This window comes from Electrona antarctica, assembly GCF_951216825.1.
Source record: "Electrona antarctica genome assembly, chromosome: 3".
Taxonomy (NCBI): domain Eukaryota; kingdom Metazoa; phylum Chordata; class Actinopteri; order Myctophiformes; family Myctophidae; genus Electrona; species Electrona antarctica.
This window is the reverse complement of record NC_136808.1, coordinates 1967990-2040078: the sequence shown is the minus strand read 5'-3', so window position 1 is coordinate 2040078 and position 72089 is coordinate 1967990. Positions and strand designations below refer to the sequence as shown.

Sequence of the window (72089 nt, the reverse complement as noted above, 5' to 3'; positions counted from 1 at the left end):
GTCTGACGTAATGAAATCACACCCGTGTGAACTGAGTGGTGTAAGGTCTTATATAGTCTGATCAGCTGTGGTCTGACGTAATGTCTGACGTAATGAAATCACACCCGTGTGAACTGGGTGACCATAGCAACCGTGCTCACAGACTAACAAAGCCAGTTGTAGGAGTGGTTTACACCACTCAAAAATTATCATGGTTGCTATAGTCAGAGTGAATCAATCTCTATATAATCAATCTTTATAGTTATTCCTCAACAGATGTTAGGCACATAGTGGCAAAAGATCAGATTGGAGATATTTCACTTTAGAAGACGATATGGAAAAATCAAAAGACCCTGAATTACATAGATACCTTAGGGTAGAGGAATAGATACAAATACCTTATATCATTTGTTTGGGTTGAGAGTTAAAGCCGAATTGAAAAAGTACTCAGCAACTACACAATAAATGTGTAGTTGCACCACTCAGTTCACACAGGTGTGATATTTTATTAAATATATAGCCTATCTACCATTCCGTCTTCCTTTGAGAACAGTGAGAAAGGAAGCACTATTGTTTGTTGACAACAGCTCACAATGCGTCGCAATGCAACACATTGTGAGCTTGTGGATCAGCTATTTTCAAATGGCCAAAATGTAGGCCTATAGCCTAGCCTATTGAAGTGGTTTACTATATGTTTTGTAATAATTGAAATCTACAATGTAGCCTAACTAGTAAAACGTTTTCAAATAATTGTAGTGGATCGAGTAAAAGTACAATATTTGACTCTGAAGTAAAGGAAATACTCAAGTAAACTACAAATACCTGAGAATTGTATACAAGTACAGTAGCCTACTTGAGTATATGTACTCAAGTAGTATATGTACTTTCCACCACTGATGATGATGAAACCTAAATGAAACACACCCGCAATTAACGTGATTCCTTTCAGCTGTGTTCACTAGTCAAAAACGCTAGCTTTGCACAGGTTTGGCACATGTCAACAGCCACCCTGCGTGAACCCACACATAGAGTGATTTATTTATTTTATTTTGAAACTTAATTGCACCACAGTCGAGGTAAGAAGAAAATGTATTAATTCAATCAAATGTCAGATTCTTGTTAAAATATCAATACTAGAAATAGTTCAAGAATAAACTGGTTAAAAATGTACTTGAGTAAAACTACATTATAGTAGGCCTATTGGTATCAAAATACACGTACTTATGCAGAAACCCCCATTTCACAAGTTTTCAAATGTATACATCTTTTGAAAATGGCAAATCTACAAGCTCACAGTGAGCTATCTTCCATTTTCAAATGGCCAAAATGTATAGGGCATGGTTATGTCAGAGAAAAAGGGGGGATCCGGGCACTCTGGAGTTAAAAAAAGGGAAATGCTATTAAACCAACATGATTTGCTCTATAACGGTCCATCGATTTCTATCAGTTTCATCCCCTTTGATCAAGGAGCACTTTTTTTTTTACCATTAACTTTATTGACTTGTACATCTCTGAGCACCTGGTTGTTTAATGTTTTCAATTTGTAGTGGAGTAGAACTACAATATTTGTATCTGAGGTGGAGTAGAAGTAAACTGTTGGTACTGAAAATTGGAAATGCCCAGTAAAGTTAAAAAAAGAAGAGAAATAACTTTGTACTTAAGTACAGTATTGAGTTGGCTGCCTGCTTTTGCTATACACTAAATGTCTATGCGAGTTTGTAGATTTTCACTGACTGACCCTGGAATGGTGATGTATCTTGAACTGAAATGGCTTTAAGATTCATATCGTTTGTCTTTTCTTTTTTTCCTATCCAGATATGGCAGCTGCCAGGTTTCTTCTTGCCGGTGAGCACTTGGTCTGTGCGATCCACAACTTCTGCAAGGCGTGTATTCAACACTACTGGGACACCATGTACAGGGTCATTTACCAGTGTCCTCAGTGTGCAGTGTCTGGGTCAAGGGTCACATCCACAGCACAAGCCTTCAGCCGCTGCAGAGTGACTTCCTGATCCAGAAGAGTTGCACATCTCCTAACGCAGTTGGTATCAGGCAGTTTGAAGTCAACTACAGTGTTCTTCAGGTCCTTGTTCAGCAGAGCGGGCAGGCTTGACAGCAACAGGACAAGGCGATGGTGATCGACAAGGCGATGGTGTTCATCAAGGCAATGGTGATGCTCCAGGTCATCACGTTTCTTGTCGAGCTCAGAGATTTCCATGGTCAGTTCTTTAATGAAACCTTCCGCTTGCTGCTCTGCCGTTCTACGCCGGTCCTAAATCACCGCAACTAGATCTGGCCGGGAGCGGATCAGCTGCTCATTGAAGACTCGTGCCCTCTTAGTGAAGCGTTTGAGCTCACGGAGCCTCTGTGATCGTGCAGTTATCGCACTCTGGACTTCTGCACATTTGGATTCGTATTCCGTCTCAAGTCGTACAATGTGGTGATTTTTGTGGTCCGTTGTCATGCAACCACAACAAATAAAATCCTGGTCAGTCTTACAATAGAGGTCAATGTACCTGTGATGGTTCTTGCACAACCCGTCTTCAAGACCTGATAGAGGCGCATATAAAGTGTGGCCCCTGAGGTCTGCAACTCTCAGGTGAGGCTCCAGGTGCGTCTCACAGAAATAAGTTAGGCAAGTTAGACAAGACACAACAGCCATGTCCTTCCTCACAGAACAGATGTCATTAGCGGATTGGTTTTCTAGAATTTGAGCCCACTTGTGATGTCCTATAGCCAACTCTGACAAGACGTGACAGGGGGGAGTTTCTCTGGTTGGACGTAGCGCGTGGAAGGAACACGTTATTCCAACCAGTTCCTTTCCCCTCCATCAGGCGCCCCGGCTGGCCAGGGGGAGGCAGTTTGTTTAGAGACCAGGATTACAGCATGTTTTTTGTGAGGGTACCTACCCTTGGGGACACGGGGAGAACATGCAAACTCCGCACAGAAAGGCCCTTTCGCCAACCCCGCCTCGGGTATGGGCACTGATGACGCCGAGGAGGAAACACGCCGCCAGCACCCACAGCGCCCCGAGCGGGAATCGAACCCAGGACCTTCTAGCTGTGAGGCGACAGCACTACCAACTGTGCCACCGTGCCCCCGCGGATCACCAGTTTGACACCCCTGGACTATAGTATACCTGAGCATGAAGTAGCCACCAAGTATAGGCTACTGCTCAAATATTCTTTAGGCCACTCTATTTTCTCGAAACAGATGTATCGATGGAAGATATGACTCATTTAACAGCAGATACACTGATCTATACTCTACTGTAACTGTTGACAACTGCATTATTATTATTATTATGCACTCTGTATATTGGTGTACATATATTTTTTTCTACCTACTCTTTTTTTCTACTCATACTTCTATTTGTACTTAAATGTTTTGATGAATTGAACATGGTGGACCTTCTTGTAAACAAGTGTAATGCTTAATTGGGTCGTCCACTCACAGTTAACAGTCTTTGTATTGAGTTTGTGCTTGAAATGTACTGTAATTCTGCAAACTGTTAATAAATATTTCAATCAATCAATCAATCAAATCTATTTCTATTCTTGATGGAGCTTGTAAAAAACACCTGTAACACAAACCTGTGATGTGTTAATAATTGTTGTTTCTGATATGGTGCATACGGTCTTATCTATCTACAATTTACAATTTAGGCATTTAGCAGACGCTCTTAATCTTTCTCTCTCTCTCTCTCTATCTATCTATCTCATCTATGTATCCATCTATCTACATTCTCTCCAGCAGTAGAACATTCACAAACATATAGCAGCTGATTGTCCCGCATGTGATATGATCTGAAGGACAAAAAGGTGGTCTGGCTGGCATTCAGTTTCCACCACCAGCAAAGGCACTCACAGTTTCACATCCTGTAAATCTGTACGTGTAGCATTGCCAAGACTCACAGATAGTTTCTCCAACGCAAGGCCTAGCTTGTGTATATATGTCCACAAATTGTGTGTGGTTTTGTGTTCCCCCCCCCACCGCCCACCCCTTTTTCCCCTCACTGTATATTTATAGTTTCTTTTCCCTTTTTACCTCCTTTATGATGAATTCCTGTTCTGTCCTTTGTCTATATAGAAGTGTCTATTTGTACGTCTCTAAATGTTTTTGATGAATTGAACATGGTGGACCCTATTGGAAACAAGTGTAATGCTTAATTGGGTCGTCCACTCACAGTTAACAGCCTTTGTATTGAGTTTGTGCTTGAAATGTACTGTAATTCTGCAAACTGTTAATAAATGTTTCAATCAATCAATCAATCAAACCAAACCTTTGATAGATATGGGCAAGGGATGTGTTTTTGGAAGGATAAACAGAACCATTGCATCAGTATCTTCAGAAGTAGCAACGTGTGTGTGTGTGTGTGTGTGTGTGTGTGTGTGTGTGTGTGTGTGTGTGTGTATGTTTATTTTATTTATTTTTTTATTTGACATGCTCATTAATCAACGTCAGTTTTAAAAATAACGGTAGTGGGTCGCACACACCAAGACTTCAGTTCAAATGGTTTATTTCATATTTGAACAGGACAAACGTTTCGGCTATCCAGCCTTCATCAGTGTGGAGTGTGACTGAATGTAGGTTCCTTTTAAAAGAGTGGTGACATGGTGCAGCTAGGTGCGTCAGTTTTCACATCCATGTAAATGTGCCAGAGTTAGCTATAAGCTAATTTACATCTGTAGTCCCTGAGCAGGATCTTAAAAATGATGATACAACTATCCATACAAAAACACATACAATACAATACAATAGTAACAATTTAACAAACAATACAATACAATACAGGATAAATATAAACATTGCACAGGGGACAGAACAACCGCAGAGTGAAGTAAGAAATGACACCAGTGATAAAATAGAGCTGAATTACTCGTGATTTGATTTGTTTTTAGCCACCTCTTCAGGTGGAATTTGAAGGTCAAATAGTTGGAGGTCTCTCTTACTTCTGTAGGGAGACTGTTCCAGTGACGGGATAGGCTCTAGCAGAGAAGACTGTCTTACCAAACACACTACATCTGGTTGGTAGGACTTCACAGTCCCCTCTGGTAGTTGCCCTGGTTTTTCTGGCACCCACTGTCCCTTCGACCTATGAATTGTTTCAGTAGTGGAGGTGCAAGTCCATTTAAAATCTTGTGTGTGTGTGTGTGTGTGTGTGCATGTGTGCGTGCATGTGCGTGTGTGCGTGCATGACATGTGACTGTCATGCATTAATCATAGTTCAAAAATCACACCCGTGTGAACTGAGTGGTGTAAGGTCTTATATAGTCTGATCAGCTGTGGTCTGACGTAATGTCTGACGTAATGAAATCACACCCGTGTGAACTGGGTGACCATAGCAACCGTGCTCACAGACTAACAAAGCCAGTTGTAGGAGTGGTTTACACCACTCAAAAATTATCATGGTTGCTATAGTTAGCAACCAAAAAAACGAGCATGGTTGCTATGGTTAGTATGTGACGTCACTGACATCACAGATATCACGTCAGAGTGAATCAATCTCTATATAATCAATCTTTATAGTTATTCCTCAACAGATGTTAGGCACATAGTGGCAAAAGATCAGATTGGAGATATTTCACTTTAGAAGACGATATGGAAAAATCAAAAGACCCTGAATTACATAGATACCTTAGGGTAGAGGAATAGATACAAATACCTTATATCATTTGTTTGGGTTGAGAGTTAAAGCCGAATTGAAAAAGTACTCAGCAACTACACAATAAATGTGTAGTTGCACCACTCAGTTCACACAGGTGTGATATTTTATTAAATATATAGCCTATCTACCATTCCGTCTTCCTTTGAGAACAGTGAGAAAGGAAGCACTATTGTTTGTTGACAACAGCTCACAATGCGTCGCAATGCAACACATTGTGAGCTTGTGGATCAGCTATTTTCAAATGGCCAAAATGTAGGCCTATAGCCTAGCCTATTGAAGTGGTTTACTATATGTTTTGTAATAATTGAAATCTACAATGTAGCCTAACTAGTAAAACGTTTTCAAATAATTGTAGTGGATCGAGTAAAAGTACAATATTTGACTCTGAAGTAAAGGAAATACTCAAGTAAACTACAAATACCTGAGAATTGTATACAAGTACAGTAGCCTACTTGAGTATATGTACTCAAGTAGTATATGTACTTTCCACCACTGATGATGATGAAACCTAAATGAAACACACCCGCAATTAACGTGATTCCTTTCAGCTGTGTTCACTAGTCAAAAACGCTAGCTTTGCACAGGTTTGGCACATGTCAACAGCCACCCTGCGTGAACCCACACATAGAGTGATTTATTTATTTTATTTTGAAACTTAATTGCACCACAGTCGAGGTAAGAAGAAAATGTATTAATTCAATCAAATGTCAGATTCTTGTTAAAATATCAATACTAGAAATAGTTCAAGAATAAACTGGTTAAAAATGTACTTGAGTAAAACTACATTATAGTAGGCCTATTGGTATCAAAATACACGTACTTATGCAGAAACCCCCATTTCACAAGTTTTCAAATGTATACATCTTTTGAAAATGGCAAATCTACAAGCTCACAGTGAGCTATCTTCCATTTTCAAATGGCCAAAATGTATAGGGCATGGTTATGTCAGAGAAAAAGGGGGGATCCGGGCACTCTGGAGTTAAAAAAAGGGAAATGCTATTAAACCAACATGATTTGCTCTATAACGGTCCATCGATTTCTATCAGTTTCATCCCCTTTGATCAAGGAGCACTTTTTTTTTTACCATTAACTTTATTGACTTGTACATCTCTGAGCACCTGGTTGTTTAATGTTTTCAATTTGTAGTGGAGTAGAACTACAATATTTGTATCTGAGGTGGAGTAGAAGTAAACTGTTGGTACTGAAAATTGGAAATGCCCAGTAAAGTTAAAAAATCACACCCGTGTGAACTGAGTGGTGTAAGGTTTTATATAGCATGATCAGCTGTGGTCTGACGTAATGTCTGACGTAATGAAATCACACCCGGATGTGATTTCAAAACTGGCTGTTTTTGTGCAGAGAAAATGACCACGGTTGCTACGGTCATCCAGTTCACCCGGGTGTGATTTAATTACGTCAGAAATTATTTTGAACATAGCAACCATGGTCATTTTTTTATGCACACAAAAGCCAGTTGTAGGAGTGGTTTACACCACTCAAAAAAAGAAGAGAAATAACTTTGTACTTAAGTACAGTATTGAGTTGGCTGCCTGCTTTTGCTATACACTAAATGTCTATGCGAGTTTGTAGATTTTCACTGACTGACCCTGGAATGGTGATGTATCTTGAACTGAAATGGCTTTAAGATTCATATCGTTTGTCTTTTCTTTTTTTCCTATCCAGATATGGCAGCTGCCAGGTTTCTTCTTGCCGGTGAGCACTTGGTCTGTGCGATCCACAACTTCTGCAAGGCGTGTATTCAACACTACTGGGACACCATGTACAGGGTCATTTACCAGTGTGCAGTGTCTGGGTCAAGGGTCACATCCACAGCACAAGCCTTCAGCCGCTGCAGAGTGACTTCCTGATCCAGAAGAGTTGCACATCTCCTAACGCAGTTGGTATCAGGCAGTTTGAAGTCAACTACAGTGTTCTTCAGGTCCTTGTTCAGCAGAGCGGGCAGGCTTGACAGCAACAGGACAAGGCGATGGTGATCGACAAGGCGATGGTGTTCATCAAGGCAATGGTGATGCTCCAGGTCATCACGTTTCTTGTCGAGCTCAGAGATTTCCATGGTCAGTTCTTTAATGAAACCTTCCGCTTGCTGCTCTGCCGTTCTACGCCGGTCCTAAATCACCGCAACTAGATCTGGCCGGGAGCGGATCAGCTGCTCATTGAAGACTCGTGCCCTCTTAGTGAAGCGTTTGAGCTCACGGAGCCTCTGTGATCGTGCAGTTATCGCACTCTGGACTTCTGCACATTTGGATTCGTATTCCGTCTCAAGTCGTACAATGTGGTGATTTTTGTGGTCCGTTGTCATGCAACCACAACAAATAAAATCCTGGTCAGTCTTACAATAGAGGTCAATGTACCTGTGATGGTTCTTGCACAACCCGTCTTCAAGACCTGATAGAGGCGCATATAAAGTGTGGCCCCTGAGGTCTGCAACTCTCAGGTGAGGCTCCAGGTGCGTCTCACAGAAATAAGTTAGGCAAGTTAGACAAGACACAACAGCCATGTCCTTCCTCACAGAACAGATGTCATTAGCGGATTGGTTTTCTAGAATTTGAGCCCACTTGTGATGTCCTATAGCCAACTCTGACAAGACGTGACAGGGGGGAGTTTCTCTGGTTGGACGTAGCGCGTGGAAGGAACACGTTATTCCAACCAGTTCCTTTCCCCTCCATCAGGCGCCCCGGCTGGCCAGGGGGAGGCAGTTTGTTTAGAGACCAGGATTACAGCATGTTTTTTGTGAGGGTACCTACCCTTGGGGACACGGGGAGAACATGCAAACTCCGCACAGAAAGGCCCTTTCGCCAACCCCGCCTCGGGTATGGGCACTGATGACGCCGAGGAGGAAACACGCCGCCAGCACCCACAGCGCCCCGAGCGGGAATCGAACCCAGGACCTTCTAGCTGTGAGGCGACAGCACTACCAACTGTGCCACCGTGCCCCCGCGGATCACCAGTTTGACACCCCTGGACTATAGTATACCTGAGCATGAAGTAGCCACCAAGTATAGGCTACTGCTCAAATATTCTTTAGGCCACTCTATTTTCTCGAAACAGATGTATCGATGGAAGATATGACTCATTTAACAGCAGATACACTGATCTATACTCTACTGTAACTGTTGACAACTGCATTATTATTATTATTATGCACTCTGTATATTGGTGTACATATATTTTTTTCTACCTACTCTTTTTTTCTACTCATACTTCTATTTGTACTTAAATGTTTTGATGAATTGAACATGGTGGACCTTCTTGTAAACAAGTGTAATGCTTAATTGGGTCGTCCACTCACAGTTAACAGTCTTTGTATTGAGTTTGTGCTTCAAATGTACTGTAATTCTGCAAACTGTTAATAAATATTTCAATCAATCAATCAATCAATCAATCAAATCTATTTCTATTCTTGATGGAGCTTGTAAAAAACACCTGTAACACAAACCTGTGATGTGTTAATAATTGTTGTTTCTGATATGGTGCATACGGTCTTATCTATCTACAATTTACAATTTAGGCATTTAGCAGACGCTCTTAATCTTTCTCTCTCTCTCTCTCTCTATCTATCTCTCATCTATGTATCCATCTATCTACATTCTCTCCAGCAGTAGAACATTCACAAACATATAGCAGCTGATTGTCCCGCATGTGATATGATCTGAAGGAAAAAAAGGTGGTCTGGCTGGCATTCAGTTTCCACCACCAGCAAAGGCACTCACAGTTTCACATCCTGTAAATCTGTACGTGTAGCATTGCCAAGACTCTCACAGATAGTTTCTCCAACGCAAGGCCTAGCTTGTGTATATATGTCCACAAATTGTGTGTGGTTTTGTGTTCCCCCCCCCCACCGCCCACCCCTTTTTCCCCTCACTGTATATTTATAGTTTCTTTTCCCTTTTTACCTCCTTTATGATGAATTCCTGTTCTGTCCTTTGTCTATATAGAAGTGTCTATTTGTACGTCTCTAAATGTTTTTGATGAATTGAACATGGTGGACCCTATTGGAAACAAGTGTAATGCTTAATTGGGTCGTCCACTCACAGTTAACAGCCTTTGTATTGAGTTTGTGCTTGAAATGTACTGTAATTCTGCAAACTGTTAATAAATGTTTCAATCAATCAATCAATCAAACCAAACCTTTGATAGATATGGGCAAGGGATGTGTTTTTGGAAGGATAAACAGAACCATTGCATCAGTATCTTCAGAAGTAGCAACGTGTGTGTGTGTGTGTGTGTGTGTGTGTGTATGTTTATTTTATTTATTTTTTTATTTGACATGCTCATTAATCAACGTCAGTTTTAAAAATAACGGTAGTGGGTCGCACACACCAAGACTTCAGTTCAAATGGTTTATTTCATATTTGAACAGGACAAACGGTTCGGCTATCCAGCCTTCATCAGTGTGGAGTGTGACTGAATGTAGGTTCCTTTTAAAAGAGTGGTGACATGGTGCAGCTAGGTGCGTCAGTTTTCACATCCATGTAAATGTGCCAGAGTTAGCTATAAGCTAATTTACATCTGTAGTCCCTGAGCAGGATCTTAAAAATGATGATACAACTATCCATACAAAAACACATACAATACAATACAATAGTAACAATTTAACAAACAATACAATACAATACAGGATAAATATAAACATTGCACAGGGGACAGAACAACCGCAGAGTGAAGTAAGAAATGACACCAGTGATAAAATAGAGCTGAATTACTCGTGATTTGATTTGTTTTTAGCCACCTCTTCAGGTGGAATTTGAAGGTCAAATAGTTGGAGGTCTCTCTTACTTCTGTAGGGAGACTGTTCCAGTGACGGGATAGGCTCTAGCAGAGAAGACTGTCTTACCAAACACACTACATCTGGTTGGTAGGACTTCACAGTCCCCTCTGGTAGTTGCCCTGGTTTTTCTGGCACCCACTGTCCCTTCGACCTATGAATTGTTTCAGTAGTGGAGGTGCAAGTCCATTTAAAATCTTGTGTGTGTGTGTGTGTGTGTGTGTGTGCATGTGTGCGTGCATGTGCGTGTGTGCGTGCATGACATGTGACTGTCATGCATTAATCATAGTTCAAAAATCACACCCGTGTGAACTGAGTGGTGTAAGGTCTTATATAGTCTGATCAGCTGTGGTCTGACGTAATGTCTGACGTAATGAAATCACACCCGTGTGAACTGGGTGACCATAGCAACCGTGCTCATTTTTTGCGCACAGACAGACTAACAAAGCCAGTTGTAGGAGTGGTTTACACCACTCAAAAATGATCATGGTTGCTATGGTTAGCAACCAAAAAAACGAGCATGGTTGCTATGGTTAGTATGTGACCACTGACATCATCTTTATAGTTATTCCTCAACAGATGTTAGGCACATAGTGGCAAAAGATCAGATTGGAGATATTTCACTTTAGAAGACGATATGGAAAAATCAAAAGACCCTGAATTACATAGATACCTTAGGGTAGAGGAATAGATACAAATACCTTATATCATTTGTTTGGGTTGAGAGTTAAAGCCGAATTGAAAAAGTACTCAGCAACTACACAATAAATGTGTAGTTGCACCACTCAGTTCACACAGGTGTGATATTTTATTAAATATATAGCCTATCTACCATTCCGTCTTCCTTTGAGAACAGTGAGAAAGGAAGCACTATTGTTTGTTGACAACAGCTCACAATGCGTCGCAATGCAACACATTGTGAGCTTGTGGATCAGCTATTTTCAAATGGCCAAAATGTAGGCCTATAGCCTATAGTAGCCTATTGAAGTGGTTTACTATATGTTTTGTAATAATTGAAATCTACAATGTAGCCTAACTAGTAAAACGTTTTCAAATAATTGTAATGGATCGAGTAAAAGTACAATATTTGACTCTGAAGTAAAGGTATTGGAAATACTCAAGTAAACTACAAATACCTGAGAATTGTATACAAGTACAGTAGCCTACTTGAGTATATGTACTCAAGTAGTATATGTACTTTCCACCACTGATGATGATGAAACCTAAATGAAACACACCCGCAATTAACGTGATTCCTTTCAGCTGTGTTCACTAGTCAAAAACGCTAGCTTTGCACAGGTTTGGCACGCTTGGACACACATTAAGGGGCATGAGAATATTCACCCAGTGAAGGGAGTTCTGCAGCCATGCTGGGAATATGGAAGGACCCAGAATAGTAGCTTTGGGTGGGTGGCCAATGAGCTGGCTCAGGCAATGGGTGTGAATGTGGACAGGTACAGTCCAACAGTGGTGATCCCTGAGGTAGCACCATGGGTGTATGCGACACCAAAAGTGGATTTTCATGTATTAGAGGCTAAAAGGAGGGAAAGGGGTGTAGTAGATTTGGTTGGTGTATTTGACAATTATGTAGAGCGAGAGAGTATGGCGATCATTTACAGATCTACACAGATGGATCAGTGGACCCAGAGACGGGTAGAACAGGTACAGCCTTTGTGGTTCCTCGAGTGAAATGTGCAATATACAGACGGGCACCGGATAGACTGGGGGTATACACAGTAGAGATGTATGCGATACTGATGGCTTTACAGTGGGTGGAGGAGGCAAGACCAGGAAAGGTGGTGGTGTGCTCAGACTCGAGCTCGGTACTGAAAAGCCTGATGACATTCAGATCAAGGTGCAGAGAAGACCTAATGTACCGAGTGCTTCATGTGCACCATAACCTGACCCAAAAAGGAGTGGGAATACAATTCATGTGGGTACCAGCGCATGTGGGGATTGAGGGAAATGAAACTGTGGATATGTTAGCCAAGGAAGCACTGCTAAGTGAGGAAATAGAGGTGGAAATTTGTATAAGTAAAGCGGAGGCCAAATCAGTGATATGGAAGACGGTGATGGAAGAATGGCAGCAAAGATGGGATGGAGAAGGAAAAGGAAGACATTATTACAACAGTCAAAGTAAAGTGGGTGGAAGTAGAAAGAACAGTAATGGATGTAGAAGAGAGGAAGTGATAATAACACGGCTAAAGATGGGACACAGTGCGTTAAATAAAACACTGAAGGTGATGGGCAAACACCCTACAGGCCTATGTGATTACTGCCAGGAGGAGGAGTCGGTGGTGCATGCCATTATGGACTGCAGACAGTACCAGAGAGAAAGAGAGAGTATGGTGGAAGAGCTGAGGGGAGTGGGAGTTGAAGAAATCACTTTGCATCAAGTTAATTGATGCAGCAGAGGATAACACAGGGAGAGGAACGGTGATCAGATTTATTAAAGAAACTGGTTTATGGGATAGACTGTAAGTGAGAAAAGTGAGAGTAACAGAAGGGGGCGGTAATGCAACTATTTGGATGCCAACCGCCATAAAACCCCACGAAGAAGAAGAAGAAGGTTTGGCACGTCAACAGCCACCCTGCGTGAACCCACACATAGAGTGATTTATTTATTTTATTTTGAAACTTAATTGCACCACAGTCGAGGTAAGAAGAAAATGTATTAATTCAATCAAATGTCAGATTCTTGTTAAAATATCAATACTAGAAATAGTTCAAGAATAAACTGGTTAAAAATGTACTTGAGTAAAACTACATTATAGTAGGCCTATTGGTATCAAAATACACGTACTTATGCAGAAACCCCCATTTCACAAGTTTTCAAATGTATACATCTTTTGAAAATGGCAAATAGCTCACAGTGAGCTATCTTCCATTTTCAAATGGCCAAAATGTATAGGGCATTGTTATGTCAGAGAAAAAGGGGGGATCCGGGCACTCTGGAGTTAAAAAAAGGGAAATGCTATTAAACCAACATGATTTGCTCTATAACGGTCCATCGATTTCTATCAGTTTCATCCCCTTTGATCAAGGAGCACTTTTTTTTTTACCATGAACTTTATTGACTTGTACATCTCTGAGCACCTGGTTGTTTAATGTTTTCAATTTGTAGTGGAGTAGAACTACAATATTTGTATCTGAGGTGGAGTAGAAGTAAACTGTTGGTACTGAAAATTGGAAATGCCCAGTAAAGTTAAAAAAAGAAGAGAAATAACTTTGTACTTAAGTACAGTATTGAGTTGGCTGCCTGCTTTTGCTATACACTAAATGTCTATGCGAGTTTGTAGATTTTCACTGACTGACCCTGGAATGGTGATGTATCTTGAACTGAAATGGCTTTAAGATTCATATCGTTTGTCTTTTCTTTTTTTCCTATCCAGATATGGCAGCTGCCAGGTTTCTTCTTGCCGGTGAGCACTTGGTCTGTGCGATCTGTCTGGATGTGGTCACCGAACCAGTCACCACACCATGTGGCCACAACTTCTGCAAGGCGTGTATTCAACACTACTGGGACACCATGTACACTGATCAGATCTTTTCCAGCCACGTTATGGAAAGAGACCTGTCCCGTGTCATGGTCTACAAAGACCCCCACTGCCTGTGGTTTCTCCGTCACAGACAGATTGAACCCAGAAGACACTGAGCCATATGCACGATACTGGCCAGCATCTAGCTAGACAGTTAGACAAGACACAACAGCCATGTCCTTCCTCACAGAACAGATGTCACAAAGAATGTCATGAGCGGATTGGTTTTCTAGAATTTGAGCCCACTTGTGATGTCCTATAGCCAACTCTGACAAGACAGTATTGACTTGCATTTGAGGTCTGGTTGGAAACCTTGCATTACACAGAGGACACTGGTAAATGACCCTGTACAATCATCTACGTGTTCTCTGGCCTGACATTTAACGGTAGAGTACTGCATCCATACCTGTGCACTCGATCTGACCGCTCTCCATCTGATCTCAAGCCGCTCACCATCACTTCTCAAAGTCTCCCAAATTGACTCCAGTCAATACCACCTAAGGCATTGCCATTTCCCCTTCACACCAAAATGCGGACTGTGAAGTCTGACCTCGTGTACTCTGAGTTTCAATGTGATTGTAGCTATCAAAGATCTGTGTTAATTATGTTTTATATATATATATATATAATATATGGGTGTTAATACTTTTAAAAAGATTTCTATTGAGTTTTAAAGTCTTCTTAATTTTGAATTTGTTTTAATAAAAGCTTTTATTTGAAGAAAACATTGATATTTGTCCTTATTGAAACCACTACAGCTTACTGGGGTGTGTCTTATTTACCTACAGAGTGTGGTCATTGTGACACATTCCAGCAGAGGGCATCTATTGTATGTTTCATTTGTTAATGTGTACAAGTAGCTACATAAGATTTAAGCCTCATACACTACAAACATGCACTATGGCAGTAAGGGATGCTGCAAATGGGGACTAGAAAATGTTTTGTCTACACTGGTTTCCAGGGGGACCCAGTGACAAGTAGTATAGGCTATCACATTCATCTTAACCACTTAATCCATTTTTACCATCTTCTATATTTATACAGCTGCTATATATATATATAATATTTTTTTTTAGATCAACTTCCTGATTCCACCCAAGAAATATTGCAATATATTTAATCAGTGACATCAACTTGACTTTAATTCTTCAAACAAAGTAGTTAATGGCTTGCACTGCATACTAGGCTACTGTGGGACGGTGGCAACATGCAGTACATATACACTGAAATTAACAATGCTCTTCTTTCATAGAATAATATCAATCACAGTCAACAAGGTTTAACATGGTGATGACAGGTAGTTTTAGGCACTTAAAGGGACATTCCACTCATTTTCAACATTTTACTATGTCATTAATGTACCTTAGAGCTGTTGTGTGGAAATAATAAAAAAGTTACCCCATTCTGTGTTTCCTAGAACTAGAGGTCTGAAAGAAAATCACACCCGTGTGAACTGAGTGGTGTAAGGTATTATATAGCCTGATCAGCTCTGACGTAATGAAATCAGCTCTGACGTAATGAAATCACACCCGGGTGAACTGGGTGACCGTAGCAACCATGCTCATTTTTTGCGCACAGACTAACAAAGCCAGTTGTAGGAGTGGTTTACACCACTCAATAATGAAATCACACCCGGGTGGACTGGGTGACCGTAGCAACCATGCTCATTTTTTGCGCACAGACTAACAAAGCCAGTTGTAGGAGTGGTTTACACCACTCAAAAATCTATTACATTGGACATATCCGTGCACTTTCATGAATAAACACTGCTCCTTCAAAGCAATGCTCCGTCGGATCATAGTAGGCCTATGCCTCCCCTATTTTGGTTGGATTTTTAGGGTTTTGTGCATAAAGGACAACTTTAGTTTTTTTCAACCAAGGTTCATGTTTTAGGTTGTTATTAGAGAAAGTAAAAGATGAGTGTTAATTGTCTCCACCAGGCCGAAGGCATGGGGAGAGAGTATGTTTTGCACTCCGTCCTTGTCTCCACCAGGCCGAAGGCATGGGGAGAGAGTATGTTTTGCACTCCGTCCGTGTGTGTGTGTCCGTCCGTGTGTCCTTCCGTCCGTCCGTTACCAGCTAATCTCCGGCACCGTTAAGCCGGTCGATGCCAAACTTTGCACACACACTCCCTGGATGCCAATGATGAACCTCTGCCCCGCATTTTCCAGAACGGACTGTTATAGCGCCACCATGAGGCAGCTTTTCACATGTTTTACCTAAAACTGCACCGATCTGCGTGAAACGTTGCATGCACACTCCCTAGAGGCCAAGGACAAACCTTTGACCTGCATTTTCCGCATCTGCCTTTTATAGCGCCACCAGGAGGCCGATTTTTGTAAAACACATTTTTTTATATTACTCCTCCAGATTCTGTCCAAAAATCTCACAAATCGTTACACAGTATCTCTATGGGCATGTGCTCAAGTCGGATCTGTCCGATATTTCATATTCCATCCTAATTGGCTATAATTGGCTTTCACAGTTTGCAAGATTGCCCCGTTTTGAACAAAAGCCTCAAATCATGAACGCAGCATGCAATTTACGTGAAATCTTTCACACATTTTCTTACTAGGCTGAGGAATATATCCCACCCTTTTCACATTGGCCTGTTATAGCGCCACCAACAGGTTGATTTTTGCAAAACACATTTTTGGAACAAACACATCCAATTGCCATCAAAGGCAAACATGTTTATATTACTCCTAAACATTTTGCCAAACACCTCACCCAGTCCTATCCTCCTGGTGGAGACCTGTGCCCAGAAGGGCACTTTTTCTAGTTTTTTTTTCATTTGCTGCTTTCTTTCGTTTTAGGGATTTTAGCTGTTTTTGACAGGGGGCGGCGGCATTCAAACATATGGGGCTAAATATGTATTTTCTTACAAAATATTATGGCGATCTTTTTTTTAATTTTTTTTTACTATAGTCCTACTAGACCCCCGGGAATTACATCTGGCCACAGAAGATCACAGGATCTACTGAATGTGAAGGAGGCCTACTGGGTTGAAGCCACACTGTGTCGTAGGCTCAATATGTCAGTAATCAGTTGGACATCACAGTACATAACACTACACTACTACAGCACAAAAATGTTCAGAGTAACAAAACAGGGCATTATTCTGGGAAGCAGGCCAGAAACCGAGACTAGTGTAAATTAAATTCCAACAGGCTAGTAGGGACCTGTGGTGGAAACGGTTCTGGTGCAAATTCTTCATCTGAATTGGTTACAGTAGACATAGCCTATTGGTGATCCCTAATAATAATAATAATAATAACTTGAAAACGTGTAAGAATTTCCACACATGATTTACAGTAGTAAGCCAAAGGTGTATATATAATGGTAACGGTTTGATTTGTCAAAGTCTATTGTGCTGGCCTGAGTTATGGCAAGAGATCATAATCTACAGTTCAAAGTGATTTATGTGGGATGAATAAGAGACGTTGTAATGAATTTCACACAATACAAACATCAACACAACGTATTGAACGTAAATCAAAAAGACAACACAAAACTATATAATAATAGAGTATCGTATGATTCGTATCATAGGCTATAACAAAATGTAGTCACAAAATGACTAATGAAACATATTTACCATACAACATTCTATTGTTTTCAAAACTAAGCTCTAGTTGAGCCAGGCTATCTTGCAAAAAGAAAGAATAGATCTACAAGCTATCAACGCGACGCTTCGCGGCGAGTTGATAGCTTTTAGATCTATTCTTTTTTGGCACTACCCTATAGGACCTGCGCACTTCCGCCTTCGAGACGCCTGGCCAATGAGATTAACGTGTACAAGCTTGTGTCCCGCCCTCACCTTTACAAAGCAGCCAATAGGGCGGCTCCGTTGGGACTGGGCTCACATTAGAGGCAGAGCCACACAGGTAACGCAGAAAAAACACACACACACACACCGCAAAGCAAAAGAGAAAAAAATCCCCTCTAGGGCTTCTTGTCTTGTTATGGAGTTCGTGTGAAAGAAACACGGCGTTTTCCACCCTTCTTTACCAGTTGAACCAGTATTTAAAACCAGTATCTCTGGATAGAAACACGCTCAAGTACTGCAACAGGTAGAGTCTTTACTGACCGCAAACTCTCTCTCTTTCTCTTATCTATCTCTCCCACTATCTCTCTCTCTCACACTATGAAAACAAATCTTGTTTTTTTATTTGTCTTTCTTTTTTTTTAAACTTCAATTGAATTTCCAGATACTTTTTTGGTTGTCTTTTTTTCTTTACCACTTTGGAAAAAGGTGAACCCCCTCCTCCTCGTGTGTTTTTCATATATATTTTTTATTTCATCTTTTGCTTTTAATTGTAGTTTTGTACCCTTGTTGGTCCCTGATGGCTTCGCACAGTGATACTCTGGTGGTGTTCTTTGGGGGAACAGCTGGTGCAAATGGGGGTAAACTGGGTTCGGATGAGAGGGAAATAATTCTCTTGGTGTGGCAAATTGTGGATCTACATGAGAAAAAGGTACGAACCTTTCTGACCCTGTTCGTTGTAAAGGTTTCTTATGTAGCACAAAGTGTGTTCGTGTGTGTGTGAGACTGTGTGTGTGTGTGTGTGTGTGGCATTTCTTACCCTGTTAGTGTGTGTGGAAGAGTATGTTTGACAGCTGCCATTTAAGCCAACAAGGTGTGCGATTAGTATGGAACGGTGGAACCTTAATAAACCATTGTACACAATAAAAATGAGTGTTACATTTAATTTTGAAGGTGTAGAAATGTGTAACAAAATGGGTCCAATACATTAACACAGGCTTTCAAGTCCTTCTAACACTATGGACCAGAGCTAAGTGTACCATCTCAAATGCTCCGAACTATGGTGGGTAATTCTGGCCTACCATCCATATACTACAGCACACCACCTTGTTCAGGTGTGCAATCAAAATGATATTATTGAGGGGGCAACAACAATATGCATACATGACATGGTCATGGACGAAGAAAGCACACCTTTTTGGTTGCAATGTCAGCTTCTCGACATAAACAACACTTGCATGACAATTAAGTGCTTTTGCATTACATTGTCAATTGTTGGATTTGGCGTTGAGAGTTCATGACTTTGGGTTTGGTCATACTGTAGTATGCAAAAAAAAAAGCCTAAATATGGCTTTATAAGTACTGTAGCACACTTCATAGCTACATGCTGTGCCATGAAACGACGCTTCCATCCGCAGGTGGGGAAGCTTCACAGATGTCTTGTCAGGCCAGACACTTTGGACCTGACGGAGCAGTGTAAAGAGGAGACGGGACTGAAAGTTGACGACCTCGTCAAGGCAGAGCCCCTGGACAAAGTTCTGCAACAGGTGAGACTCAACGGCGATGAAACCGATTTTTAAATTTGCACATGCATTTATGCGTCGTCTCCAAAAACTGCCTTTGAAATTCAAGGCTGGAACTTTGACCAAAGCATGAAATCTCTAATTGCAATAGTAGGCTTATATCTAACAGCTTGCAGTGGCACTTTTTTTTTTGCCAGGAGCGAGATGGGACATGCCAAGCTTGGCTGTGCTTTTAAGCGTTCAATTAATCCTAAGGGTGTGTCAGTGCAATGACCTTTTGACAAAAATGTATTTCACACTGGGGTGGGTGGGGGCAGGGGGATGTATGTTATGTCGGCAGTTTGTCCCCTACAGTTAGATTTGCTGAGTGACAGCTTGGAGAGGTTTTTTTAGGAGTGTAGATGGGCAGAGAGCCTGGGGCTGCTGGCAGGGAGGGGTAAGCGGACTCGCAGGTCTAGTCTTGTCTCAGACTGATGCACACTGCAGACATCTGGAAGACAGAATGTTTACCTGGGAATGCACTGCTCTCTTAAGACAGGAGGACGGACAGAAAGGGAAAAGGGGGAGATATAGAAATGTGGAACATGAGGGTATGGTGATCGATCGTCCTGGTTTCAAGCTGGGTGTCCAGAGTCCTGAGTCCTAATTATCTGTAAAACACAAAAAAATGTCCCATGTCCTGATCTGTTGAAAGGTGCAGTCACTAGGTGTGCTACAGAATAAGTGCTAAAATAATAAGAACACCAGGTGAAAATGTCAAAAGTAGAGGAGGATGCACTGCACCATGACCCATTGTGAGCTTGTAGATCAGCTGTTTTAGCTATTTTTGAAAATGAATTTAAGTGATTATGGGTCCCGGTTTGGGCTTTTGAAAGTCTGGTCACCTGGGAAACATTGGTTTTGGGGCCTCCTGCTTAAGACTACAGCAGTTCATTTGGGAAAGAGGGAGACACCTCCTTACAAATGAGCCAGGATATTAATGTTATGGTTCCTGCTTGTACCTCTAGTCTAGTGGTTCTCAACGTTTTTGGCCGGGGACCCCCGGAAATGCTTTGGAAATGTCTCGGGACCCCCGCCCCGCCCCCTCCCGACCCCCAATATAAATTGACTGCTACAATAACCTTAAACCATTTTGGGCGGGAACCCCTTTTGATGTTTTAAGCATTGTTATAATTTAGCTATTGAAAAATAGCAGATCTACAAGCTCATAGCGCGCCACCGAGTGGCGCGCTATGAACTTGTAGGTCTGCTATTTTTGCTATTTTTTTTTTTTGCTATTGCCAAAATAATTTGGTGACCCCCCCCGAGGGGTCGCAACCCACGGGTTGAGAACCCCTGTGTGTATGTTTCGACAACAGAGCTCATGTCGCCAAACGTGTTTTTCAGCCGTACCGGGCTTGAGTATTTGTTTGCAGTAGGCAAACCCTTTCACGCCCCTCCAGTATTTCATAGTTTGAAAACCTCATTATGATCCTGGGCTAGTGTTTTAGGCTTCAGTTTAGCTTAGTTGTCTTGTGGCCTGTCAATACACGCACATGGCAGGTTGGTTGAGGTAAATCAATCTGAACCGGGTTAGTGTTTGAGGCTGGTGATTTCTGGTTTGACGGCAGTAATGACACTGAAGCAGTAAGATAACTTAACTGTTCCCACTGCGAGGAATCTTTGTGTGAATGCAGACGCCATTTGTCCCAGGCCCAGCATGGCCTGCCCTTCCCATTCCAATGTAGTTTAGCTTGTTTGCTGACTCTTCAAATATTAACCAAAGCAATCAATTCTTACTTTTCATACCTTTGTCTTGCCTGTCCATGTCCACTTTCTCTTCCTGTTGGTTAGGCGAATATTTATATTGGTTAAATGAAATTGGACGTTTTGTTTAAAACTGGCAACGAAGCATAACGCCAACATTCAATTCATTCAAAAACATCCTTTGACTTTCTCCGAAAGTCAGTGACATTAACTTGCTGAAGGAATTTGGTCAGGTTTGGTTATAGCACAGTGGTTCTCAAACATTTTCAAGGACCCCCAAATTGATACGAATTATTAACACCCCATTTGAAATGATTTTGTGCCAGGGACCTGTATAAGAGAATACACTCCTTGTTGGATTATATTTAGTACTGAATACTATCATTAACTCTTACTGTAGGGGGTTAAACCGTGGAGACAGTTAAACCTATTCTCATATTGGGCTTACTAACTTAACTTTAATAGTGAAATTGACCACTTTCAATCTGCTATTTTGAACATGACATTATAGTCATACATTGAAAAGAACTGATACAACGGTACAAGCTCACAACATGTTGTGATGTGACACATTGTGAGCATTTATGCCAGTTATGTTTGATGTCTATACAATGGGACTTAAATTATTAAACCATTTTGCTGGGGACCCTCTGGAACCCCCTACAGGACACCTGGGAGTTTCTGGATCCCACTTTGAGAACCAATAAGCCATCTTGCACTACCCCTTACGCTAAACTTAATTGCCATTGTTTTTACTATTTCGAAAAACCTTTTAAAATGTAGTTCAAATAGCCAATCTACAAGCTCACAACAGGTCAATGTAGAACGGCTAGTTGATTACTTTATAAACTAGAAATGTACTCTGACGAGGGGCCAACTTGCTACTAACTAATGTCTATTATTACTTTAGACCCGTTTTTGACCTTATAACAACCACCTTAGTTACGTCACCATCAACAGCCAATAAGGGACCACCATACTTACCCCAACATACATGCATACATACCCAGCCGATCACCAAACGTACCTTTCATGAATGGTGGTCCCCTATGGGCCGACGGATTACAGTACTTGCACGCTCTGCTTGCTCAAGTAATTACGTCACCAACAGCCAATTAGGGACCACCGAGGACAGGCCTACATATCATACCATACATACATACATACGCAGCCGACCACAGTACTTGCACGCTCTACATTTGCAAGTAATAAAATGTTTTTCAAAGTTGTAAAAGAAAATCCAAATAAGTTTAGGGGTAAGATGGGGCCCCCTATCTCTTCAGTGGTGGGTCTGTCAGTGTCGGCTCATGAGGCTACAGCACCCAATGACATGTTGTTTGCTTTCTTTGGTGAAAGATTTGTAAAGGCTGGGGAGATTTGGAAGAGGTGACTTTCACCATGACACCTAGCTAATGGCTGTACTGTATGATCAGGTCTTTTGTGTATTCATGAATGTAGTATTTATTAAGCACTCGAATCCTAGCATCCCTATTGTGGTCATGTCGTAATAAGCAAACATTAAGAGAAACATTAGGTGAAAATTGCAGATCTACAAGCTCGCTACAGATTGAAATGCAATGTGGAGTGAACTTGTGTGTAGGCTTTTTTTTTCTTTTCAAATGGATTTGGTATGGAGAGAAAAAAGGAGTAGAAATCCCTACTAGGAGACCCAAGTCAATGAAGTGTATAATAGGCTTTACATGTTTAATGATAATATTGCAACATTGCATGGAAGTTATTATATAAAGACCTAAACGGCTGCTCTTAGTTGGCGTTCTCACCAGCATGCTATACTGCGATTCAAACCAAACCTGCTGCGTATTGTCGGAAAGGCAGGTGTGAAGGCTCATTTGAATTCTGGTGCGGACCAAAACGATCGCATTCTATTTCGCCAAAAAACAGGGGTTCCGCTTTGCACATCTGACTTCGATTCACTACTATTCAGGTGTGAATGCAATCCGCATCAAATAAAGGAAATTAATGTGGTAGATCAATGAGGAGTAAGCACAGTTGGAGACGGAGAAGGCATATTTTCCGCAGCTGCAAAGATGTGCCGTTACCGTGGATAGATGTGGTCGAATGAGGAGACTGAAGCCCTGATTGAAATATGGTCGGCACGAGCACATTAATCAATTGCTTAAGGAAACGCATACAAACACTGCGGTGTACAGAATATTCTATCTGTGTATAAATATGGAGCGCTGTCACTGTGTGTGTGGGGAGTAGGGACATCTCGTTTAAATATAAATACATATTTGTAAACGTCGGAGGTCGGCTTCATTTTTAGCACATTTCACACCTGCACATCACCATGGTTGCTTGGAATGGGCTGGTACTACAGGGTACCCCTGTAAGCCTAGCCTCGGTCCCAGCCTTGCTCATCTGCGAAGAGAAAAGCCCGGTCATGACCTAAGGCAGGGGTTCTCAACCCGTGGTTCGCGACCCCTCGGGGGGTCGCCAAAATATTTTGGGGGGTCCCCAAAATATTTTCCAAAAAAAAAAATTAAATTTTATTTTCGCGATTTTTCAAAAATAGCAGACCTACAAGTTCATAGCGCGCCACTCGGTGGCGCGCTATGAGCTTGTAGATCTGCTATTTTTCAATAGCTAAATTATAACAATGCTTAAAACATCAAAAGGGGTTCCCACCCAAAATGGTTTAAGGTTATTGTAGCAGTCAATTTATATTGGGGGTCGGGAGGGGGCGGGCGGGGGTCCTGAGACATTGCCAAAGCATTTCCGGGGGTCCCCGGCCAAAAACGTTGAGAACCCTTGACCTAAGGCAGAGAGTGCCTAGGTGGAAGGAAGCGGGGCTTCCAGCGTTTGAACTTCCCCTGGAAGTTGACACTTTTCCGCTTCAGCCAAATTCCAGCACTTCCGTTCGGGCACTCGACAGTAGGTCTTGCCCAGCGTGCCTGTAGCTGGGCTGCTCTCATTTTGGGCGGGAGCCGGGAACCCCTTTTGGTGTTAGCATTATGTTATGCTTTAGCTATTGAAAAATAGCAGATCTACAAGCTCGTAGCGCGCCACTCTGTGGCGCGCTACGAGCTTGTAGGTCTGCTATTTTTGAAAAATCGAAGAACGACTGACATAGAAACATAGCTTTTTCAGAAAGCTGTCAGGATGTAGAAGACATTTTTAGAATCTGATCTCAGGTCAAAAGCTCTTCAGTCTGAGGGAGCAGGCAGGATGCAGCAGCCTGCAGACTGATGCTCCATCTACTCGCAACCAAGGGTCATTATATAGTTTTGAAATTTATTTGTTTTTTATTTTGTGAAAAGGCTTAGTTTTGTTTTATTTTTAAATATAGGAATCAAACTTCGTTTTCTTTTTTCTTTCTTATATAACCTTTAATTCACGTAAAATCACCACAATTCTTTTTTCCCACGATTTTGATACCCATTTTTTCACCCAGTTTCAATTATCTAATGTAATCCTGGGTGCTACACTTCCTCTGCCAATCTGGGGGGGGCACCAGCGGACTGACCTCATGCTTCCTTCTATGCATGAGGAGTCCCAAGCGGCTTCTTTTCCCCCTTGCGGGGGAGACTTTCCCCGGCCGGACTTGGCGCGTGGAAGGACAAGTTATTCCGACCAGTTCCTTTCCCCTCCATCAGGTGCCCCGGCTGGCCATGGGGAGGCAGTTTAGAGACCAGGGTTACTGCTTGCAAACTTCACACAGAAAGGCCCTTTCGCCAACCCCCCCGCCTCGGGTATGGGCACTGATGACGTGGAGGAGAGAACACGCGCCCACAGCGTCCCGAGCAGGAATCGAACCCAGGACCTTCTAGCTGTGAGGCGACAGCACTACCGGCTGTGCCACCGTGCCCCGGAATGAATGCTTGTTGTCTGGGAGCATCGAAACAAACTATGGCTAATCAGATCTCACCTTACAGGCTTGTAACAGACATGGATTATAATATTGTGTTACTGCCCTGCCTGTACGTTTTGTTCCACTTGGCAGTTGATTGCAGTGATAAACAACACTCTCCACTAACACTTAAGTCTGGGAATTAATCCATTTCGACCTGAGGATGATTCTAAAAATGCATTCTAAATCCTGACAGTTTTCTGAAAAACCCATGTTTCTATGTCGGTGCATGCAGGTTCTCAAACTTTTTCATGTCAAGGACCCCCACTGCCCCAGAATGATATATATATTTGGCTGCGGAGCCCCATCTGAAAATATGATCCAGGGACAGAAGCAAAGATTTGAGTTAAAAACGTTCCCTCTGAAAGAATATATACTCAAAGATTTGCGCCACATTTTCACAAATTTTCAAAAATAGCAGACCTACAAGTTCATAGCGCGGCACTCGGTGCCGCGCTATGAGTTTGTAGTTCTGCCATTTTTAATTAGCTAAAGTATAACGCGATACATCAAACACCAAAAGGGGTTCCCGCCCAGAATGGATTAAGATGGGAACATTGATGGCAAATGTAGTCGGTAAGCACTGGAGAAGGTCGCAGTTTGTTGACAAAATGGTACGTGTTGTGTTTGTACCCGTAAAGTTATGAACACACATTTTGTCCCAGTTGCAAAATGGAACAACGTGGATCGGCGTTGTCACACCCTGGTGCTCTTATCACCAATGGCTTCAGCTTTTCTCAGCATGCAAAGTACACTATATAGAACAAACAGTGATATGCACATGTTCAAAGGCCACAGTCTGTCTCCTAGCCTATGGCAGTCTCTGTCACAGACTGAGACACAATGTTTGACACTAATTCCTCATTTCTTTCTTTTTTTTTTTTTTTTTGATATTTTTGTGTTTTATTTTTTCTGGCTTTATTGATAGATAGTAGACTAACAGGAAATGGGGAGTGACATGCAGCAAAGGTCATTGGGAGTCGAACCCGCGACACGCTGTCAGATGGCATTAAATCAGCGGCTGGACCCTCCTCAAATCATCTTAACGGCGTGTATGCCCTATTTTATACGTCGTCGTGCAACGGTATCGCGCAAAGATGGTGGAAATGGGTGTCGTCCTAACTCACAAAAATGCCCTAAACCCATTCTGGACGGGAACCCAATTTGGTGTTTTAACTAAGCATTATTTAGCAATTGAAAAATAGCAGATCTACAAGCTCATAGCGCGCCACCGAGTGGCGCGCTACAAGCTTGTAGGTCTGCTATTTTTGAAAAATCGTGAAAATGTGGCACAAATCTTTGAATATATTCTTTCAGAAGACTTTATTTATTTCGACGTCAGGCCTAAATGGTTTAATCGGATCAATCATTATTACTTGGCCTCTAACACTTAGACTTCTAAAAGATTTTAGTCATTTTTTGACAGATCCAAGTAGAGCTTGTCAAGAAGACATACTCGTTGGTAGATAATCATGTCATATGAGAGCCAAAGCAATATTTGTTTATTCACAACTGGTAGTGCAGCTGGCCAGACACTGCTGTTTGTTGTGGGGAGAAAAGCCAATGAGGTAGAGAAGATAAATATTGAGTTTGTTTTGCTTGGATTGCCCCAACACACACAGCAGTGACGTAAAATACCACATCAGATCTAATTTGAAATTGATTAATTGAAAAGAGGGGATTCTGCTTAAAGGCGTAGTGAAATGAAAAATGTTTTTCTCACTTTTTTAGACCACATCCGTGGTCCTCAGGCTCATATGAGCAGACCTAACAATGGATGCCAAAAAAATGGGTACATTTTCTATTTTGTGTATTTTTATTATCAAAAGTCCATAACAATCGAATTTTAATTACTTCCTGAAAACGTGTCAAGGCCCACATCGATAAAAGCCAATAAAAATGAAGCTCACCCGTTTGAAGGGTTAAGCGCTTTGGATAAAAGCACTAGTATATAATACACCATTTATATATTTTCAGTGAATAGATTTGGTGTGGACTGTAGAGGGGGGGAAAAGGATCGGACTAATAGAGGGGTGATGGTAAAAGAAGTGTGTAGGGTTTAAGTGGTTAATGTGCTATTGTTTTTTTTTGTATTTACCTCTGCTGAGGGAGTGTTCAGGGGCCTGTTTTTGCAACATACCTGTTCCTAGTGATTAGATTTGCGTCCTGTGTGCAGCTGCTTGATTAAAGTGTGGTTTGGCACAGGAGAAATGGCCAGGGCGTGCCACCACCTCCTCTAAAACCATTTACCTTTCTCTCTCTCACTAATCCGGCTGTAGTGATTGAACAAGGCGTGGCTGCAGTGCACGCATAGCTGTGAACAGCTATTAACACCGCTATGAACAAACACTACTGTCATTCGGTTATCTCTTCATACCATCATGAAACACACTGGCTTTTTCTGAAAACTCGTATTGCATCAGCACAAAACTCCTTATTGACTATTTCCCCTACCATAAGCCCTCAATGAATTGAATTGAATGGGGCTATGGGGTTATGCTTATTCGCTTATTTCCATCAAAATAACTAGTAAAGTGTGCCGCTTGGGATATTATTTACATTATGAAGAGAGGATATATACAAAAAAATAATAATTTTGAGCGATGGAAATAAGCGAATTAGCACAACACCCCATAGCCCCATTCAATTCCAATTCATTTAGGGCTTATGGTAGGGGAAATAGCCAATAAGGAGCTTTTGCACAAATTAACACCTGGACCTCTTTGGTGGGGACGTAACAACTACAAATAAAGGTAAGAAAGCCTTCTAGTATGGAATTCTCCTTTAAAGTATCTGGTATTTTTGATAGTTAGTTTTGATACTTTTGATTTAACTGGGATCATATTTTGCTCACTGTAGTGAGATGTACAGTATGGAAGCCTCGTCCTAGAAATGAGTGAGTTGACAGACATTTGTTGTCTAACACTTAAGCAATATTACACGAGAGGGTGTGGTTTAACGTGATTATTGCCACGACAGTGATGCGGTCAGGAACGAGACAAAGTAGAGTTCCGCAAGCATCACTGAAGTGGCAATAATCACGTTAAACCACACCCTCTCGTGTAATATTGCAATTATACAACAGTTACCCTTAAAACTAAGAAAATCACTGAAAAAAAATAATATTTGTTTTAATGACGGATGTAGTCACTACGACCACAAATGTCCCAAGAAACCAGCTAGCCTAGCCACCGAGTTTGCTAGCGCTCTGGGAAAACAGAGCAGCTGAATTCTTTGTTTTGATTGGGTGGTGAATGGTGCTGGTTTGATCCACGGCTAGAAGGCTGTTTCAACCAATCGGATTGCTTCCTCGAAACGACCTGTGGTATAATTTAAGTTAACCACTTTCCTTTTATTATTCTTCGTCGTATGACGAGTGGTGCAAATCCCCCCCTCTCTCTCCTCTCTCATTAGCAGGCAACAGTGCAGCACTATCTCTCTCTCTCTCTCTCTCTCTCTCTGTTTCTGGCACATCAGCGCCACTTTTGGTACTCATTGGTACTGGTGCTCATTAACGTCGCACACAAACATAGTCACACACATAGTTGAACACGGACATTGCTGTTCCTTGGAGCACCACTCAAAAATAAAGGTTACGGGAAAATAGTCCCATGACTGACTTAACACAGTACAAGCTCACACCGTGTTGCATATTGAGCTTGTAGATGTATCGGCTATAACAATGGGCATGCCCAGAATGGGGTATGCCCATAGAGTATATAAAAGGATAGAGACTGAACTGGCGCAAAGCTCCGCCCCCCCCCAGCTATTCATGTCAGTGGAAGTTGCTCAGTGGCGTTTTGAAGCACCCGGAAGACTGCCGGAAGTACCGTCTCAGAACGTCTACTTCCGCATTTGACCACCAAATTTTGGTGGTCAAATGCGGAAGTGCAACCGAGCGCTCAATGTTAAAGCCCAGCTGCACGGGGTTTCCCGGTCATGAATACACGGGTCCGCCTGTAGTCCCTCCTCCTACCACTAGGGAGGAGAGCTTCAACGTTGAATAGCCTCACTGGCCCCTTGGGTATGCAGAGTTGAAAGTGCAAAGACTCGTGGTGTCATGGACCGGTGCCACAACTATCTCTGTGTCCTCCCATGCATGCACAGAATGCAGTCCTGCCAGGACAGGAATCTAATCTAACTTCATTGTTTTAGCATTCCATAGCAGTGCGTGTGTGTGTGGGTGTGTGTGTGTGTGTGTGTGTGACCCGTGTATTTGCGTTGCATGTTTCTGTGGCATTAACCCATTTTGGACTGAGGTTCTAAATCCTAACATTTTTCTGAAAAACCTATGTTTTTATGTCAGTGGTGCTCAACCTTTTTCATGTCAAGGACCCCCAGAATTATCTCTATTGGGCCACGGACCCCCATCTCAAAATATGTAGTTCCAGGGACCCCCCCAGGAGCAAAGATTTGAGTTAAAACATTCGCTCTGAAAGAATATATTCAAAGATTTGTGCCGCATTTTCACGACTTTTCAAAAATAGCAGACCTACAAGCTCATAGCGCGCAGTGGCGCGCTATGAGCTTGTAGATCTGCTATTTTTCAATAGCTAAAGTATAACGTAATGCTTAAAACACCAACATGGGTTCCCGCCCAAATTGGGTTAAGATCCCCATCTGTACACCAGTAATGCATGTTGTAATACCTGTTTGATGGTGGCGTGCCGGTCGAGGACCCTAAGATGACTGATAATGTCTCTGGCTCTTCTCCAGATTGGAACGGAAGCGACGCAAACTTTAAATTATGGCAGACTGGCCTACTGTAGATGACGACCCAACTTCTGGGTACTAGTCTAGCTGGTTGTAATGGAGTCCTATCGGAGTAATGGTGATAACCGGTATCACAATAGACACGACAGATATTGGACGGAACAAAACATGTCATGTTGCTCAATAATGATCCATAACAGGATTTCAGTAGCTCAAGAGTTGGAATGGCTGCTTGGGAGTCAAAATCTTCCGTGTTAAAACCCATTTTGGGCGGGAACCCCTTTTGGTGTTAGCATTATGTTATGCTTTATCCATTGAAAAATAGCAGATCTACAAGCTCATAGCGCGCCACCGAGTGGCGTGCTACGAGCTTGTAGGTCTGCAATTTTTGAAAAATTAGAAGAACCACTGACACAGAAACATAGCTTTTTCAGAAAACTGTCAGGATGTAGAAGACATTTTTAGAATCTGACCCAGGGTCAAAATGGGTTAAATCCCCCTAGGAGGTTATTATTGAAATGTCTTTGAACAAGACATTTAACCCTTAACATTTCAAAGACGGGTGCGTAGAATCGTAGGTGGATTGGATTCTACAATAAAAGTGATTGTTGTGTCACTGAAGCAGATCATGTGATTGAGGGTTTGACCCATTATTTTGCATAGCATTCATCACTTGAGCACTTATTTGGTAAATGGTGCATTTATATAGCGCCTTTATCCAAGGCGCTTTACAGAGATTGTGCATTACATTCACCCATGTCTTGCTCAAGGACACTTCGACAGTAACTCTGGGGGAGCCCGGGTTCGACTGGCAACCTTACGGTTACCATCCAGCCACTCTACCCCTGAGCCACCGCCGCCCCTATTTGCACCTATTTGTTTTGAGCCCAGCCCACACACATTTATTTTTTATAAGATTGAAGCAAATATCGTTGCCGTTGGCCGGAAACCCATATTTTAACTTTTCCCTACTTCATGCTATAGCGTCACACAAAATAATAAAATGTAGCGGATACGCAATCTCTAAAGAAATGCGCGAATAGTCGTGTTTTGAGCTTTTAGATCTTCTACTTTTGCTATTTCTTTGTTATAACCCATTCTCGGCGGGAACCCCTTTTGGTGTTAGCATTATGTTATGCTTTAGCTATTGAAAAATAGCAGATCTACAAGCTCATAGCGCGCCACCGAGTGGCGCGCTACGAGCTTGTAGGTCTGCTATTTTTGAAAAATTCGAAGAACGACTGACATAGAAACATAGCTTTTTCAGAAAACTGTCAGGATGTAGAAGACATTTTAAACTGTCAGGATGTAGAAGACATTTTAAACTGTCAGGATGTAGAAGACATTTTAAACTGTCAGGATGTAGAAGACATTTTAAACTGTCAGGATGTAGAAGACATTTTAAACTGTCAGGATGTAGAAGACATTTTAAACTGTCAGGATGTAGAAGACATTTTAAACTGTCAGGATGTAGAAGACATTTTAAACTGTCAGGATGTAGAAGACATTTTAAACTGTCAGGATGTAGAAGACATTTTAAACTGTCAGGATGTAGAAGACATTTTAAACTGTCAGGATGTAGAAGACATTTTTAGAATCTGATCTCGGGTCAAAATGGGATAATTCAGACCTGAGGTTTCCACAGTCAGACAGACAGTATTCTGTCACTCGATCGTCAGGATGCGTTTTCAGACATGATGAAATATATAGAGCACAGCAGGTGATGAAAGCCTTCTTCACACGTCAGGATGAGAACTGTCAATCAATAACCCGTGAGGATGACGTCCTGGTTACCAATACCATAGCAATGCCTGTTATCTTATGTTTTGCTTGATTTATCTTAACCACTTTTAACCCATTTAGGCCTGACGTCGAAATTAAAAAAAAAAAAGTTTTCTAAATCATGACAATTTTCGGAAAGATTTGAGGCACATTTTAACGATTTTTCAAAAATAGCAGATCTACAAGCTCATAGCGCGCCACTCGGTGGCGCGCTATGAGCTTGTAGATCTGCTATTTTTCAATAGCTAAATTATAACATAATGTTTAAAACACCAAAAGGGGTTCCCGCCCAAAATGGGTTAATGGTTAATGTGGTTAAACGCTAACGTGACATGGATGCGTTCCAGGTCTCAATGGATTAACCCATTTAGGCCTGACGTCGAAATTTAAAAAAATGTCTTCTAAATTCTGACTGTTTTCTGAAATACCTCATGTTTCTGTATCACAGTGGATGCTCAATATTTCATGTCAAGAACCCCCAAAGATTATATGTAATATGCCTCCGCCCCCACATCTGAAAATATGTTCTTCCAGGGACTCCCAGAAGCAAAGATTTGAGTTAAAATGTTCACTCTGTAAGTCTGTAATAATATATATTCAAAGATTTGAGGCACATTTTCACGATTTTTCAAAAATAGCAGACCTACAAGAGCTTGTAGATCTGCTATTTTTCAATAGTTAAAACACCACAGGGGTTCCTGCCCAAAATGGGTTAACTCCTTTAACCAACTAGGGAGGACCCCCCCCCCCTAGCATTCTGGGCAAGTCATTATAGGAGAAATTATGTTTAGGTGAAAAGTTGCTGATCTACAAGCTCACACTGCATTGCGGCAGCTTGTGGTTTGCTTGTTTTCATCGCACAATACTATCATAGTATAAAATGGGGATTACGTGGTTAAGCGTCGTCGGCCATTCATGTGTAAAGATTTATTTTAACCCATTTAGGCCTGACGTCAAAAAAGTCTTCTGAAAGAATATATATTCAAAGATAGCGAGTGGCGCGCTATGAGCTTGTAGATCTGCTTTTTTTCAATAGCTAAAGTATAACATAATGCTTAGTTAAAACGGCAACCTTGGCAAGTTGGGAAGAAACAGTCCCCAACCCATGGTCAGACAAACACATCTCCTGTTTTTAGAATCTGTCTCCAAGACCCCAACCCATGGTCAGAAATAGTCCCCATACCCATGGTCAGAAACAGTCCCCAGCCCATGGTCAGACAGAAACACATCACATCTGTTTTTAGAAACCACAAGGCCACTGAAGAAAAACTGAAAACTGCCTAATGTCTTATGTTGTAGTTGTACTAGCAAGAAAACGGATAGCTGAGCAACCAATTGAGTTGATTCAGAAGAATATTGTGAATTCAGTGCAGGGCAGTGAAGCCTTCTGAACTTCTGTTCCATTCACTATAGTACGTATACAGTAGTTTGCACTGTTTAGTTGATGCTAGTGGACCGATTTAGCGGTACATCTTTGGAATTTAAAGATGTGGTGGTGTTTTGTAGACTTGTTGAAATTAAAGGACCACAGCAGACTAAATGGCTCACAATGTAAACGACGGTTACAATTAAAATTGTCCACACCATGAAGAGGAATCTGGTCAGGGCATCTTATTTGGTGAGTGAAGACCTAGACATTTGTTTGGCTCTCTCCGTCTCTATCTCGTCTGTCCCTCTAAGCCCCTTTCAGACAGTACGTTTTCTCCTTCAGTCAGCAGCTGGTTGAAGCGTCTATAAACGGCCTTGTGTTTTCTCTCCAGTGTCTGTGTGGAGAGCGTGCCCCAACCTGTACCCCCCTAATACTCCCTCTCAGTGTCTGAAGATCTGTCATATATATATATAGCCAGTGGCCACATGAAATTACCCCTCCTCCAATCAATCACTTGGGACCCAGGTATAAGATCCCCAGGACAGATAGCATAGCATGTGCACCCCCTCTTTCCACTCATCCTGTAGGCCTTTGATGTCTGATGGTAGATAGCTTGGCGTAGAGAAGCGGATGGGTGGGGTACTGGCTACAAGAGTTTTTCTTTTAAATTTATGGTTTTATCCAAAGTCCCATGTCAGGATGCAATGTAGGAATCACAGGAAGATTTACAAGGTGTGCTTAATAAATTACTGCGGGAACCCCTTTTGGTGTTAGCATTATGTTATGCTTTAGCTATTGAAAAATAGCAGATCTACAAGCTCATAGCGCGCCACCGAGTGGCGCGCTACGAGCTTGTAGGTCTGCTATTTTTGAAAAAGAAAAAAAATAGATTTTTTATTTATTTTTTTCAAAAGGGCAGGGGGTGCTCTAGCACCCCCTAGTGTCTATCTGTGCACGCCACTGTATATATATATATATATATATATATATATATATATATATATATATATATATATATATATATGCGCAGGCCAAAGAACTTCCCCAGGGAAAAGGAAGGGCTATATATATATATATATATATATATATATATATATATATATATATATATATATATATATATATATATATCGGTGTGTCCAAAAACATAGTTACTGGACTTTAGCTTTGTAGGGCAGTATTGTAAATTGTTTTTGACATCTTTGGTCCAAAATAGGCCCATGTTTTGGGTAATTGTTGTTGAGTTGTGGATCTGTCCAGGATCATCAAACATTGCTAGTGGATTCTGAATTAGTACTAATAGTGTGGAATGGTGTCAATTTAGTTTGATTCGTATCAAGATCATTTGGTGGTGAGTTAATGTTAATGTTCTTCCTCCTTGAAACATTTTCTGCTTGATTAGCATGCACGGGAACTTAAATGAGAGCCATCATTCCACAGGAAAGTGGAAACTGTGTTTTATTGCCTTAACCCATTTTGGGCGGGAACCCCTTTTGGTGTTAGCATCATGTTATGCTGTAGCTATTGAAAAATAGCAGATCTACAAGCTCGTAGCGCGCCACCGAGTGGCGCGCTACGAGCTTGTAGGTCTGCTATTTTTCAAAAGTCGAAGAACGACTTGACATAGAAACATAGCTTTTTCAGAAAACTGTCAGGATGTAGAAGACATTTTTTAGAATCTGATCTCAGCTCAAATTTTGACTGCTGCAGTATGTTAGTGCTGCACTTCCATTGATGGCCCGTAAGAAGGTTGAAGGAGCTGAGGGTGTTGATGGCAAAACGCCATCAGCTGGGTTGCCTGGTTTACACAACAGCAGTAAATGACCCCAAATTAAACGCATTAAGTTTTGACTAAACAAAAAGGCCACCAGGCCAGTATAAGGGAGCCCCGATAAGCTCATGATGATGTGTGGTTGTTTACAGAAAGTGGTAGGCATGCAGGTTGGTCTCGCCGGGGTCTTTTTTTTTTTAAACTTTTATTTTTCTCGTCTTGACTGTTCGTTTGTCTGGCTGGGTGGAAACCGTGATCCAGGTGATTAGCGTCAAGTTCATCCTTGTCCTTGACTGTCTCTCCTCCCTCACCGACAAACGCACAGAAACCTGTTGAACAAGCCCGTGACACACTCTCTCTCACAAGTCACAACACACACACACACTTTGGACTGTGTGTGTGTGTGTGTGTGTGTGTGTGTGTGTGTGTGTGTGTGTGTGTGTGTGTGTGTGTGTGTGTGTGTGTGTGTGTGTGTGTGTGTGTGTGTGTGTGTGTGTGTGTGTGTGTGTGTGTGTGTGTGTGTGTGTGTGTGTGTGTGTGTGTGTGTGTGTGTGTGTGTGTGTGTGTGTGTGTGTGTGTGTGTGTGTGTGTGTGTGTGTGTGTGTGTGTGTGTGTGTGTGTGTGAGAATATACACACACACACCAACCTAATTGAATTGTAAACCTAACTCTAAAAACCTTTTTTTAACCATAAAACAAACTATTTCTCTTATGAGGTTCTCATAATTAATATAATAATTACTGTAGGCAGCTGATATATTTTTTTTTTAACCCCTTTCACCCTGCCATCCCTATTTCGGGGCATGTCATAGGCACACTTTTTCAAATGTTAATCAAGAAACTGCTGATCTACAAGCTCACAAGGTGTCCCCCAATAGAGAGTATGCACATGCTTAAAGTGAATGGCACATCGAGTGGCAAATCGAGTGGCAAAGCAACAGGCAAAGTGAGTTTAACATCGTTTAATGTTGTTTAATGCAATCAGATAGGACTTTTCTGTGTGGATGTCTGGGCTGTCAAGGCCAGAAAGTAGTTTTTTGCCACTCAGTGGGCGTTCCTGCACAACTTCCGGGTTTGATGATGATGTCACGCGCATACCCTCTATAGTGTTTGTTGTCTGAACGAGGAACATTGTATAATTAAAGTTTTATCACACGCACGCGAGCGTGACAAATAGTTATTGTGAAAAATGTCAAAGTCAGGATCAGCATTGGACCCAAAAAGTCAGGTTCTAGCTATATTTGGTTTTATAGCTAGTTTTGTTGCCCAACTTGTTTGGTTGGTATTTTTAGGCGGGAACCCCTTTTGGTGTTAGCATTATGTTATGCTTTAGCTATTGAAAAATAGCAGATCTACAAGCTCGTAGCGCGCCACCGAGTGGCGCGCTACGAGCTTGTAGGTCTGCTATTTTTGAAAAATCAACATGTAAACATAGATTTTTCAGAAAACTGTCAGGATGTAGAAGACCTTTTTAGAATCTGATCTCAGGTCAGAATGGGTTAAGTGTCGTGGGGATGCACGCGCAGATCTGACACGCCAACGGACCGACATGCGGAAACAACGGGCGGACATGTGGTCGCCGGTCGAACATACGCTGCCTGCGCTGCTCCCGTGCTTGCGGTTAGGGTTTGAGGTACGTAGGTTGTCGGTTTAATAGTACGTCTAGTCTAAACTAAAAGCCTGTACCTGTCATGTGTGCTTCTTCCCTCAGTTCCAGCAGACGGTGCAGTCGGAGGTCAAGGCCCTGGGCCGGAGCTCCTACAAGCTGTGTGTGGACTCTCCTCTGGTGGTCCGACAGGCCCTCCACCCCGAAGCCTCCAAAAAGGTACACCGTCCTTCACCCCACAATACTGTCTGCAATGTGTCATGCAAAACAACATTGTATCATGTCTACAAAGTCCAGTTTGCGGGAATTATGAGAAAATATAATTTTACGTTTTTGACTAGCATTTTTTTTCTTCTTTTTTTCCTTTTTTTTTTTTTACCCATTTAGGCCCGACGTCGAAATAAAAAAAACGTTCGCTCTGAAAGAATATATATTCAAAGATTTGTGCCGCATTTTTATGATTTAAAAAAAAAATAGCAGACCTACAAGCTCATAGCGCGCCACCGCTTGTAGATCTGCTATTTTTCAATAGCTAAAAGTATAACATAATGCTTAGTTAAAACACCAAAAGGGGTTCCCGCCCAGAATGGGTTAAAGATTTGTTTTTGGCCTTTCTGCCTTTTATTGATAATATCAAGTGAAGATGGACAAAGGTCGTCATGAACGGGACTCGAACACGCGACACGCTGTCAGGACAAAGCCTCTTATGTGGCATGCACCTGGACCACTTGGCCAGCGGGCGCCCCTTGAACAAGCATTTTCACATGGGTGGGGGGAGGGGGGGGGGAGGGGGAGGGAGTAACCATTGTTTAAAAATATGTTGTCTTCTTATAATGTGCAGTGTATATAGGCCTTCCCTTTTCAACTGTTTAGCACCTGTCCTGTTGGCTGTATTTCTTGCTCCTATTGCTGAGCGGTAACATGTTATAATCCGCACAGGAATGCCAGCTATCCATGAATCACCCACACATGAGGTCTCTGTCCATTGCTCTGTAGATTGCCATGTCTTAATGCATGTCTTTTGTTCATATAGATGATGTGATGTAAGCACATTTTAGTCATCCTAAATGCTGGGGCTCAGTGTTCATTTTTACAGCAAATTCTGATTTAGTCTTTTGAATAACACACCATTTAGTTTTAATCCTATTTTAGTCATCTGACATTGTTTAGTCTTAAGCTGCGTTCAAACCTGGATAAGTTAGAGCGGCGCAATTACAACAAAGTCAATGCAAAGACGAGAAGAACAAAGCCTGGTATCTTCTTCGCCCCGGCTGGAAAAATCCAATTGAAGTGACGTTCGCTAACCCCCTGACTCCTACGCATCGCGTCCTGGCAGCCAATCATTGTTGATGTTGTCCGGAATCCTGGAAATGTTTTGGTTTTATTCAGCCGTCCACAACTGACCGCCGGGACTTGGCAACGGTGGAAAAAGCAATCTACAAACACAAAGACATGGGAACTAATGATAAATGATGAAGTAGTAGGAATTATGTTCAATCTATTGAATTATGTTCAATGTATTGAACCGAGCCGTCTTGGGTGAACGAGCGGATCCATTTGGTTACACTGCCAAAGTTAACCCATTTAGGCCTGACGTCGAAATAAAAAAATACGTTCGCTCTGAAAGAATATATATTCAAAGATTTTTGCCACATTTTTACGATTTTTCAAAAATAGCAGACCTACAAGCTCGTAGCGCGCCACTCGGTGGCGCGCTATGAGCTTGTAGATCTGCTATTTTTCAATAGCTAAAGTAGAACATAATGCTTAGTTAAAACACCGCCCAGAATGGATTAAATTACGGTGTCTACAGCCAATACAATAGCCAATTGGTACAAGTTGTTGTGAGCTTGTAGATCTGCTATGTTTGACACCACAATACAAAGTAACTTCCGTCTTTGAAATACACAATAAAAATCAACCTGCAGAAAGTGAAAATAACAACTGACTTCAAGTAGAGGAAGGAACAATATAGTCCACTTGCCAGAATGTGAACCCGGACATGTTGAGTACACCAACGTTTTTATGTTAGAGTATGGGTCCCCAGCGTGTAGAAACTGCCGGATGCTAACTTGCATATATGTTGAGCAATTTTTATAATTGCCAACTCAAGGTATGGCCACTGAGCCAACTTGGGGACCCAACGCAGCTCCTCCAAGGAAAAAAAACAAATTAACGGAGCTGAACGTGAATCCCCCCCACCGCCCACCCCTTTTTTTCCCCCTCACTGTATAAGTTTCTTTTCCCTTTTTACCTCCTTTATGATGAATTCCTGTTCTGTCTATAGAAGTGTCTATTTGTACGTCTCTAAATGTTTTGATGATTTGAACATGGTGGACCCTATTGGAAACAAGTGTAATGCTTAATTGGGTCGTCCACTCACAGTTAACAGCCTTTGTATTGAGTTTGTGCTTGAAATGTACTGTAATTCTGCAAACTGTTAATACATTCTTCAATCAATCAATCAATCAATGGCACAATGTGATAATGTCAATCCGGGTTCACACTGAGGCTCTATGTGCTGACAAGTAGACTACGGCTTCACTCACACCTATACATCTAGCATACAACAATGTTGCATGGTAGATGTAAGCAAGTTGTAAGTGTCATGGCCGCCCCAATGCATTTCCAATGGAAGTCACATGGTTTGATACATTTTTGCCTACAAGCTGATGTATGTATGTTGTATGTGTTTCGACTGCCCCCCTCCCCCTCATACGACACGTTTGTCTCTTCAAACCACGTGACTTCCAATGGAAATGAATTGCGAGCTTGCAACAGTCAACAAGTCTCATGCATCAGCTATACAACATTCTGTTGTGACAGTGTGAGTGGAGCCTAAAAGTTCTACCAATCATCACGGTATGGTCACAATACATGCCAATTCATACCGTCTACACCGTTTCTAGTTCTACTGTTGTATGTCCCCCCCTAACGCATCTCTGTTGTCTTGTGACGTGTTGAACATTGGTTCACTAAATGGCTCTTTTCGACTCAAGAACTAAGTGACTCGTGTTGTGCAGTCTGCAGTGAAACACATATTTCATGGCATTTCTGGTTTCAGTTGGTGGTTCTTGTTATTAGTTTCCATACACTATGGCTGTGTTTCAGATAACGTTGGTAGTCGGAAAGAGCCATTACATTTCGGGCACTCTCTGCGTTGTTGTGTTCCTCATCACATCCCTAAATCTAATCATGTAATAGTGTGGGCAGTAGGCAGTATGTTTCTGGTATTCCCTGTCTCACCCCTTTTAATGTTTGCTCACGCGTAGACTCTTAATTCCCGTTGATCTCTTCTCTTTTAGAACCTCGTCCTCCCAGAGTGTTTCTTCTCATTTGTGGACGTGAGGACAGAGTTCCGCAAATGCTGCCCCAACGCTGGCCCTGTGCAGGACCTCACCCCGTCCTCCATGCTGGAATGTATCCTCTTTTGTTGACTATATAGTTTGTTGTGTTTAGCGTTTTCAGTCGGTTGACCTGCATTATAGTTGTGGGGCTTCATGGTAAAAACCTAAATATCCATCCATCTTCAACCGCTTATCCGTAGTCGGGTTACGGGGGCAACAGCTCCACCAGTGAGTCGATGTGTTTCCTCCAACTGCACCTTGGTCTCCTCCCAGTGGGACGTGCCTCGAGGACCTCCCTAGGGAGACGCCCCGAGAGGCATCCTAACCAAATGCCCGAACCACCTAAGCTGGCTCCTTTCCAGGCGAAGAAGCAGCGACTCTACTCCGAGTCTCTCTCTCTCGCGTGACTGAACTCCTCACCCTATCTCTAAGGGAGATGCCAGCCACCCGTCGGAGAAACTCATTTCGGCCGCTAGTATTCACGCCCTTATTCTTTTGGTCATGACCCACACTTCATGACCATAGGTGAGAGTAGGAACACTTCTTGACCATAGGTGAGAGTAGGAACACTTCTTGACCATAGGTGAGAGTAGGAATGAAGATTGCTCGGTAGACAAAGAGCTTTGCCTTCTGGCTCAGCTCTATTTTCGTCACAACAGTATGTTACCACAATATATCTTTTACATCTGTAGAGTATGTTACAATTTATTATACAGGAACACTGCTTGGTTGAATGCTTTATTCTGATTGGTCTATCGCTTAATTGAACGTTGTGTTATTTCTTGATAATGACAGCTTGGCTCTATAACAAGCCACTGTCGAATCAAAGGTTCATATCAATGTGCTGCAAATTGATAATGCATGACACTTGATACGGCACTTGATTTTATACCGTATCCACCATGACAGCCAAGTAAACAAAGACACCATGTCATTTACAACTAAACATTGCACTCAATAATGTTTTTGAAAACATTTGAAGCGAGAAATACACAATGCAAAGTAAACTAATATGTATTCTATTTGATCAACACCTGGAAAACAATAATGCCTTGCTCAGTGCATCTGTATGGTAGAGCCTACTCTTCCATTGAGACATTCAGATCCTGGTGTCAGGTCGAACACCTATACTGGTTGACAAGTTGTACTATCTGAAGCCCATATAAGCCCAATATCTACAGTACATGCAGATTTCCTTTTAGCCCATTTTGACCTGAGATCAGATTCTAAAAAATGTCTTCTACATCCTGACAGTTTTCTGAAAAAGCTATGTTTCTATGTCAGTCGTTCTCCGATTTTTCAAAAATAGCAGACCTACAAGCTCGTAGCGCGCCACTCGGTGGCGCGCTATGAGCTTGTAGATCTGCTATTTTTCAATAGCTAAAGCATAACATAATGCTAACACCAAAAGGGGTTCCCGCCCCAAAATGTGTTAGAGGAGCGGTAGAAGTTTGGTCTCCTACAATGAAGGCCTGGCAGCTTTATCCTCGTTTACAATACACAACGTGTGAGAGCACAATCACACAAAGTCAATGAAATGACAATATTCAAAATAAAACACAAAGTACAACATACTATTGCCAAGATTATTATTATTTTGTGATCATCTGAAAATGTTCACTGTCACATTTTGAGAGGGTATAGTTTCCTTAACCGTGTGTAGGTGTGGGTCTCCCTCCCATGGCGGAGCAGGTGATGGGCTTGAGGGAGGTGAAATGTATGGTGCAGATAATCCTCCACCTCCTGGCTGAACCCCTCAGTAAGTAACGACACACGCGTGCGGTAATTATCATCATGCACATCCCCACTTCATAACAAAGGTGCTGAAAGGGAAAAAAACGTTCTTGGAGATGCGATCAGGATGAGATGTTTCACTTTGTAGATTGGCTTTGGTTTTCTGAAAAAGCAATGTTTCTATGTCTGTCGTTCTTCGATTTTTTTCTAAAATAGCAGACCTACAAGCTCGTAGCGCGCCACTCGGTGGCGCACTATGAGCTTGTAGATCTGCCATTTTTCAATAGCTAAAGCATAACATAATGCTAACACAAAGGGGTTCCCGCCCAGAATGGGTTAAAGCTGTAGTGAGTACTAGTAGTAAGTGTAGTACTATATTCTGATAACAATCATTGCTATAGAGATGATGTTCATGGGTCTCTTTAGTGAACAGAGCAGAGATTAAAATAGGGTGCATTTTGCATCCCAAAACGCAGTTTATAGTTAAGGAACGCAATAAAATGACCTCTGCATCCACGGGATGCACTACTGTACTACTGTACTGTTTTCTTTTTTACTCTAGTTTATTTTGTTACCTTTAGTTATAATAATCATTTCTTCTGTTTTCTACATGAATATAACCACATTATAACCATATGAAATGGGAGTTAAATGCTGCACTTTAGAGCAGAGTTTAACCCGCACGATGCTGCACTTTAGGGCAGAGTTTAACCCGCACGATGCTGCACTTTAGAGCAGAGTTTAACCCGCACGATGCTGCACTTTAGGGCAGAGTTTAACCCACACGATGCTGCACTTTAGGGCAGAGTTTAACCCACACGATGCTGCACTTTAGAGCAGAGTTTAACCCACACGATGCTGCACTTTAGGGCAGAGTTTAACCCGCACGATGCTGCACTTTAGGGCAGAGTTTAACCCACACGATGCTGCACTTTAGAGCAGAGTTTAACCCACACGATGCTGCACTTTAGGGCAGAGTTTAACCCGCACGATGCTGCACTTTAGGGCAGAGTTTAACCCACACGATGCTGCACTTTAGGGCAGAGTTTAACCCACACGATGCTGCACTTTAGGGCAGAGTTTAACCCACACGATGCTGCACTTTAGGGCAGAGGAAACGTTTAACCCATTTTGACCTGACCTTCTAAATCTTCTAAATCCTCCAGTTTTCTGAAATAAATATTGTCACGATTTTTCAATAGCTAAATTATAACGTAATGTTTAAAACACTAAAAGGGATTCCCGCCCAAAATGGGTTAAACCACACGATGCTGCACTTAAGGACAGAGGAAACGTTTAAACCACACGATGCTGCACTTAAGGACAGAGGAAACGTTTAAACCACACGCACTTGAATGAATAGTTTATTTCGGTGGTTTACATTTACATGTTAAGTTTCATCATTTGCATTTAAGTTTTTTACAAAGGGGTAGCACCGAAAAGGTCTAGGCTGAAGCCGAAGCTTATTATGCCTAGCCTTTAAGAAAAGAAACAAAATACAAAATGTATACAAAGAAAAGAAACATAATACAAAGGAAACAGAAATAAATAAGGCATTTTTTAGAACTTAGTCATTTTAGACTTATGATAATAATCTTATGTTAATGTTTAATAGTGTTAATAATCATTAACATAAGATTATTATCATAAGTCTAAACTTATAGGACAGAGTAAAACAATTCAAGTGTTTTCTTTCCATCTTGCCTGTGGCCGTCCCCTCTCTGCCATACCCCGTTATTAAATGCCAAGCCCATCTTATCTCCTGGGTGTGATTGGCTAATAGGAATGTGAAATGAAAACACAAAGCTGCTCGGCAGGGCTAACCTGTTTACTGCAAAAAAATAAATAATGGTAGTGTCTTAAGTCTAAAGAAATCAAACCATCTCCTATAATGACATTCACATTCATTTTGTGTGTTTATCTTTCCCCGCCAGATCACAAGTTCTCCTGCTTCGAAACAGTGAAGTACAAGTTTGAATCCGGTGCATGGTACGTATACTACGTAGGGGCTTTTGACGTTTTTTTTTCTGAATCTATAGAGACTATCCATCTCCCTTGGCAGTGTCGCACCGTGCGTTGAACCACACCTACTAGCCAGGGCTGTAGTTTTAGAGTTCTGGCTCCATGCCTGACTGACTACCCAACCAGACCTCAGGCTCCTGCCATTGATTACAGCAACAAGCAGACCACAAGCGTGTAATTAAAGCTGTCCAACTTTGCCATCAAGCGCTCACCCAGGCTATCCCGTCGCAGTGCGATCAAATCCCCGCCTTTCTCACACAGCCAATAGCCTATTGCCTTGACAACCTCTGGCATTTAACAGCAGGAGTGTGTGTTACTGTGTTTGAGCACTTTCTGTGTAAGTTGCTTCAGTGGCACAGCCTCGGTGGGAAGTCTTGTTTACATTTCATTGTGTTGGACAGGTAACTTTTCATATTAAGGCCTGACGTCGAAATAAAAAAAAGTCTTTTGAAAGAACATTATATTCAAAGATTTGTCCCACATTTTCACGATTTTTCAAAAATAGCAGTAATAGCTAAAGTATAACAATGCTTATATTAGTTAAAACACCAAAACGGGTTCCCGTCCAGAATGGGTTAAAAGTAAGTCAGGATTAATTGTATAGCACAACAAGGCAATGCAAAATGATTTACATAAAACATTAAACATTCTTGGGTTACATCATATGTTTCACAATAACCTTTCTACATGAACAACGTCTCTAAAAACAAAATTTAAAAACTACATTTATTAGCGAGTGTCTGCCCCGGCACTCATGGCAAAATGATCTCGCCACCGGAAATGTACTTGAAATGTAGTATTTGTTTTTCCGATGACTTGTTGCATTCCGAAATATCTTCGGGCACTGGGACTTTGCAGTGGTTGGTTCTGTATTAATAAGCACTGTAATGACCAGGATGTTGAAACCTTTAACCTTCTTAAAGGTTTCATGACATTCATTTTAATTTATTTGTTTGTGTAGCAGTAAGACGGAGCCAGTGGACAGCGAGACGGTGATCAGAGCGCGAGGCCTGCCGTGGCAGTCCTCGGACCAGGACATCGCTCGCTTCTTCAAAGGCCTCAACATCGCCAAGTATGTTTGAAGCTTGAGTTTTTAGAGGTCTCTTCCAGTGACCCACCCGGTCAAGCCGTTTTACACTTCTAATCTTCTCTGGCCGCCGTCCATTTCAAAACATGAACTCTGATTATCCCCGCCACAGGCCCAATCAATTCAAAATGAGGTTCTGGTGTGCAGTAATCGGGGGCAGGGTTTGCCGAACTGGATGGACTGGTTCCTTCTTCCTACGTTTGGTTTGCCCTAGATTAGAAACTAGTGGTTCTAAAAACCTTTTTAATTTCAAGGACCCCCATAAATGACCGCATACACATGGAACCAAATGGCTCTATTTGATTCCATGTGCAAGCCGTCTGGGGGACGTCTTTGGGAATTTTTAGTGAAACATTTTTCCTTTTGTTGTGTGTGCGTGTGTGTGTTAATGTAATGTAATGTAATGCACAATCTATGTAAAGCGCCTTGGATAAAGGCGCTATATGGGGTGCAGACTTAGTTTAGACTAGTCATTGGTTAGACATGGGTTAAAGTTAGGTTTAGGTGTGCGGGGTGCATACTTAGTTTAGACTAGTCATTGGTTAGACATGGGTTAAGGTTAGGTTTAAGTGTGCTGCCCCATGGGAGGTTAGGGTTAGGGTGAGGGTTTGAGATAGGTTGTAGTTGTAGGACTAATGACTGGTCAAACCAATGACTAGTCTAAACCAAGAACTGTCTAAACTAAGTACTGCACCCGCGCTATATAAATTCACCATTTACAGTATTGAATTTGCCTTTTGTTTTGGGAAATGAGTGCACAAGAAGTACTGACGGTAAATTAAAACTGTGGGTCTGTCGTTGCGCCAGGGGCGGTGTGGCCTTGTGTCTGAACGCTCAGGGCAGGAGGAACGGAGAGGCCCTCGTTCGATTCGTCACCACGGAGCACAGAGATCTGGCTCTGGAGAGACATAAACACCACATGGGCAGCAGATACATCGAGGTTCGAACCCGTTTACTGTGTCCGTCCATCATAATATACACTGTAACATCATCAGTGGTTGGTTACATTTGTGACTAAATTTGACTGAGGGACTGCCATTGGATTTTTTTCAAATTGACATATTGGTTGTTCAGTTTGACCCACCAGTTTTGGAGATATGGCTTATAGAGTAATGTCTTGCAGAAACAGCGAGTTGAGAAAACAGACTTGAAAGGTTCACTTCTGTGGTCTCTAACATTACACCTATAGCTACATGTTTAAGCATTTATTTCATATTCACATGTCGATTTCAGCTCTGACACTTATTTCAGACATGCTCTAGTATGTGAAGAGTCTGCCTGTGCTATTAACTCATTTTTGAAAAAAAAAAAAAAGTTTTCTCCTCTGGTGAAAAACTGGAATTTGCACGATGGCAGTCTCTCCGTCAAATCTGGTCACATTTGTACACACGTTGCATACATTTGGTTGCGTTGTACACAAGGGTTATATTAACAGCTTCACGAATGAACACTGCAGTCCATCCATCATAATACAGTGTAAAACCCTCGGTGTTCATTGAGGGGAGGGGGATCCGTTCTGATACGGTGTAGACGTTATCCTCGTGGAATAGCTTAAGTCCTAAGCTGATGTTAATTGCTATTCATGATGTCCTGTTTACTTTCAAGTTGTGGATCTCACCTCAGAATGAAAAACACGAAACGAACGCAATTTTTCATATAAACTTCAACATGAACATAATATCAACACGAAAAAGTGATGGTCAATAAATTGATACCAACCTGCTGTCTGAATTAAATACATGAGTATGTTGGGGACAAGTCTCACATACTCATGTATTTAATTCAATGTTCAATGCTCGCTTTGTTTTTGTGAAATGGGTTGAAGATGGAATTTTTTTTCTCAATGTCATCTTGTGGGCAGTAGTATGTATGACATGTTCTTCCCGCACAGGTTTTGAGTTGCTGTTAATTGCTAAAGCTAAACCTGCTCTCGTCCGTTCAGGTGTACAAGGCCACAGGGGAGGAATTCCTCAAGATCGCTGGAGGTCAGATTTCAGATTTTTTTTCTTTTTTACTCCTTTTCCCTCTCTTCTCTCTCTTTTCCTCTGAAGAGTCATGTTGAAAGGGTTCCTGGTTAGTATGTTTGCGTGCGTGCGTGCGTGCGTGCGTGCGTGCGTGCGTGCGCGTGTATACGTTGGTGTGTTTGCATGTGTGTTACCTTTCAGTTACAATTTTGCCCCTCATCACCCAGATGGAGCCCCTCCCCACGTAGGTAAAAGAGCAGGTCGTTGGGAAAACAGAAAGGACTCTCTCTTGCTCTCCCTCTGTCTCTCATCCTCTTACTTCCTCTTTCACGCTCTACCCTTCTCCTTTGCCCTCCGTTTCATCCTTTTTCTATCCCTCTTTCAGCCACTTCTCTCTGCGTATCGTACCCTCGTCTAACTGACTCGTGCCCCATCCGCTTCGGAGACTCTCCAGCGGCTTATCCCAGTCTGCGCGGGAACCCCTTTTGGTGTTATCATTATGTTATGCTTTAGCTATTGGAAAAATAGCAGATCTACAAGCTCATAGCGCGCCACCGAGTGGCGCGCTACGAGCTTGTAGGTCTGCTATTTTTGAAAAATTGAAAAACGACACGGAAACATAGCTTTTTCAGAAAACTGTCGGGATGTAGAAGACATTTTTTAGAATCTGATCTCAGGTCAAAATGGGTTATCCCTGTGGGGAATGAAAGGCGCTTTGTGAGCTGCCCCCCCTTCCCCCTCATCCCCTGCCCACCCCTCTCGGAGCTGGAGAGAAACCTTACCCCCCCTCCCCAAGCTAACAGCAGCTCACCTGTTCACTTGGGTCCCCCAAGCTACCGCTCCCAGGGGGGGAGAGAGGGGGCTGTCGGCCGGTGAAAAGCACCAGCTCAGTGCTCACACAAAGGGGGTGTGAAGACACAAAGGCAGGAACCTAGTCCTCTGGACCACGGCGCGGCATGCTGCAGCAACAACGCTGGACATGGGGGGTGGGGGGGTTGGCATGAGACGACATGTGGGTAGAGGAGAGAGAGAAAAGAACAAACTATAGGGCTGCAACTAGCAATTATCATCTTAGTGGTTTATTCTATTCATGACTTTTTTTGATTAATCTGATAATCGATTCAAAGCCACATTTTAGTTGAGACAAACTAACAAATACCTGTTTTACTCTACTTTTTAAAAACTTTGAAAGGGAAAAAACAATATTTCAACCCCCCCCACTCTTTCAGAGTGATAATTTTGAACTCAAATCTTTGCTTCTGGGAGGTCCCCCCCTGGAAAAACACATTTTCAGATGGGGTCCGGTCGGCAGCCAATTACATATATCTTTGGGGTCCTTGACATGAAAAACTTTGAGAACCATTGACATAGAAACATGGGTTTTTCAGAAAACTTGTCAGGATTTAGAAGACATCGTAGAATCGTCCTCAGGTCTAAATGGGTTGAATTGATTAGCTTCATTGACTGCTGCTCCCCTAAGACGGAGAGGAAGAAACGGACATGACTCAAGGCAGATACGTGTCTGTGGACTTTGTCCAGACAAGATGAGATCAATATTGATTGAAGGCACGTTGGACTGTCGGCAGATAGACGTCACACACCATTCAGGACAGTAGAGAAAAGTAGCCGGAAAGCCAATGCAACCAGAATGGTCTGTTTATATGACGGAACAGAAGGAAAACCAATGCACACACAGAATAGAAGTTATGTCAACAATGTAAAACATTCACTTTACCTTCAAATGGTCTCACGACGTCTTGCATGCATTCATTAAAAAATAGCAGGTATACAAGCTCGCAGCGTGTTATTTTTGTAAAGTGTTTGAAAAGAATCTTCTCTTCTGGAGGTCCCTGGCGCAAAACATTTTCAGATTTGGGGATCCTTGGCACGGAAACGTTTGAGAACTGCTGCACGAAAAAGTCTGAGAACGACAGAGAACTACTGATTTTAGAAGGCATTCGCAAAATCTGCCTCGTATCTTTAATGCGTTAAAACCAGGCGTTTCAAGGACTTATACCTGTTCAGAATATTGCTAATAGCAGCTAAGAAAGCCATCACGAGGAGATGGTTGAAAGCAGACCCTCCTAGAGAGGAGCACTGGATGGAAATTATTGAAGAAATATATCTCATGGAGAAAATGACTCATAATCTGAGGACCAAGGCGGAGCTATTTGAAAAACGTTGGGAAAAATGGCACTTATACAAGAGTGAATAGTGTGTATCCCCCCCCCCCCCCCCCCTCTTTTTTTTGCTTTTTGTCCTTGTTTTGTTGTTTGTACTGGTTTCGGGTTGTTTTTGTCTTGCTTTTGTTTTTCTTGAATGTATGTACGTTTCGATTGTTTGGAGAAAAAAAACAAAACAGGCGTTTCACATCTCGTTCTGCTTTTTTGTTGTTTCCGACCCGTTCCCAGGCACGTCGAACGAGGTGGCCCAGTTCCTGTCCAAGGAGAACCAGGTGATCATCCGCATGCGAGGGCTCCCCTTCACCGCCACGCCGCAGGACGTCCTCACCTTCCTGGGCCCCGAGAGTCCCGTCACGGACGCCACGGAGGGCCTGCTGTTCGTCAAGTACCCCGACGGCCGGCCCACCGGCGACGCCTTCGTGCTCTTCTCCTGCGAGGAGTACGCCCAGAACGCCCTGAAGAGGCACAAGCAGATCCTCGGCAAGCGCTACATCGAGCTGTTCCGCAGCACGGCCGCAGAAGTCCAGCAGGTACCGATGATTATCATGAGACCGTGTTGAGCCTCTGATGGCTCTGAAAACTGCCCTTTCATTTGGATTTTATTATCAAATCAATGAACGGCTGCAAAACATTTGATTTTTTTTGTATTGATTACTTTGTTGTACAAGCTCACAATGGCCACTTTTCCACCTGAGTTTCACCCATTTTGACCTGAGATCAGATTCTAAAAATGTCTTCTAAATTCTGACAGTTTTCAGAAAAAGCTATGTTTCTATGTCAGTCGTTCTTCGATTTTTCAAAAATAGCAGACCGACAAGCTCATAGCGCGCCACTCGGTGGCGCGCTATGAGCTTGTCGGTCTGCTATTTTTCAATAGCTAAAGCATAACATAATACTAACACCAAAAGGGGTTCCCGCCCAAAATGGGTTAACCGGTTCAGTTATTTTGTCCTGCCTAATATTGAACCAGTCCAGAGTGTTTCCACTGAAACCAAATAGTTTCAGAACCCTGAAAAGTTGTTTCAGAACTGGAACCAAAAAATGGCCGCCGGTTCCGTGAAAGCACCAAGGTTCCAAAAATCTAGAATGGAACCAGTTCTAGAACCAAAGTTATTTGGGTGATGTTGGGTGGGAAACCTTGTATGACAAAAATCGTTCCTTTTTTTTTATTTTTTTTTTTAACATTTCAAAACCGTGAAAATAGCTGATCTACAACGCGTTGAGCTTGTAGATCTGCTATTTTTACTACTTTTATTTTATTTTAAGTTCCTGCCCAACGGCAATGATGGCTGAATACAGGTTCTCAAATGTGGGTATATAGTGGTGTTGAGGAACATAATACAGTAAAGCATAAACCACTTAAAACTATAAGCAATAGAATGTAATGTAGCCCTGGAAGGAAATGGTTCTAATTTCTCAACATACAAATTTCTCACATTCAACACAAAAGACGACAACAGTAACAACGAAGTTGTCGTTTCTTTTTTTTTTGTAACAGGTTTGTGTTTTTCCCCTAAAATACCGACTTGCACAACAACAGGTGTGTCATATCATAACTCAAAATGTGGAAAAGTGGTCAAACCACGTCTGGGGGATTCTGAAGTGACTTATGTTGGATAGTTGCAACATTTGATGTAGCCCTCAACCCGTCATACTATTGCTCAATGAATTAACCCATTTAGGCTTGACCTCAAAATAAAAATAAAAAATTCTAAATCCTCCAGTTTTCTGAAATAAATATTTTCACGATTTTTCAAAAATAGCAGACCTACAAGCTCATAGCGCGCCACTCGGTGGCGCGCTATGAGCTTGTAGATCTGCTATTTTTCAATAGCTAAATTATAACAACGCTAACACCAAAAGGGGTTCCCACCCAAAATGGGTTAAAGCTATAATCCTGAACGTATTTAATTGAATAACATGTTATTTAAAGGGGACTTTCACTTTAAAACAGTTTTGGGGGTCATTTGCACATCTGCTCAAGATGTTGTCTGCACCCCAGACCCTTTTTAACACATTTTGTGCCCAAAACGTCTGTGGACGTCCTGGGTATTACCGCACGTGCATAGCCCATTTTATTTTTATTTATTTTGTATTAAAAAAAATCAGAAAAATCAAAACACTTTCCTGTCAGCCTACTGTCTGTCCCTCCATAAAAAATATAAAATAAAGGCGAAAGCCACAAAAAAAACATTAAAAAACAAATATTTAAATCTATGATATTCCTTTGATCAGACACGCCCCCTTCCTACATAAGCCCATTGAACTCAAAATTCCAGAGATCTTCAAGCACTTTTTATTTTATTTTAATATTTGTGCTTATTTTGCCTTTTGTATGTGTTCATTTCAATTTGATAACACATTCTGAAAGGGCCAAAATGTTCACTGCAAGTCAACGAGGAAGTAAAAGAGATCGTCCGGTTGTTCAAAAATAGTTGTCTCACTTTTCTCCCCTCCCCTGTGACACAGGTGTTGAACCGCTACATGTCCACCCCTCTCATCCCCACGCTGCCCCCTCCTCCCATCGTACCCATGCCGGTCATGACCTCGCCCCAGTACCTCCCGGCCACCAACGGCACGCGTGACTGCGTGCGCCTGCGCGGCCTGCCCTACACCGCGGGCATCGAGGAGATCCTGGAGTTCCTGGGAGAGCACACGGTCGACATCAAACCTCACGGAGTCCACATGGTCCTCAACCAGCAGGTCAGATCATCGGGGGTCAGGGGGCATCATAAGCTGCTCACTGGAATGTGGTCAAGCAATGGTTATCAAGCATTTTAATTTCAAGGACCCCTATAACCCTTGAGAGTTAGAGACCTGTAAGGGTCCATTTGGACCCCCCCACTTTGAGAACCACTGATTTAATCCCATTTTGACCTGAGATCAGATTCTAAAAATGTCTTCTACATCCTGACAGTTTTCTGAAAAAGCTATGTTTCTATGTCAGTCGTTCTTCGATTAAAAAAAAAATAGCAGACCTACAAGCTCGCAGCTTGTAGATGGAAGCTGTGTTTATAATTTGGGATTCTCATAAAACAATACATAGAAATCGGTCTTTGAACATCTAAATCGGCCCCAACGTTCAGAAAATGTGTAAATAAAATGCATTTATGGTGAACATATCTCTTGCTTTAAAAAGCAACTGATGTGTGTATGTCTATCTATCCTTTCTTCCCTCTGCACCAAATGTCTTCACAAGAATAGCTAGTTGTTCATTGTTAGAAAAGCAAACAATTGGGTTCTTTCTTGTGGTTAATTACTGTGCATTTTAACCCGTCTCTCTCTCTCTCTCTCTCTCTCTCTCCCTCCTCCAGGGACGACCATCAGGCGACGCCTTCATCCAGATGAAGTCCTCCGACAGAGCCTTCATGGTCTCCCAGAAGTGTCACAAGAAGACGATGAAGGACCGCTACGTGGAGGTGTTCCAGTGTTCCACCGACGAGATGAGCATCGTTCTGATGGGAGGAACGCTCAACCGCAGCGGGCTGTCCCCTCCACCCTGCAAACTACCATGTAGGTACCCTGTTAGTCTGAACCACCCTGTAAACTACCATGTAGGTACCCTGTTAGTCTGAACCACCCTGTAAACTACCATGTAGGTACCCTGTTAGTCTGAACCACCCTGTAAACTACCATGTAGGTACCCTGTTAGTACTCTGAACCAACCTGTACACTACCATGTAGGTACCCTGTTAGTCTGAACCACCCTGTAAACTACCATGTAGGTACCCTGTTAGTCTGAACCACCCTGTAAACTACCATGTAGGTACCCTGTTAGTACTCTGAACCAACCTGTAAACTACCATGTAGGTACCCTGTTAGTCTGAACCACCCTGTAAACTACCATGTAGGTACCCTGTTAGTCTGAACCACCCTGTAAACTACCATGTAGGTACCCTGTTAGTCTGAACTACCATGTAGGTACCCTGTTAGTCTGAACCACCCTGTAAACTACCATGTAGGTACCCTGTTAGTCTGAACCAACCTGTAAACTACCATGTAGGTACCCTGTTAGTCTGAACCACCCTGTAAACTACCATGTAGGTACCCTGTTAGTCTGAACCACCCTGCAAACTACCATGTAGGTACCCTGTTAGTCTGAACCATCTGCAAACTACCATGTAGGTACCCTGTTAGTCTGAACCACCCTGTAAACTACCATGTAGGTACCCTGTAAACTACCATGTAGGTACCCTGTTAGTCTGAACCACCCTGTAAACTACCATGTAGGTACCCTGTTAGTCTGAACCATCTGCAAACTACCATGTAGGTACCCTGTTAGTCTGAACCACCCTGTAAACTACCATGTAGGTACCCTGTTAGTCTGAACCACCCTGTAAACTACCATGTAGGTACCCTGTAAACTACCATGTAGGTACCCTGTTAGTCTGAACCACCCTGCAAACTACCATGTAGGTACCCTGTTAGTCTGAACCATCTGCAAACTACCATGTAGGTACCCTGTTAGTCTGAACCACCCTGTAAACTACCATGTAGGTACCCTGTTAGTCTGAACCACCCTGTAAACTACCATGTAGGTACCCTGTTAGTCTGAACCACCCTGTAAACTACCATGTAGGTACCCTGTTAGTCTGAACCACCCTGTAAACTACCATGTAGGTACCCTGTTAGTCTGAACCACCCTGTAAACTACCATGTAGGTACCCTGTTAGTCTGAACCACCCTGTAAACTACCATGTAGGTACCCTGTTAGTCTGAACCACCCTGTAAACTACCATGTAGGTACCCTGTTAGTCTGAACCACCCTGTAAACTACCATGTAGGTACCCTGTTAGTCTGAACCACCCTGTAAACTACCATGTAGGTACCCTGTTAGTCTGAACCACCCTGTAAACTACCATGTAGGTACCCTGTTAGTCTGAACCACCCTGCAAACTACCATTTAGGTACCCTGTTAGTCTGAACCATCTGCAAACTACCATGTAGGTACCCTGTTAGTCTGAACCACCCTGTAAACTACCATGTAGGTACCCTGTAAACTACCATGTAGGTACCCTGTTAGTCTGAACCACCCTGTAAACTACCATGTAGGTACCCTGTTAGTCTGAACCACCCTGTAAACTACCATGTAGGTACCCTGTTAGTCTGAACCACCCTGTAAACTACCATGTAGGTACCCTGTTAGTCTGAACCACCCTGTAAACTACCATGTAGGTACCCTGTTAGTCTGAACCAACCTGTAAACTACCATGTAGGTACCCTGTTAGTCTGAACCACCCTGTAAACTACCATGTAGGTACCCTGTTAGTCTGAACCATCTGCAAACTACCATGTAGGTACCCTGTTAGTCTGAACCACCCTGTAAACTACCATGTAGGTACCCTGTTAGTCTGAACCACCCTGTAAACTACCATGTAGGTACCCTGTTAGTCTGAACCACCCTGTAAACTACCATGTAGGTACCCTGTTAGTCTGAACCACCCTGTAAACTACCATGTAGGTACCCTGTTAGTCTGAACCATCTGCAAACTACCATGTAGGTACCCTGTTAGTCTGAACCACCCTGTAAACTACCATGTAGGTACCCTGTTAGTCTGAACCACCCTGTAAACTACCATGTAGGAACCCTGTAAACTACCATGTAGGTACCCTGTTAGTCTGAACCACCCTGCAAACTACCATGTAGGTACCCTGTTAGTCTGAACCATCTGCAAACTACCATGTAGGTACCCTGTTAGTCTGAACCACCCTGTAAACTACCATGTAGGTACCCTGTAAACTACCATGTAGGTACCCTGTTAGTCTGAACCACCCTGTAAACTACCATGTAGGTACCCTGTTAGTCTGAACCACCCTGTAAACTACCATGTAGGTACCCTGTTAGTCTGAACCACCCTGTAAACTACCATGTAGGTACCCTGTTAGTCTGAACCACCCTGTAAACTACCATGTAGGTACCCTGCTAGTCTGAACCAACCTGTACACTACCATGTAGGTACCCTGTTAGTCTGAACCAACCTGTAAACTACCATGTAGGTACCCTGTTAGTCTGAACCACCCTGTAAACTACCATGTAGGTACCCTGCTAGTCTGAACCAACCTGTACACTACCATGTAGGTACCCTGTTAGTCTGAACCAACCTGTAAACTACCATGTAGGTACCCTGTTAGTCTGAACCACCCTGTAAACTACCATGTAGGTACCCTGTTAGTCTGAACCACCCTGCAAACTACCATGTAGGTACCCTGTTAGTCTGAACCACCCTGCAAACTACCATGTAGGTACCCTGTAAACTACCATGTAGGTACCCTGTTAGTCTGAACCACCCTGTAAACTACCATGTAGGTACCCTGTCAGTCTGAACCAACCTGTAAACTACCATGTAGGTACCCTGTTAGTCTGAACCACCCTGTAAACTACCATGTAGGTACCCTGTTAGTCTGAACCACCCTGCAAACTACCATGTAGGTACCCTGCTAGTCTGAACCAACCTGTACACTACCATGTAGGTACCCTGTTAGTCTGAACCACCCTGTAAACTACCATGTAGGTACCCTGTTAGTCTGAACCACCTGTAAACTACCATGTAGGTACCCTGTTAGTCTGAACCACCCTGCAAACTACCATGTAGGTACCCTTTTAGTCTGAACCACCCTGTAAACTACCATGTAGGTACCCTGTTAGTCTGAACCACCCTGTAAACTACCATGTAGGTACCCTGTTAGTCTGAACCACCCTGTAAACTACCATGTAGGTACCCTGTTAGTCTGAACCACCCTGTAAACTACCATGTAGGTACCCTGTTAGTCTGAACCACCCTGTAAACTACCATGTAGGTACCCTGTTAGTCTGAACCACCCTGTAAACTACCATGTAGGTACCCTGTTAGTCTGAACCACCCTGCAAACTACCATGTAGGTACCCTGTAAACTACCATGTAGGTACCCTGTTAGTCTGAACCACCCTGTAAACTACCATGTAGGTACCCTGTCAGTCTGAACCAACCTGTAAACTACCATGTAGGTACCCTGTTAGTCTGAACCACCCTGTAAACTACCATGTAGGTACCCTGTTAGTCTGAACCACCCTGCAAACTACCATGTAGGTACCCTGCTAGTCTGAACCAACCTGTACACTACCATGTAGGTACCCTGTTAGTCTGAACCACCCTGTAAACTACCATGTAGGTACCCTGTTAGTCTGAACCACCTGTAAACTACCATGTAGGTACCCTGTTAGTCTGAACCACCCTGCAAACTACCATGTAGGTACCCTTTTAGTCTGAACCACCCTGTAAACTACCATGTAGGTACCCTGTTAGTCTGAACCACCCTGTAAACTACCATGTAGGTACCCTGTTAGTCTGAACCACCCTGTAAACTACCATGTAGGTACCCTGTTAGTCTGAACCACCCTGCAAACTACCATATAGGTACCCTGCTAGTCTGAACCAACCTGTACACTACCATGTAGGTACCCTGTTAGTCTGAACCACCCTGTAAACTACCATGTAGGTACCCTGTTAGTCTGAACCACCTGTAAACTACCATGTAGGTACCCTGTTAGTCTGAACCACCCTGCAAACTACCATGTAGGTACCCTTTTAGTCTGAACCACCCTGTAAACTACCATGTAGGTACCCTGTTAGTCTGAACCACCCTGTAAACTACCATGTAGGTACCCTGTTAGTCTGAACCACCCTGTAAACTACCATGTAGGTACCCTGTTAGTCTGAACCACCCTGTAAACTACCATGTAGGTACCCTGTTAGTCTGAACCACCCTGTAAACTACCATGTAGGTACCCTGTTAGTCTGAACCACCCTGTAAACTACCATGTAGGTACCCTGTTAGTCTGAACCACCCTGTAAACTACCATGTAGGTACCCTGTTAGTCTGAACCACCCTGTAAACTACCATGTAGGTACCCTGTTAGTCTGAACCACCCTGTAAACCACCATGTAGGTACCCTGTTAGTCTGAACCACCCTGCAAACCACCATGTAGGTACCCTGTTAGTCTGAACCACCCTGCAAACTACCATGTAGGTACCCTGTAAACTACCATGTAGGTACCCTGTTAGTCTGAACCACCCTGTAAACTACCATGTAGGTACCCTGTCAGTCTGAACCAACCTGTAAACTACCATGTAGGTACCCTGTCAGTCTGAACCAACCTGTAAACTACCATGTAGGTACCCTGTTAGTCTGAACCACCCTGTAAACTACCATGTAGGTACCCTGTTAGTCTGAACCACCCTGTAAACTACCATGTAGGTACCCTGTTAGTCTGAACCACCCTGCAAACTACCATGTAGGTACCCTGCTAGTCTGAACCAACCTGTACACTACCATGTAGGTACCCTGTTAGTCTGAACCACCATGTAAACTACCATGTAGGTACCCTGTTAGTCTGAACCACCCTGTAAACTACCATGTAGGTACCCTGTTAGTCTGAACCACCTGTAAACTACCATGTAGGTACCCTGTTAGTCTGAACCACCTGTAAACTACCATGTAGGTACCCTGTTAGTCTGAACCACCCTGCAAACTACCATGTAGGTACCCTGCTAGTCTGAACCAACCTGTACACTACCATGTAGGTACCCTGTTAGTCTGAACCACCATGTAAACTACCATGTAGGTACCCTGTTAGTCTGAACCACCCTGTAAACTACCATGTAGGTACCCTGTTAGTCTGAACCACCTGTAAACTACCATGTAGGTACCCTGTTAGTCTGAACCACCTGTAAACTACCATGTAGGTACCCTGTTAGTCTGAACCACCCTGCAAACTACCATGTAGGTACCCTTTTAGTCTGAACCACCCTGTAAACTACCATGTAGGTACCCTGTTAGTCTGAACCACCTGTAAACTACCATGTAGGTACCCTGTTAGTCTGAACCACCTGTAAACTACCATGTAGGTACCCTGTTAGTCTGAACCACCCTGCAAACTACCATGTAGGTACCCTTTTAGTCTGAACCACCCTGTAAACTACCATGTAGGTACCCTGTTAGTCTGATTGTCTAGTCTACTCGAGTCTTCTTATTTTATCTCCTACAAAACAGTTGTTAATATAAGTTACGTTTTTATTAGTGATAGTATCTGTCATTAACAGTCTTCATTCGATATTATATTTGCGACCACTGAAGTTCAGGATATCTTTTGTATTTTTGCAATTCTGTAATTGACTTTTAAACTTTTCAAAGTCTTTCAAAATCACTAGCCAACATGGCCCGGTCCGGCCACCTAGGCCTGGTAATCCCCGATCCCAGACGACCTTTGCTACAAAAAACACTTAGCCGTAACATAAAAAAAACTTGAATCAAGAAATATAAGAGTATAATATACTGTGTATTTATAATTCATAATAAAAGTATATATTGCCGTCAAAGAATCGATTGTCACAAAAATAACAATCTCCCCTCTCCCACACCTTATCAGTGATTATGTTGTGGTTTAAAGCCAGTGCCTGTGTGTAGTACACTAAATGCTGCATTGACTGCCTGGTGTACTTTGATCTGCGGAGCTCCTATCTCGCTAGTGAGGGAGATTAGATTTGGGCTTATCAGGCTCTAAGCAGTCCCCCCTTCCACTTTCACAATACGCCCATTGATGACCATCCATTACAGGTAGAAACCTTGTATGTCCAAAAACTATTACCGTATTTTTGAGAAAATGTGACCAGACAATGGATCCAGTGTAGTCATTATTTAGACACAAGCTCTTGTTAATACTTTTTGTCGTCTGTTAAATATTTTTTTAAACTCTGACTACTACAAAACTCGGATAACTACTTAACCCGTTTTAAAAGTGACAAGTTGTGAGCTTGTAAATCTGCTATTTTTGCGCCATTGGCACGGCACTTTTGGCATTCATTTACAATTGAAATTGGAGATACAAGATTGGGGATACAAGATTTCTACTGGACAAGTAACGGTGATATGTTTCACATTGTATAGTTCCTGTGAAGAAGCCCGTTTGTTTTTTTTTCCACATATCTTTGACCCCAATCTCGGCAGAATTAAGTCATGGAGGTCACATTTGGTTGCCAGGTACTGTCAGCTTAACAGACCTGGCAACCTTGAGCCCCTTTTGCAAGGTCGTCGGTGTTATGTGTTTGCTGTGTGGAATGGTTCGTCGCTGTGTGTGTGGTCCCCCACAGCCCTGCTGCTCCACGTTTGTATGTAAATACAATCAGACTGACCTATGCATGTCCACACACACACTCTCTCACACACACACACACACACACGCAAACACCTGTTTATGTTTACATTGGAAGGAGGACAGCTTCAAGGACAGAACATGCATCGCTCTCCGATTAACTGACATTGTTGCAATTAACTCTCTGTGGGGAAAGGTAGACGATGCTCATAAAACCGACACATTGTAGGTTTGAGTTTTACTTGGTTGAGTGCCGGCTTTTGCACCTGGGAAAACGGCAGTTGTGAGCTTGTAGATTGGATATGTTTGGTTTTAGATTTGAGCTGATGTTCGTGTCACGAGTACGTCCACACAGAACGCGGTATAGAAGCGGGAATAAAAAACATCAACCTGTATGAAAGAGGCCAAATTATGAAGGTCGATGTGAAATATTTGCTGACACATTTTAGGATTGTTTATTAAGTGAAAGTGAATAAATGTTATCTATAGAGCACCTTTTGCAGACTGTATGACAGTCACAAAGTGCTTTATAGTTTAAAAACACACAAACCTAGAAATATAAAACAAATGATTACAATTAGCAGCCGGACATCAAATCATCAAAGGACATTGTGTGTAGGGACTTCTTTTTTTTCTTTTTTACCCATTTAGGCCTGACATCGAAATTTAAACGTTTTCTAAATCATGACAGTTTTCTGAAATATTTCTATATCAGTGGTGCTCAATATTTCATGTCAAGGACCCCAAATGTTTTTTGTAATTGGCCACCGACCCCCATCTGAAAGTATGTTCCAGGGTCCCCCCCCCAGAAGCAAAGATGTTGAGTTAAAAACGTTCTCTTGTTAGAGGCACGATTTGAGGCACATTTTCACGATTTTTCAAAAATAGCTAAAACACCAAAAGAGGTTCCCGCCCAGAATGGGTGGTGGACATGCTGAACTGAAGCTGATCTGTTGTCTGTGTGTCTCCCCTTTGTCCCCAGGTCTGTCTCCCCCCACGGCCTACGCTTTCCCACAAGCAAGTCTAATGCCAGAGGCTGCTCTCTATCAGCCCCCCCTGCTGGCCACTCCCAGAACGGCACAGACCTCGGCGCACAGCCCTGCTCCGACCCTCGCCTACTACTCCCCTCAACCTCAGCTCTACATGAATATGAACATGAACTACACTGCATATTACCCCAGGTATATATACATGAAACTATTAGGCTCTACGTCATTTTGGAAATTACTCTCCCTCTTCCGGGGCGGACTTCCTTTACAGGTGTTACCGATGATACTGATTAAAGGCTCTGTTCAAACAGAGTTGGGGTGCTGCTATTATGCATGTTTGCTCACTGGAAACACTGCTACACCAATGGGTCACAAGGTGTCCTTGCCATGAGGCCCATAGGGGCAGGAGCCTATCTCCTGTTTCTGTAGCTTGATGTACAAGTTCACCCCCTGGACATGACGCCAGTATGTCGCAGGGACTTACCCCCAATCCAACCCTTGATGCTGAGTGTCAAGCAGGGAGGCACTGGGTCCCATTTTTCACAGTCTTTTGTATGACCCGGCCGGGAATCGAACCCCCGACCTCCCAGTCCCAGGGCGGACACTCTAACCAAACGGCCTGATGAGCTGGTAAGGTATCCTTGAGGCGTTATTATTTATCCCACCGCAGTTCTAGGAAAGCCCTGCTGTGATTGGCCAGTAGTCGTTGTGATTGACAGTTCTCGTTTTTGCGACCAGTCATTCATACAACTACAACCTATCTCAAACCCTCACCCTAAACCTAACCCCCCACGGGGCAGCACACCTAAACCTAACCTTAACTCATGTCTAACCAATGACTAGTCTAAACTAAGTATGCACCCCCCTAAACCTAACCTGAACGGCCTAACCTCAGTACAATTTACAATTTAGGCATTTAGCAGACGCTCTTAATCCAGAGCGACTTACATTAGGCAGGAACAAAAGTATGGGAATACATCACATATATAAAATGCATCAGTAAAACGATGCCTTCCCGGGAGCCAATCAGACACATGGTGAGGCGGGTCTACCCTAGAACGTTGGTGGGATTCATAATCGCGCATCCTTGAGTGGGTTCCAAATGGCCCTGTATGGGAACCAATGGACCCTGCATAATGCCCCAGGTATATACAGTCATTACACTGCATACTGCCCCAGGTACAGTACTTTAATTTCACTGCTTAATAATACCCCATGTATATATACATGAACTACACTGCATACTACACCAGTGTAGTCTGGTACAGTTGATACATTTCACAAATGGTACACTTGATATTTCCATGTTGTTGATTCCGGAACGGTTGGACTCGTTTGCATATGGCGACGTTCCCACTGTAAATCTGAACGCACTTCCTCCTCTCCTTCTCTTCTGCCTCTATTATAGAACTTTGTTCTCAAAGTGGTCCTCGAAGGGGATCTTATGGGCTGTAACTCTATAATAATAATAATACATAATATCAAACTGGGGGTTCTTGAAATGAACAAGGTTGAGAACCGTTGCTCTAGCCCGTTCTGACCTGAGATCAGATTCTAAAAATGTCTTCTACATCCTGACAGTTTTCATTCTGACCTGAGATCAGATTCTATAAATGTCTTCTACATCCTGACAGTTTTCTGAAAAAGCTATGTTTCTATGTCAGTCGTTCTTCGACTTTTCAAAAAATAGCAGACCTACAAGCTCGTAGCGCGGCACTCGGTGGCGCACTATGAGCTTGTAGATCTGCTATTTTTCAATAGCTAAAGCATAATGCTAACACCAAAAGGGGTTCCCGCCCAAAATGGGCTAGACTGGAGACTCCTCTGCCTGTCCATGATTACTCTTCGTTGCCCTCCGTTCCTCTCTCCACTACGTTGCATCTTCCTCACGTCCACAGACCCCCCCCCCCCCATCTGAAAAGATAGGGAGTCAGGGACCCCCCATACAAGATGTGTGCATTTAAAATGTTTTAAAGAGATTACAAATTTGTAAAAGAATGTTCTAGATTTTTCTTTTTTGAAAATAGCAGATCTACAGAGCTTGTCCAACATGGGGGAGACTCCCCCCTGTCAGGTGAAAAGAAGCGGCTTGGACTCCTCATGCATTGAAGGAAGCATGAGGTCAGTCCGCCACTCTCCCCAGGTTGGCAGAGTGTAGCGCCCAGGATTACATTAGATAATTGACACTGGTTGAAAAAAATGGGTTACAAACATCGTGGGATCTAATTAAGAAAAAATAAGCAACCAGCAGACAGCCTCGGAAACCCAGACATTTTTATTTCCAGGGAGAAAAAAAAGTCTGGGTCCGAGTCCACTTCAATTCGGCATAGAGTAGTGCAAACATCACTCACTCTCTGCTGATTTCTGATCGTCTGCACCTTTGTTAAATTGACACATGCACACATATAATACACACACACACTTTTTATGCCTATGCCATAAAAAGCATAGGTGAGTTCCAGGCTAGCAGACATGTGACCATCACCATACCCGACTATAATGACTCGAGGCTCTCTTGACGGGAAGAGCTGAGACAAAGGACCCTTTTTCATTAATTACCCCCAATAAAGTATGCAAAGGGCCACTTTATATTAGAACCTGTGTAATGCATCAAACCAGGTAACATTATGTTAACCCATTTTGGGGCGGGAACCCCTTTTGGTGTTTCAAGCATTGTTACACTTTAGCTATTGAAAAATAGCAGATCTCGGTGCCGCGCTACGAGTTTGTAGGTCTGCTATTTTTGAAAAATCATGAAAATGTGGCGCATTCCTTGAATATATATATATATATATATATATATATATATATATATATTTGCTTCTGGGGGTGTCCATGGAATGACATATTTTCAGATGGGGGGTCGGTGGCCAAATACATATATTTTTTGGGGGTTCTTGACATGAAACATTGAGAACCACTGATATCGAAACATGAGGTTTCTCAGAAAAAAATACATTTTAAAAAAGGCAATTTTTAAATTTCGACGTCAGGCCTAAATGGGTTAAATAATTGCCCTCCCTCTCCCCCCCCGCACCCCCCCCCCCCCCCTCCCCCCCCACCTTGTCCTCCCCAGTCCTCCGGTGTCTCCGTCCACGGTGGGATACTTTGCGGCTCCTCCCGGTGTGATGTCGGCGGGTTTGGGCGCCCAACCTCACCCAGCCGGGGTGGGTTCGGCCATGCTGCCCCAGCCCGGAGCCCTGGTCCGGATGCAGGGCCTGCCCTACAACACCGGCGTCAAGGACATCCTCAGCTTCTTCCAGGGCTACCAGGTCAGTATATCACTGGAGATGAAGGACAATGACGAGTGTGTCTGTCTGTCTCTGTCTGTGCAGGAATGCTTCCGGTTAGAGATGTCCCGATACCGGAACACTGCCCAATATGCCCTTATTTTGGTCATATCGGGTCGTATCAGTGAATATGCCAAACCTTACACAGTGACAGGGGTAAGGTTTAGTTAGACACTATGGCAGGTAAAGACAATGTTGGGGGCATGTGGAGTTTGCTTTTGAGTTGCCCAAACTGCAAGAGTACGTTTGAGTGAGGAGTTTGCTATAAACACGTTTGTTTCCGGGCGGTTCCCTACTAGTCCAATGCAACGCAGCTGAACGGTCAAAGCTTAGCATAGCATATGTGTCAAGTTAGACGACGAATGTCAACCCTTGACTTTCAGTCGGTGGACAAAATAAGAGCGTTTTTTGTATCGGCTAACACAGAAATTGTGGTATTGGGATCGGGAAGGGATCGGAAACAAAAGTGTATCGGGACATCCCTACATCCAGTGTTGTACCTTGTTAACCGTGTTCCCATACTTCCATTCAAGTATTCAGTGGCAGCATTTAGTTCTGTTAACCCCAAACCACAGGCCCCCGTCATCCTGGGCCGTACTGTCTTTTACTGCGCCGTTCATGGCCTCTGTTGTTGCAACATGAGATGTACCACTATTCAGTAAGGAACATGTGTACCATCGCCTCCTTTTTTGCTTCCCTTCTCATTGGCCAAAAATAGGTGGAATCTTCTAAGGAAGATGTTGACAGGACTCTGTAAACGTGTAGGCTGAAGGAAACCGGCTTGTTGTTGTGACAAAATACTGTCTTGTTGTGACAAAATACTGTCTTGTTTGTTGTACTTTCCGAGTATGAAATACGGGATGTTATCTGTGCTACTCTTGGAGACGCTGGGTAGAAAAGGATTCATAATATAAACAGGTGTGTGTGTGTGTGTGTGTGTGTGTGTGTGTGTGTACGCGCGTGTGTGCGCCAAACGGTTGCCTTCCAGTCTTGAATGCTGGCTGAAAGTGAGTAACTTAATCCTTCCAGGAGGGAGTGAGAGTTCCTTAACATTTCAGCTGGCTGTCACAAGGCCACCCTCACACACTAGGCTCTGGGTGTCAAACTCATTCCCACACCTGCGCCGGTGTTCCTTACATTATTAGGACCAGCGTTCATTGCAGTATTATCCACTCTTAGACCAAGAGCAGCCTGTTCAGGCATCGTTTTACCCTGTGTTTTCTCTTAATTTGCTGTGCTCTTGTACTGCACATTCTTTAATATATGTTTTTTTTCTCCTCTCTCTTGTGTCTACGTACTTCCATTATGTTTTGTTGTTTCTTGGCACAGGATTCCCAAACTGGTCAGAACCCATTTTTGTGTTGTGAACTGTTTTTTATGGGTAGCAAGTAAATATTCCATTTTTACATTGCTTGTATTAAAAATAAAAAAACACTAATTCCATAACTTTCCATAAATTTAAAACGCTGGGGGAAACTAAAATGTTTGGCTATTTTTTTTTCTTCTTGAATTTATTTTAATTTGGTCCCGTGGAGACACCAAATTTCTTTGTTGGGTCTCGGTGGGAAAAGGTTTTGGGAACACCTGACTAAAGGTGGCCTTACACTAGCCGATAATCGGGCATTTTTGACGCTCGGGGGGTGCCCGACTCAATCGGGCACCCCCCGCGCGCGATCGGCCCGATCAACATCAAGAATGTTTGATATTTGCTCGGCCCCGCTCCGATTATCCTGTAGTGTGTGGTGCTGTCAGATTTCAAATGCCCGATTATCGGCTAGTGTAAGGCCACCTTAAGCGTGTGTCTCCATCCTATCTCCATGTATCACCAGTGTTTAATGTGCGTTTTAAAGATGTGCCAGAGTGTCTGTCCATTGTGACTGTCATTATGCTGTGTGTAGTATAGCTAATGGTGTTGACGTGACGTCACTCCATAGACATTACATGTTAAAATAACTACATTCAGAAGCCATAAACAACGCTTTTTCTGAAGGTAAACTTTATTCTATTTGTTTTAGCTGTCTTACCATCTTGTTTTCTTCATAATAATATTGGTCTTTTACATTTTAACATTTGGAAACGGCCTTAAATGATGCAGAGAAAGCAGGTAGGGATGTAGCTCTGGTCCAGCTATGAACATGTAATGTCTATGGCCTGACTCACACCTTCACAACAGATTGATGTATAGCTGGTGCATGAGAGACTTGTTTACTGATGCAAGCTAGGCCTATTGTGACTGTCATTATGCTGTGTGTAGTATGCGCCTGACGACTACAGCGGCGTGCTTCAGATGAGCGAACAGGCCCGGAGTCTCATGCAGGCCAAAGAATGGCTGTGCCTTTAGAGATTCCCCAAGGTAAGAAGATATGGTGGTAGATGAGATGGTATCCGCCGCCTGGTCTACTGGGAGATCTATAGGTTATGAGGGTGCAAGTACTAACATGGGGCCTTAATTGACCCATTGGCAAGCCTTCTGATTGGTCCCTGGACCGACCAACCAGGCTCCTTCCTTCCGCCTTGTTCCTTAACCTGGTTCCGCCTCCTGGTTGTTTATGCTGAGTTTGCTTAAAAAAATAATGATAAAAATTGGACACATTAAATATCAATAGGAGGCAACAAATTAAAAATGTTCATGATAGTGGGTGGTGAAAGGATTTTTGCCCAAGCAACAGCAACCAATGAGTATGAAGAGGGGCGGGATCACGGGTAGGACTTGACAAAGTCAATCTCGTTTGTGTCCGAGCAGCGACATACCAAAGCCCACACGGGTTGTGTAGTCGACGCGTTGTGATTGGCCAGTCGCTGTGATTGACAGCCTAACCTTAACCCTAACCTTAACCTCAGTAAAACTAACCCTAACCTTAACCTCAAGAAAACTATACCTAAACCTAACCTCCAGTAAACGTAACGTGCATAGGCATGGTAACGCCTCGCCTGCCTGTGATTGGCCTACCTACACTGCCCGTCTTGACTGTCCTCCGAGGTGGATCGCTGGATAGTCTGATGCGAGGTTAATGATACAAGAGAACTATGACTTGTAACTTTTATAATTGATTGAAGATGCACTCCATAATATGATTTGATGTGGGTGTGTTCTAAAATAGCAAAGTGTTTGTGGTGTTGTGTAAACTTGGAACATTATTGTACTATAAAAAGGTCTGTTTTCCCTAATCTAATTATAGTTAACTAATATTATTACACTAAAAAGGATAAAGATGAATACACAATAATCAACACTTAACACTTTATTTAGAACACACCCAAATCAAATCATAGTACAACGTAAGTGTTCAATCAAAGCAAACGGCATATAAACAATATTAGTTTGCCTCTTCTACAAAAATAAAACGTTTTACAATTAGTTACAATTATGGCTGCATTCTGTCGCGCGTGCCAAGCTGTCAGTCGCTTGTTGTATTATCTATTTCTCAACCTCACCACGGAGTAACCTTGCATCTCGGAGGACAGTCAAGACGGGCAGTGTGTCGGTAGGCCAATCACAGGCAGGCAGGGCGTTGCCATGCCTCAGCCATGCCTATGCTCGGACGCAAACGAGAGTCACGCCTTGGCAAAGGGTCAATTCACCATATTCACAGGATGGACATTTTTCTCTTACTTGATACCAGTCAGTATGATCTCAGAGAAAAATGGCTGCCCAGTGCCCTGTGGCTATGGTCAAGTGCCTATGCCTATTCATCTAATGCAAGACTATGGGCTCCATTTTCGTCACCGCTAAACCCCTTATCCCTAAACTTCTTAGCCTTTTTTTTTACTATTTTGAAAAACATTTTTGAATAGTTCAACTAGCCAATCTACATTGACACATTGTGAGCTTGTAGACTGGCCATTTTAACTATTCAAAAATGTTTTGCAAAATAGTAAAAAAAAAAAAAAAAAAAAAAAGGCAAAGTTTAAGGGGTTTAGCGGTGACGAAAATGGAGCCCCTTGTGTCATGTGCTTTTTTGTGCATGGTAATTTCATTGGGCATAAGGAGAATTGCTACTGTAAAGTTATTTGATAATATTGTCCCAGGAATGTGTCATTTCAACATGTGTAAAACGGCTGAAACTTGGGTAACGAGTTGAACGCAGCCAGTTATGATTGTAAATGACTCATTTCCTGTCAATGTCATCAAAGGCTCTTGTCAATCTATTTGCACATACTGTACTAGTGAATTTCAAGAAGGTCTGCCTGCTCCATCCTTCTTCACATAGCCCTTCACTAAATCCCACCCCAAAAAGCCATTGTCCAATGCAATCCAAATAGTTTAGCAACGGTTGCTATGCAGGTCAAGCTTTCGTCGCTGCTAACGTGCCTATTGGACAAGGATGGGTTGGGGAGGGACTTAGTGAAGGGCTAATTCTAAGTTTATCTGGGCCTGTATTCATCAAATTTAATAGGACTGTTGACTGTTAAAAAGGGCAGTTAAAGGCCTCTTGCCGCACAGATGTCCAAAGCACCTCACAGAGAGACAGTTTTTGCACGAGGACTACGACGGTGTAGCTCACAAAGCGAAAAAGAATGGCAATATTTGCTGTTGTGACTGAGGAACAAATGCTGTAACTGTCCACTGTACAGCATTCCTACCCTCTAAACTAGACTGTTACTGATATTAAAGGTGCCGTAAGTGTTATTTGTTTAAAACATTTTGTTCTCATAGTCAATGCTATAGTAGTGTTAGTTTGCTCGGTAACAGAGCGGTCTCCTCTCCACATCCTAATCTCCAGCCCTTTAGTCAACTGGAAATAAATAAAATGTGTTTTTCTTTTTATTAAAGGGCTGGAGAGACAGGGAGACAATCAGGATATAGTCGTTTAACACACAAAAAAAACACACTTACTGCACAAAGTATACACTCTGAGTCTACACCATTCCTATCCACTAAACTAGGTGGCAACGTTACTGCTATTAAGCACACCATAACCTTCGTAACCTAGAGAAAACATGAATTGGCCTAGACTGAGAGGATAAGACCTACTTATCTGAATATGAACCACCCTCCATCACTAACACTAACACTTTCAACCTAGTGAAAATTCAGTATGTTCACTATTCGCAGTAGGTTTAGTCTCGCAAGCCAGACTATTGCCTCCTACACATTTTTAAATGCTTCCGTCATACGGTCTAGAACACAATAGTGCTGAAAGCGATTGCAGTCCTACTGTAAAGCAAATTATTCGAAGCATATAGCTTTGATGCTTAACATATTTTCATGAATGGAAATAACGAACCGATGACTGCTTCCTTGCTCCGCTTTCTGGAGGTCTAGTTGCAGACATTCAGATATTGGGGGAATAGTAGTCTGGCTGGCTATGTGAGATTATGCAGTAGTGGTCACGTGGATATTAAACCAAGCATGTGGTGTACAGTGCATATTCCCCTCTGATTTTCTTTTTCTAACAAAAGATCCTCTGTAATTAAACTTTGTTGTTGTACAATGCACAAGTGCTGGTACAATGGAAATTGAGCACTTTCTGTTGTACCAGCACTTCTGTGCGTGTCTCTCTATAATTGTGTTCTCTGAAATGTAGCCTAGCTGGGTGTTTTCAAGCATAATCTCTAACTTTGATCGGCTTGCTGATTTTTATATATATTTTTTCTTTTAGCATGTTTTTGTGTCGCATGTCTTAGTGTGATTTATTCAATTATAAAGCTGTGGAATCATGTGTCGTTAAGTGATATTTCAAATGCATGTTTGGGGGTGTGTGTGTGTGTGTGTGTGTGTGTGTGTGTTGGGGACTCGAGCTCTGCCTGTGAGGGCCTCCTTTGTGGAACAGAATGTACTCCGCTTTTGTCATCGTTAATCTTCTTGTACCTTACTGGACTAGTTCGATTGGCTTTCTAGGACCCTGTGGTTCTCTCTCAGCCGTCTGTGTGCGCCGCCTGGTGTTGGCATGTTGCAATTACAAGAAGCATACTTGTGTTTGTTTACCTGTCACTTTCTGTGTGTGTCTGTCTAACTGCATGGACCTGTGTCTGTCTTTTTTATATGTCTGATCTTGTTCTGTCTAGGGGTGTAGTTAAAGGGGCATTCCACTCATTTTCAACATTTTACTATGTCATTAATATACCTTAGAGCTGTTGTGTGGAAATAATAAAGTCCCCCCCATTCTGTTTCCTAGAACTAATGACAGTTTACTAATAGTAAAATGTTGAAAATGGGTGGTTTTCCCCTTTAATCGACAATTATTGTACAAATCTATTGATTATCCATCCCCATTTTGGGCATGTCATTACGGACAAAATGTTTTATAATGAATATTGTTTTAGGATATTGAAAATGGCAACATCTACAAGCTGCTGTAGATCTGCTTTTTCTACTATTATGGCATGACAGTGTTGTGCGACAAAGTATAAAATAACGCTTAATATTACATTGATATTGAAAAGAAAAACTAATGTATATTCTGAAGTGCCTCTATTTGATTTCAAGTTTTATTGGTCATTTAAAAATTTAAAGGACCAATAAACTTGAACTATTTGATTAATCAAAAATTGAATCGATAGAATAATCATTAAGAAAATAATCTAGTTCAGTGGTTCTCAAAGTGAGGACCAGGGACCCTCTGGGTTCTTTGAGATTCTTCTAAACAGACCTTTACAGGTGTGTACTATAAATCTGAGACACTACAAATGGAACCAAATTGTCCATTTGTGTTGCATTTGTACACTCCTCGAGTCATGGTGGTCCTTTGAATTAACCCAAATTGGGGCAGGAACCCCTTTTGGTGTTGGCATCATGTTATGCTTTAGCTATTGAAAAATAGCAGATCTACAAGCTCGTAGCGCGCCACCGAGTGGCGCGCTACGAGCTTGTAGGTCTGCTATTTTTTTTAAATCGGCTGACATAAACATAGCTTTTTCAGAAAACTCAGGATGTAGAAGACATTTTTACAATCTGATCTCAGGTCAAAATGGGTTAAACGGTTTGAGAACCACAGCCCTGATTCCGCCCTGACTCGGGGTGTGTGTGCGTCATGTCTTTTGTCTGTCCAATGCAGCTCCATCCAGAAGGTGTCCTTGTGTTGTACAACTACAACGGACAGTGCAGCGGCGAAGCCCTGGTCACCTTCCCCAGCAAGGAGGCGGCCCGGCAGGCCATGGCCGAGCGCTCCAGTCAGCTTTTCTACGGTCAGCCGGTCCACTTAGCATTCTGTAACTGAACACTCGGCCTCGTCTGACCTCCCTCTCTCCCCTGCCTTCCATCGTTGGTCGTCTACTACTGATCCTCGAACCCACGATCCTTGCCACTCAAACCACAATGCCACGATGCTCTCCACTGAAACCACGATGCCACGATGCTCTCCACTGAAACCACGATGCCACGATGCTCTCCACTGAAACCACGATGCCCACCACTGAAACCACGATGGCGTGAGCTTCGCCACTCAAACCACGATGGCGTGAGCTTCGCCACTCAAATCACGATGCCGCGAGCTTCGCCACTCAAATCACGATGCCGCGAGCTTCGCCACTCAAACCACGATGGCGTGAGCTTCGCCACTCAAATCACGATGCCGCGAGCTTCGCCACTCAAACCACGTTGGCGCGAGCTTCGCCACTCGAACCACGATGCCGCACGCTTCACCACTCAATCCACGATGCCACAATCCTCCGCACTGTACCACGAACCTTGCCACCTTGTACAGAACAGCATAAACTGTTACACCTCTAAAAAATGAGTCATGGCTGCATTAGTTTAATATGATGTGATTCCCATGAAAGTTGACCATGCACCTCATACTCAACGTATTGTTCCCCTCACTATTTACCACTAAAGGCAATGCACACATTGCAACGCTGGTAAACTTGTATGTATGTCTGTATACGTAATGTATGCGTGTATGTCACTTATACTGAATGATTTTGCTTGATGCAGATAATGGGCTGTGCAGTGTTGCTTATATATATATATATTAAAAAGAAATTAAAAGCCATATAGACTGCCTAAAATGTTTAATAGTACTCGGTAGCAGAGGTACAACGTCCTCTCGACACATTTAGAGAGCGTCTCTACTGTAGCTCCAGTCTGTTGGTTCAGAGTCACAGCAATGCCAAAAAATGTGCCCTTTGTCACTTTTCCGTGACTTTTCTTTATTTTATTTTTTTGCGCTGTAAAGAGTATTTCTGTATGGCATAATGCCACCCCTGTCTAGTCTGCCCAAGCACTACTATAGACGTATATATATCTTTGTTTGTTTAATCAAGTGCCTTGAGTCGTGTTAAAATACCGTTTAGACTAGCATGATGATGATGAGAAGTGATTCTAATTATGTATGTATTTGATTATAATTTTTTTTCCTTCCTTTCAAAAGTGGAGATTATGTTTTATTTAAATGTGAAAAACAACTGAGGCATGAACCCAGAACCCTTGAAACCGGTGGACCAGGGGAGGTCTCTCTTTAAGTTCTAGTTGCCGGACTGTTTAAATGTGCTTTGATCCTCTTCAGCTTGAAGCTTGCTTTTAATTTATACTCGGCAGTACGACATCAAGGTCGCACTGCCGACTATATATATTAAGCTTTTGACCAGAACACTGTGTTAAGCTTCACAAGTTCCTCTTCTTGTGACAGGGCTACCCAAAAAAAAACACTACTTACCGTATTTGGTTTGGTCATCTTTGCTGTGCCTACATATCCCAGAGTGCAATACTGGCCTGACCCGAGGCAGGGTCCCAACCTCTGGTTTCCTTTTTTTTTGTTGTGTCTTTGACGCAAGTTTGATACTTGTATGAAACGTAGAACTGTGTATATGACTGTAAAACAATAAATACATTGATACTGATGTGATTCACTTGGTATCAATGTAGGCTGAATTAATTTGCAACAAAAGCTTCTGTTTTCAGTGTACAGTGGTGTACATATTTATGACTTTTTGCTCCCAACATTACTCCTGTTTTATATTATTTGCTGTCAAAGATCAATCTAGTTATTGTAAAAAAATGATATAATAAAAAAAAATGGAAATGCCGCAATTGAGCAGCTTGCTACTATGATCATAGCCTAATCCACAAGCACACTGAAGCCTGGAGTGAGCCTGGCACTCCAAGTGTCACTTCCGCCCTCTATAGAGCGTCGCAGTCCATCCCCCTCGAGAGACCCGGAAAAGAAATCCCTGTTCATTTTCCTCATAGACCTTCTCAGAAAGTATTTATTTAAAGACGTTTACGCCGCGGACAAAGCCAACTCTTGTCGTGACAAATCATGACAATTATTTGTTTGGTCCAAAAT

General features: G+C 42.5%; 1 protein-coding gene across 4 annotated transcripts; it reads left to right on the top strand.

Moving 5' to 3' along the window:
* The first annotated feature begins 17838 nt into the window (after nt 1–17838).
* On the top strand, nt 17839–70999 carry esrp2 (epithelial splicing regulatory protein 2). Of its 4 annotated transcripts, none has more exons than XM_079497285.1 (17): nt 17839–18042; nt 18293–18447; nt 19154–19282; nt 36222–36335; nt 39422–39536; nt 41127–41222; nt 43132–43186; nt 44184–44291; nt 45114–45246; nt 46249–46291; nt 48682–48983; nt 50923–51156; nt 51768–51966; nt 59566–59764; nt 62649–62844; nt 65117–65215; nt 69861–70000. In XM_079497285.1, exons 2-16 carry the CDS (start codon nt 18316–18318, stop codon nt 65201–65203), a joined length of 2142 nt encoding a protein of 713 aa, XP_079353411.1. In that variant the 5' UTR covers nt 17839–18042; nt 18293–18315; the 3' UTR covers nt 65204–65215; nt 69861–70000. The 4 variants fall into 4 exon arrangements, with proteins under 4 accessions (XP_079353411.1, XP_079353410.1, XP_079353409.1 ...); XM_079497284.1 differs by having other exon boundaries at nt 44181–44291; XM_079497283.1 differs by lacking the exon at nt 65117–65215 and having other exon boundaries at nt 69861–70999.
* Nucleotides 71000–72089: the final 1090 nt, after the last annotated feature.

Bases quoted from the DNA above. Each gene is read 5' to 3' on its own strand.
- esrp2 (XM_079497282.1), top strand. From the start codon at position 18,316: ATGGCTTCGCACAGTGATACTCTGGTGGTGTTCTTTGGGGGAACAGCT. The intron at 45,247-46,248 runs GTTCGAACCCGT...TCGTCCGTTCAG, and splicing joins TGGGCAGCAGATACATCGAG to GTGTACAAGGCCACAGGGGA. The intron at 51,967-59,565 runs GTAGGTACCCTG...CTTTGTCCCCAG, and splicing joins TCCACCCTGCAAACTACCAT to GTCTGTCTCCCCCCACGGCC.